Below are 64,917 nucleotides of genomic sequence, written 5' to 3'. Positions count from 1 at the left end.
TTAACATTATTAATAGATGCATTATTAGCTAGGCTTCCATTCTGGTAATGTGCGCTGATTGACTGCCTCAGGGAAAGGGCGTGATGTTATCAGAGATGACCAGGCCATAGTTCCAGTTTTTGTCATTAGGGATATGTAGTTAGGAGGCTTGTTGCTAGGTCGCCATGACAAGCGGCCACTATGCCCAAATTTAACACTACAGGGCATATTGTTAGGAACGGGTTGCTAGGCCGCCATGATAGGCAGCCATGATGAATGGTTCCATAATAGTAATACAAAATATAGATCGTGTTTTTAGGCAGCCATGACTCATACATTGCATGTTTTATAATAAAAGGATGTTTAGTACTAATTATTTAAATCATTTATTGTTAATTTCTCACAAAAGAATACTCATAATTAAATTAATTACATTTCCCTACCATTTAAATAGTTCTAAAAGGACAATATCGTGATTATTAAACACGTGTTTAAAAATTTTCAGTGATATAGTAAAATGTCAAAAATATTATTTGACGTAACATGATCGCTATATATATTTTTCTTACATACGATCATTGTAATTATAGAATAATAACACTTATCATAAACCTTTGAGGACCACATTAGTGATGTAAAGTGTTAAAAACACAGTTTCAATAAATTTCTATGAAGTATCTGAGTTTTCTTTTCTATATAGCCACTGATCGCCTCCAACCACACATAAATCTGTGATAATATGGACTACATATCTTTCTTTAGTGTTCTGGAGAACATTTACAGTTTCACTTTTAAAAATATTTCATATTATAATCAATAATCACTCTACAACCAAATATAATAAATGAACGATTTGACAGACACCAACTTCGGAGCAAGAGTGGACATTTGCACTTCTCTGCACTCTCGTGAACGTAACTCACCTTGTTTGGACAGGTTAGTGACTGGAGATAAAAAATGGATATTTCATAAAAATGTTAAGTGCTGCAGACAATGGCTCAATGCAGGTAAACTGGCTAAAGCAGAGCCCAAAATGGACCTCAACCCTAGGAAAGTCTCATTAAGAATTTATGGGGTGTTGTTGGTGTGATCCACTTTAAGTTGCTGGTACTCAATGTAACATTTATATCAGACTTCTGTTGTCAACAGTTAGAGCGTTTTAATGCTGCATTGAAAGAAAAGAGGCCTGCTTTGTTCAATCGTAAAGGTGTTGTGTTACACTAGGATAATGCACGGCCTCATACAGCAAGGATCACATCTGTAAAGACTGAAGAACTAGATTGGGAAAAACTTCCACATCCTACTTATTCTCCAGACCTCGCCCCATCTGATTATCACTTATTCCAAGATTTGCAGAACTATCTTGATGGAAAAGAGCTTGGAAAATGCCAAAACTACCATCTCTACATTCTTTTCCTCCAAAACCCAATAATTTTATAGAAGTGATATTCAGAAGCTAATGAATCATTGACGGAATGTAATTAATAATAATGAAAGATACATTATTGATTAAATAACATTAAAACCATTTGAAATCCTTTATCTTTTTCTGAACCTAAAACCGGATATTACATAAGGGATGACCTGATATAATCTCTATCGTTGAAAACTAATATGCAGTTTACTTTACTTACAGCCTACAATTTCACCTTGTAAAGTGTCACAAATTAGGGAATATTCAAATGACAGTGTAACTAACACATGCAAAAACATGTTTTCGATTGTTTATACAAATCAAACAAAAAACCTATAAATTCTATTTCAGTATCTTTCAAGTTTTTTTATGATAAAAGATAACACATACTTTAACTTTCACGTTTTATAAATCCAGTATATTTTCAGTCCAAATAAACTGTTAAGTCCGTTATAGTAAGTTTTTATCTAGATCTCGTATATTTATTGTTTAAATGTGACATACAGAGTTAGATAAATAGTCTTAACTTCTTGAAGTGTAGAAAAGTATCGGTAACTTACAGTTTAGAAAGTTTTTAGCTTACAACATAATATCCTGAAATATGTATGGATTAAATTAGTTTTCACACGAATCAGTGTGGAATCTTTGTTATACTTTTCTTGTTACTTGGTAAAGTCAATCCGTTTAGAATAAAATGAAAGTTGTATTCTACTTAAACATGCGATGTTTAAAATATATTTACGGAAAACTTTTATTAACATAAAGTTAATTATGACACATTTTCGTTATCTACGCATTTAAACTATATTTAATATTTATGGAAAAAAATTATTAAGATAAAAATCAATTATAATACACTGTCGTTATCTATGTATTCACAATGCTTATTTGCTTTTAAACTTCGCGCAAAACTACACAAGGACTAACTGCGCTAGCCATCCTTAATTTTAGCAGTGTAAGACTAGAGAGAAGTCAATTAGTTATCACCACCCATAATTAACTTTTGAACTACTCTTTTACCAACAAATATATAGGGGAATTGACCGTCACTTTATAATGTTCTCACGGCTGAAAGGGCGAGCATATATAGTATGACGAGGATTGAACACGCAACCCTCAGATTGCCTAAACACCTGGCCATGACTGGCCATTCATAATGTACTTAAAATAAATGGTTCACCTAACAAATATGTAAATATGTAGTGATAAATATCAGTTAAATACAATTTTTGTATTTAAATAAACTGTATGTTTCTAAAATGTAATTATCAATGAGAAAACAACAATTATGTGACAGTTTACCGTCCCCCACATATCAGTCGGCTTAGAATAACAATGACAGACAAACCAAATATTTTATTATATTTCATAATTATCACCAGCGTTAATAAAGTTTATTTCACAAAGGACCATATATAATTCTTAAAAAGTCGGACAATAATTTATGGTGATGTTTATTGTAAGTATAAAAAGTTCGTGATGTTGGCTGGAAATCTATCAAAGTATCAGTTAAAACCGTATAACAGTTAAATTGTTTTAAAACTTTAAATGTGATATTTTTAGCCGACTCAAGAATTACGATACTGGACATGAGGTTTTCCCTCATGATAGACTTATGTGTCGGACTTAAGAAAGTCGGCGTATGTTTACACTGCGTATTGTTTGTAGGTCTGTACATGAGGGGAGATTCTGAATGTCTCGGTGTTTGTCTGTTAGTTCTACTAGCCTGAGGCCTAACTTTTTCTTTCCACCAGTAGAGATAATGTTGTAGTGAATCACGCACACCAATTTACCGTCAAAAGATATCAATGTCCACAAACCTATTGTAAATGTCTTTTCCTTCTCTACCAGTTACCTTTTATTCTTTAATGTAAAACTTAGGTAACTGACAGAACATGTGACTTACATTTCTGTAAGTAGTACTCAGTGATTAAAACTAGGATGTCCTTTAAGTCGAGCACCTGATGATTGAAAGGAAGTGACTTTCAAACTATTTGTGATGCACACTGTGATCTATCCACTTCACTGCGTGATTTGCAACTGATTATCAGTTAAGATAATAAAAATCAGTGATTACAAGATATTGGAACTGTTTGCTATCTGAGCAACTCAGTTAATTCCTAACGCATCAGATATTTTTTTAGAGAATTACTCTCATAGTTTAGTTATGAAGTAAAAAATCTATGGAGCATGCTACTGTGTATCCACCTTCTGTCAATAAAGAAATGGGGTTAAACTATTGCAACTGTAGAACTGGTGTCGATCAACATACTGCATAGCTTCCCATCAATGAATCCATGAACTCGTGAAATGGTTTCTCTAAATAATGAATTTCTTATTTTATCTGGAGCAGATGTAGTATTCTCAGTTGAACTTTGCCCCATACATCCATTTCATTCCTGCTTCTTAATGTCTGGTTAGCCTCTTGTAGTTGGTCTTGAGAACTCATCCTTAGGATATTGTCTCCTTGGTGTGTTTAACAGCTGTTGATTGTTTACAGTCTCTGCTGTAATGTCTAGTCATTCCACTTTTATAATAATTCTCTATTTTCTGATATACAAGTTTCCGACTGCGCTTCCTAGCAATATGACTTTCAAGTTACATCTATTGTATTGTGCTTTATTTCATTCATTCTGGGTAATTAATTTTGTAAGGTTGTCCTTAAATGTTTATTTGTATTCAAGTTTCAACACCGACAGGATTGCTTTGTTGAAAGATGTACACCGACTCTGCTTCACCTTAATTCTTATATTCTAGTCAGTTACGCCAACAAATAATACATTATTTCACATGGTGTATTTGGTTAAATTAATTGGACAAGCCTTTTGAAATCTTCCACAAATTTGGGTAATGTCTTCTCTTTTCTTTAGGTTTTAGTTTAGAATTGTGCTTTAGATATATCCTGATTTGTTACTCCTAACATGTTGGATAAGACAGTAATAAATGCTTGATAGTTGTTATGGCTCTGAGCTGAAAGGTTAATTAAAGTTTTTGAAACTAGTTATCTTAAATAGGCAGAAAGACAAATAACTTGTTGTTAAGCATTCCATCTGTTCACATTGGAAATTATTTCAAACTGAGACTAATATGCCTCCCACGGTACATATCCATCATAGTACACTGGTTTCTGATCAACGTTTTTGAATTATCAACTAAATCCTGGAACTGGATTTGGTAATGACATAGCTGGAGTAGTCTAGGAAGTTCTTCAGTAATGGATAGTAAACAGTAATCCACAATTTGTAGTAGACAGTGTTTTAGGTTGGAATTCTTAAGTAAATTCAGAAAGAGGCATGGTTTGTTTTATATTTCCATTCATTAATTCATTTTCCAAATGTTTTATTCTGTTATTAACTTTTTCTCTGTTTCAATTTTGTTTTTTTTTGTCCTTCTTCAGTTTTGTCATTACAGCCTTTATATAATTTGATGTTGTTCAGAACGTCTTAAGTTTTATATAATTTGATGTTGTTCAAAACGTCTTAAGTTTTATATAATTTGATGTTGTTCAAAACGTCTTAAGTTTTATGTAATTTGATGTTGTTCATAACGTCTTAAGTTTTATTCTCATAATCAATTTCCTTCATTATTGTTATCTTTAAAGACGTGAATTTTTGTTTTTAATTTGTCTTCAAATACTTCACCTTTCTTACATTCCTCTCATAAAATATTTTTTCCTCTTATTTCTTCATCTCCTTCTTCTTGACCATTTTTTATCTTTTGTTACATTCTTTTAATTTTATATCTTTTTCTTCTGGTAATTCTTTTAAATTTTCACCTCTTACTTATTGACTCCCTTTTAATTGTTTCATTATTTAAATCAAAGCTTCAGTCTCACTTTTGAATTTGATTACCATATTAATATTTAGCTAAAGTTCTGTTTTAATTTCTATTTCCACTTCTGGTACTTTTGTTAAAATGTGTTCTTTTGGGTTGGTTCGTTTAAATTATTTGGTGTAAAACAGGGGTGTGCAACAGGCGGCCCGCGGGCCACAACCCGGCCCGCCAAGCCATTTAGTGTGGCCCTAGTTGTTGTAATCTAACCATGTGGCCTGATCTGTAATCCAACGCAAATGGAATATTTTTAAAAGCATCGATCCTACGGGATTCCCAGGCTTCGACTCGACAAACTTCTAAAATTATCTTTGCTAGATAGGAGCAGGCCGAATTCGATTGGTCGGCCTCCTTAGGGCATGAATAGGTGACGTGCACTAGCACTATTGTCTACGACTCAACGTCATGTCCTGAACCTCGCCTTCGCCCGCTGGCGACAATTTTCCCTAACCTCTGCTGTCCGTCATTCATTATTGGTGAAAATTTTATTACCTTTTACAGTTACTACAAGAGATTGAAGGTAAATTGATTATTATTTAGCATATTGTTGTGACTTTACTGAATTTATTAAAATTTTTGCTTTCAGATGCATCTGATTCTATGTACAGTGTGACCTCGTTATTCGCGGGGGTTACGTTCTTTATTGGACGCAGTTTTAAAACGTATATGTATGCGATTATATACTATATGAAATGCTTCCCAAACACTAATGATACTTATACTCATTGATGCAGTAATAATGTAGCAATATTGCATACTGTTATGTATTTCACTAAATTGTACCGTGCGTTACCGGGCTGTGCTTTGCCGTTTGCGTTGTTGGGGAAGCTGAGGCAGTCAGCCAATAGCAGTCCAATCTTGTTTGGTGAAGACGACAATTGATAAAAACGGCTTGATTGAGTAAATACAACAGAAATCTCCTCGAAAAGCCCTTTCAGTCTCTGTGACCTACAAAACGCAGTTCGCGCATAACCCGCGAATATGCGGGGCCGCGAATGGCGAACCGCGAATAGGCGAGGTCACACTGTATTTTGCTATTCTCAATTAATTTAAGTACCGGAAGGCTATGATCGGGATGCCAATTTAGAAACATGTGTTTCTGTCCATAAGAGGTTCCATGTGTAAATAAATTCTATGTTTTTTTCTACTTTGCTATTTTCGTGAGAATAATTTTTGTTTTGATTTCAGGGCTAGTAAAATGTCAGCAGTTAAGAAACGAAAAATTGATGATGAGGGAAGGTTATTCAACAGTGAATGGTGCACAAAATATCTTGTTGTCCCACATAATCAAGGTGTTGTCTGCCTCGTCTGTCAAACTACAATTGCAGTCGTGAAAGAGTACAATATTAAGCGACATTACGCAACTAAGCACTCCTCCCAGTTTGATGAAATTGTTGGTCAGGCACGAAAGGACAAAATTGAACATTTAAAACATCCATTGAAAAGCAACAAGGTGTTTTACCACTTTCAAGAAAAATTCAGAACTGGTGACAAAACTGAGTTTTAAGCTTTGTGAATGTATGGCAGAAAAGGAAAGCCTTTCAGTGATGGAGAATTTATTAAAATTGTTTAACAATATTCACAGAATATGCATGTCCAGAGAAAAATATTTGGTGGAGCAAACTAGCCTTTCCGCTTTACTGTCTCACGCAGGACAAAAGATCTTTCAGAGGACATCAAAGAAACTTTGAAAGAGATTGAATTCGTGTGAAGCTTTCAGTCTGGCTTTGGATGAAAGCACTGATATCAATGACACATCCCAACTTGTTATTTTCATCAGAGCTGTTACTGCAGGCTTTGATGTTTTCGAAGAGTTTTTTAGATATGGCAAGCCTTTCCTCCACAACCACAGGACAGGATATTTGTGAACAAGTGCTTAAGGTTGTAGAAAAGTTTGAACTGAATCCTTATAAATTATGTGGTGTTACAACAGATGGTGCTCCTTCCATGACAGGTAGGACAAATGGATTCACCAAGAAATTTCTAACTGCAATTGGAGCACAAGACGTAGTTGTAAGCCATTGCATTATTCACCAAGAGAGCTTGTGCACCAAAGTTCTGGATTTTGCAGAAGTCATGAAAAAAGTCGTCCAATGCGTAAATTATATTCGAACACGAGGATTAATTCATCAACAATTTAAAACTTTTTTAGATGAGCTGGACAGTGAGTATTCAGATGTTTTGTACTTCTCTGCTGTACGTTGGCTTAGTAGAGCTGCTACTTTGAAGAGATTCTGGAATCTGCGAGAGGAGATTAAGTTCTTCATGGAGAGCAAACGTCAGAATGTGGACTTCTTGAGCAATGAGAACTGGCTGAATGACTTAGCATTCCTCACAGACATTACACAGCATCTGTCTGATTTAAACTTAAAACTACAAGGGAAAAGTCAACTTGTGAATAAGTTGTTTGAGCATATTTGTGCTTTTGAGAAGAAATTGGAACTTTTCCAGGTTCAGTTGAGAAGAGCCATATTGACCCATTTTACATGTCTTGCAACCAGGAAACTGGAATTTCCTAATCTGGATTGCACCAAATATGGAACCAGTGTACAAAAGCTGCGTGATGAGTTTGCAAACAGATTTCCAGATTTCAGACAAACTGAAATTAGATTGAAATTGTTCGCTCAACCTTTTGATTTGGCAGTGAAGACAGTCCTGATGATTGCCAAATGGAACTCATTGAACTGCAGGCTGACATGGACACTAAAAGGAAATTCTCTGAAAACAGTTTGCTAGACTTTACAAACTCTGTGTACGTGAAAAGTTTCCCAATTTGTCCCGTCATGCACAAAGAATTGCCTCCCTTTTGGGTAGCACCTACTGCTGTGAGCAATTTTTCTCCAAAATGAAGCTCATCAAAACCAAATGTAGAAGTCAGCTGACTGATGAACATTTGACCAGTCAGTTAAGAGTGGCAACCACTTCTGTCAAAGCTGATATTGACAAGCTCTGCAAGGACTCTAAATTTCAAGTGTCGCACTAAAATGATCACTCATGCAAAAATATAAAATATTATTGCTTGCATTTTGAAATTTTTTTAATTTATTGTGCATGTACACGAATAAGCTTGTTTTTTAAGTGGCCCCGCTTGATTGATGAAGTTGGTTATATGGCCCACCGACGAAAAATGTTGCACACCCCTGGTGTAAAATAACACAAAGTCCAATCCAAACAATGATAACAAATTAGTTTACTGCAGGCTATTCCTTTGTATTTAGTTGTGCTTTTAGGCCTAAGTTCGTAATAACTTTCCATCTTCACCAGAAATTTACAAGCTGATGACACTACGACTTATGCACTTGTACTACAAATTTTACGGAATCTCCATTCTGTCTCCAGTGACTCAGTGGTAAACCTGAAGGCTTATAACGTTAAGCAGAATTTCGATACCCGTAATTGGAACAATACAGATAACCAATTTTTAGTTTTGTATTCGATAAGAATAGGCTCGGCACGGGCAGGTGGTTAAAGCGTTTGACTCGTAATCTGAGGGTCGCGTGTTCGAATTCCTGTCACACTAAACACGCTCACTCTTTCAACCGTGGAGGCGTTATAAAGTTACGATAAATCCCACTATTCATTGGTAAAAGAGTAGTCCAAGAGTTGGCGGTGGGTGGTGTAAATTGTTAAAGTACAATATTTTAAACTATGACAGCAAGATATGGGTGCTCGAGCCCACAACGTCCCACATCTATATCACCTTTCACTGCCTACAAACAGTTGTGGGAAAGTCACTGCTTTTCAAAGTAAAGAAGAAAAACAGTTAATTGAAATACCGATAAAAAATTAATAGTTAATGGATTTAATAAAGAAAGTTTAAATAAAATTATTAACCTATTCTGTAGCAAATATAAGAATGTATTGAATAAATATAAAGAAATAAGCATTAGAGAAATTTTACTTAAAATTTCTGTTGTTGTTTTGAATTAAGCACAAAGCTACACCATGGGCTATCTGTGCTCTGCCCGCCGCGGGTATCGAAACCCGGTTTTCAGCGTTGTAGGTCCGCAGACATACCGCTCAGCCACTGGGGGGGGCCTTAAAATTTCTCATAACTATTTTTAATTATGAATAAAGTCATTTAACAACTTGGCACTACTTTATTAGGACGTACATCTTGCCGCATATAAAGGCTTTTATAGTCACAATAGACTTGGTGAATGGGTGGTGGTTGGGAGCTATACCAGTTTGTTTGGATAACTGGAGGAGACACTTCATACTGGTATAGTTCGTGTACTATGCTGTCAGTTAGTGTCTTTCTACTATATTGATGGCTGTAATGCTAACTTCAAGAGGTAAGTTTTCAACTTACCCCCAAATGGTAGTACCTTATTTTCTTTTTCTTATTTTTATTTCAATTATTTTTATTTATTTTTTTTACTTTAGAGAGCAGTTACCTTCCCACAAGTGTCTGTAGGCAGTTAAAGGTGATATAAAAGTGGACTTGAGCACCCATCTTGCCGCATATAAAGGCTTTTATAGTCACAACAGACTTGGTGAATGGGTGGTGGTTGGGAGCTATACTAGTTTGTTTGGATAACTGGAGGAGATACTTCATACTGGTATAGTTCGTGTACTATCTTGCTCTCATAATTTACTGTATTGTTTGTTTGTTTTTTGGAATTTCGCACAAAGCTACTCGAGGGCTATCTGTGCTAGCCGTTCCTAATTTAGCAGTATAAGACTAGAGGGAAGGCAGCTAGTCATCACCACCCACTGCCAACTCTTGGGCTACTCTTTTACCAACGAATAGTGGGATTGACCGTAACATTATAACGCCCCCAGGGCTGAAAGGGCGAGCATGTTTGGCGCGACCGGGATGCGAATCCGCGACCCTCAGATTACGAGTCGCACACCACCTGGCCATGCTGGGTCTAGAGGTTTGGATTTACTCTTTTTAACGCAGTGTTTCCTTGTGATTTTGCTTATTTAACTTCGTTAATATGTATTCATTTTCACTAATATATATATATCGTTAACAGTCATAACTTCTTGCTTCACAGCGCGTACATCACTCATAGATGGTACACTACAATCGGGGGCCTGGCATGGCCTAGCGCGTAAGGCGTGCGACTCGTAATCTGAGGGTCGCGGATTCGCATCCCGGTCGCGCCAAACATGCTCGCCCTTTCAGCCCTGGGGCGTTATAATGTTACGGTCAATCCCACTATTCGTTGGTAAAAGAGTAGCCCAAGAGTTGGCGGTGGGTGGTGATGACTAACTGCCTTCCCTCTAGTCTTATACTGCTAAATTAGGGACGGCTAGCACAGATAGCCCTCGAGTAGCTTTGTGCGAAATTCAAAACAAACAAACAAACACTACAATTGATTTTTGTGTGATTTGTTTTTGTACTATTGAAAATAACGTTGGAATTTGAATGTGCTTTTTAATGTTGCAATTTACAAGACTTTAAGAAGGTATTTTAATCAAATAAAATTGTACAAAGTGTATTGTATATGAATTAATAAAAAATATATTATAGACTAGATGAGTTGAAGCAGTACTGTATCCTCACAGTTTTTGGTTGTTTGTTTTTTTTACCCTAAATACTTACATCTATCAAATTAAATATCTGGAATATTGTACACTTTAATCTGTACGAAGGTGTTGGTGGATACGCAAAGAAAACGGCAGTTACTCGAAATGTCATAGCGGATCAACTGTCGTTAGCAGTCTGTTGCTACGTGTTTTTAGTCGAAAGTTGCACACTTGAAGAAACTTATCTGATACTACAGATATGCTTACTAAAGATCAATACACAATTGCCATAAAATGACGTCATATCGCGCGTATTCGGTGGCGTGATCGAGAGCATGGCTATGGTTCGTCAAAGTGTGTTTCAGACGATGGTTTCTCGTTCAGCCGGTTAAATTGTGATTTGACAATGTATTTATACTGGGAGGATGTGTTTATATTATTATTAAACAAAACTGAAATTTGTTGATTGTAAATAAGGAAATATATTCCAAAGATGAAATGTGAATAAGAAAGGAGTGATTGTTTCATTCAGAAGTAGGTCCAGTTGGTAAATATATGGGTTATTTAAATTTGTAGTTTTATTATTAACTGTACTAGTACTACGTAGTAATACATTGATGCTACTGTTAGTATTACTGGGGCGTAACTTGTATTTTATTGCAATACAAAATTGTAATAGCATTGCATAACTTAGTTCAGACAATTAACGAAATTTAAATTGAGCTGAGGGTTAATAAAGTTAATTACGTTACTCAGTACAAGATGAATAAGAATTGGAAATTTAAAAACTTGCAAATATTCTTCGTAAGGAAACAAGCCTGGAATTGATGTAGATACTGTTACCTGCATTATAGAAACATTATCTGTTCAAACTATAAACCCTTATTTTGGCTTCATGCCGTTACCTATAAATTTAGTGAAGTCAAAATATCATGATATATATATAACTTAATACCGATAACACTAACAATACAAAATAAATTAAGTAGGTATGGAAATCAAACTTATATGCCCCCTATCTATTTAGTTTGTATATCACTGTTTAACAATAATAAGAGGCTGGTAGATTATTCTCGAAATAAAGCAAATGAAAACAATTTCTACAAATGTTTTAATATTTTTTCTTTTCTATCAGACAAGATGCTGTAAAATCTCCAAATAAAAATTAAATGTATGTTTAGTTTTCCAGAAGAGCTTTTTATAATGTTAATACTACTGTTAGTAGTAGAACTTAGAAACATATATTTAACGATTTGGTAACAAAATATTAATATAAAGAAGTTTATTTTTCTCGCCCTTTTTTAAACTTTTATTGTTTTAATATATCTGGAAAACTGAGTCTGAAAAAGGCCTTAGAAGTACAAGTGTAGGGTTCACCATAACTATTTCAGGAGAGATGGTAAATTATTCACTTTTATTTCTGAAATTATTCATGATGAATTGACTACCAAATGAGTTTGTTTGTTTGTAAATGTACAACTAGTCCTAAGTATAATTTCCTGTAAATACATTATATATTTTATTATTATATGTTTATTTTAACTATGTATATTAAATATATGTAACAATGAAACAACTAATGGGTTCATTCTTCTTGTGTAGTATTTCTTCAGGTTGGATCATGGTAATTTATGTACAATATAAGATCATATGGCTATAAAGGATTTTTGTATTGAACTGTGAAGCCAGAATGTAGGAGTGTTAGTTTTGATAATTCCAGTTCCAAGTTGATAACAAATGTTATAGAAAAGAAACTTACTCTAGTTTTCAGATACACACTGGGTATTTTTGTTTTTTGGGTTAACCTGACAGATATAACTGAAGACTACTTTGGAAGATATAAAAGAATGATTATTATTTTCCTTTTTAAGGTTAATTAATATACCAGATACTTTTGTGTTGCTGTGTGAGCATAATTTGTGGGTTGAAAGGATTATTTGTAGGAGGTTAATAAGTTAAGACTGTATGTTTTTAGTATTTACACTATATTCTATAGTTATTTATGTGTTAACATAAATTTTAAACAACTCATTAATCATGTAAGATTTTAACACCGTGTTTACTATTAAATGTTATTTTTTAGTTTCATATTGAAACTAGTTGGAATTTGTAATGACAAGAGTGTTGAGAGGGAAAACTTACGTCGACATCTTGTATGACCGACGTAAATTTGGGGATTTGGAATGGGTCACAAGAGATTGGACTTGTGCAAAATACCGGTTTTCTAAGGAGAGAAGTCCTAAACAGATCCAGGATGAAGTGTTTGGAAGCCCTAGAGTTCAACATGTTATCAAAGAGGTAAGGTATTATTTTATTCTAGTGAAGCAGGAAGCTAAACAATGGATTATTTGTGCTGTCTGTTCTAAGTATCAAAACAAAAAATTTATAAGTTTAGAATTAGTGATGAGCTACTGCACGTATGTGTAACTCGGTAGTTTGTACCTCTAATATAGTGAATAGTACTGTGTGTGTGTGTGTGTGTGTAAATCATGATAAAGATTTGCTAATAACCAACATGAAATGGTGTACACCAGTTTGTTTGTTGGTATAAAAAATTAATTTTTAAAAGAACATTGAAAGTTTTATACTAATATTTTGGTTTATTAATAATTTGTTGTTGTTGTGTATATGTTGTAAGATATTTAAAGAGCCACACAGTACAAATGTTTTAAATTCATCTAAGTTTGTGTTGGAGAGTTATTTTATCATGCTTCGATCAGTTGTTTTAAAGTTAAGCAAAATAAATTGTGTGAGTAGAACCACAAGTAGCTAATTCAGGAAAAATGCCAAAAGTGTATTATTTCTGTTAAAAAGACAACATCTGTGAACTTGTATATAATCTATTTTAATCTAAAACAAGTGTTTTATACATTGGTAAATATTTTGATGAGTAAAAATATCAGAATATTATTATTTTAGAAGGTGGTTTGTGGATATAACTTATACTGTTTACTTTCATTGTGCTCTAGTTAGGTTGTTGATGGCTGCTCCTCATAAAACAAAAACTTACAACTTTTAAACACTAAGATAATTGTTTTCTGTGTCACTTCTGAATACAAGCATGTTTACAAGTCATGTTCAGGTAAAATTCCATGACTTGTGGCATGCTAGAAAGATTACTTGCAGTATATAGCACTATTTTTATGATATGTACTTGAATATATTAAACAATAATTTTGTATTTGAGAATTATCTAAACATTGTTAGGAAGAGTATAAAATTTATATTTTCTAATTTGACAGCAAAGTGTGTTTGAAACCAGGCAGGAAATCAGAATGCTTTTTTTCCTTTAATTTTCTAACTTTTTCTAAAAATAAAATTCAAGACTAAAATTTTATACAAAGAAAGAACTTTTTGTAAGTGATTAGAATATTTAATGATACGAACACCTCATATTGTTTTATTTGAATTTTTGAGGGCTGTTTAACAAACCAGGGTAGATGTCAAATGAATCTTTAAAATTCATATCACAGTTTTGAAAGTGCAAGTCTAGTAATCCAGATATTTCTCTGTAACTCTGCTGTCTTCTATGTTCAGTATACTGTGAAGATTGATAGAAAGTAATAAAAACTATGTAATCTGAGTGGATAGTTTGTTCCTGAAGAAGAATGATCCATCTTTAGAAATCTTTTGGATTATAGGGTTTTTTATTGATACTTCTTGAACGTATGTGTTTTTCTAACATCATGGACATAAAGATTGATAATGGCCTGGCAATTAGCTTTTGTACTGTATTAGGTTAATCTTAAATTTTTTTATTTCACTACAAATGTGATTCAAAAGCCACAAGACAACTATAAAGAAGACATACCATGATTAATAAAACTGAATAACAGTCAACGATCATGTGGTCAGTTGCTTAAGTCATAGAATAGTTGTTTTGTTTTTTTTCATGTGGTAAATTTGTATGCTGTACATAATAATAAATTTTAGAAAGGTCCTAAAGTGGAAATGACATGGAACTTCATAAATAAAGCAGTTTTGTGTTCAGTTACTTCAATCCTAATTTGTAGTAAGATGTATTGGTGCATAGTTTGTTTATGGTAAAATCCAGTATCAGTAACAGAGTTCAGAAGCTTTTGTACCTTACATAATGTTTAGTTTTTCAAAATGTTTTCTACAGTGATGTGTTGCTGTTATTTTAGTTTTTATTATTAAAAAGAAACTTTAGGTAACTATTTTGCTAACTGCTTTTGTATTGGTGAGTTATTAGTAATGATGAAAAATTAAGGGCTATGCTTTATATAAACATTTTAAAATAAGTATATATTGTCTTATTATATCTAAGTAAACTGCTGGAAAGCTACTTGTGCAAACTTTTAGGGTTAGTCTCCAGTGTTTTGAAGTGACTATTATCTCCAGTGTTTTGAAGTGACTATAAATTTAATTAAAAGTAATGACTGTTAAACGTTTCTCTAGTAGTGTTTATTACATAACTGTAAAATATGTTGAATATTTCTTCATCATGAGATTAAAACTTATCCGAATTGTTCTATTATTTAAGAAAAAAATTGAGTAATTTACATTTTATGACAACTGTAGATATGTGATGAGAGAAAGATGTCACAAGAAGAGGTCACAAAAGCAGCTGGAAAGATCCTTGAAGAGATGAGTCATAACTTACAACTGAGTGCTATTCGTCTTTTTGGTTTTCTCTTAGCCAAATTTAAGAAACAAGTTTACACTTCTATCTATGTTAATTTGGATGGAATAGAACAGGTAAGGTTGTCAATCATCATGGAAACAAAAAAATGAAAATGTATGGGGTGATATATATGTAAGTTAATTTACAAAAAAAATATAAAATCTACATTAATGGAAAAATACTAAATTAATGTGGATACTAATTTTGACAGTTTATACATTCTCTCCAGTTCAGTTCCCTGCTAGTACAGTGGTATGTCTCCAGATTTACAACACTAAAATCAGGGGTTCGATTCCCCTCGGTGTGCTCAGCAGATAGCCTGATGTGGCTTTGCTCTAAGAAAACACACACACTCTCCAGTTCAACTGATAAATAGTCAAAGGATTGACCAGTAGCAACACTGCTTGTTCCTGTATACTAGGCCTACACTGATATAGGCAATACTTTTATAAACACATTTTTTGATTAAGCTCAACTTCTTTTTACTAATTATAGTTTATTTTAGTAATTAAGAGTTCTCATGTATTGTTTAAGTAAGTAATAAATTTAATAACATCAAAGAAATAGACCATCAAGAATGATCACTCCCATTGGCTGCTATGGTGTCAGCTATGAGAAATGTGTTCAAGATATTCTCACGTAAAAGTTATTTTTGTTTAGTGCTGCTCTTTATATGCAGAACAATTTTTTGCATGTCACAAGCCTTGAACTCCCATATACCCCATCATCAACATGGTTCAGCTACATCTTGCATCTAAATCATATGACAACCTTCCACTAATAAGAGTGCAACATACCTTCCTAACACACGACTCCCTTTGTTCTATTGAACTATCACTTTTCTTTAGGTATTGACTGAGTTGTAGACATTTTTCACTTGTCCTCGTTTCAAGTGTTTATTTAATTATTTTTTGTGTGAAATAGTGTCCTTTTTCTTACTTTTACAGCTTTCCTACAGTTCTTGTTCAATGTACATTTCCTTTTTGAGGCACACCACTAATTGATCCCTTGAAGTTTTTTTTTTGGGGGTATACACTTCCCTTTTTCCTCAGTGGCACTATAGTTCTCTTTGGTCCTGTCTCTTCACACATAGTTTTGTTGCTGTTGGGATCTTATTGGGAAGGATGCTATCTCTTTACTGGTTCATCTATCTTCTTATTATCTTTATAACTTTCAGATGGCTCCTCTTCTTATCTGTTTGATTTGGAGATTTTCTAGAGTCTTTGGATTCAAGTGTGGACTCTGCAATTAGCCACCTTTCATTTTCTTTGAGTCTCATAACTTATATCTATTAAAGGAAACTATTCAGTGGTCTCTAACTCATACATTTTTCTTCCATTACCTTCACTGGCTAGCATTTCTTTATCATCAGGGTACCACCTTCTGACTGTTGTCATCCTCCAAACTTTGGTGTGGCTGTGACTGGGTAATTATCTTTTCTATATTTTCTCTTCAGAGGTATGTCCTGTTTAGGATTCTGGCCAATGTCTAGGTATGTTTCTTTACATTAAGTCTTCACTATATTGCCATGATGTATGCTCATGGCCTGTAATGCATGCTGTGGAGATGGAGTGTTCAGCATCATCACTGTTAAGTTTTTGGTTTTTATATATTTACTTCACTAATGTGCCTGCTCTGGACCATCTTACTTGAGTAAAGCAGAAGGGGATAGCTGCATGTTCCTTCTGCCCCTTTGATTGAATAAATCAGAGCAGTCTGTTTTTTAAAATAGGGTTTTTGTGATTACTCGCAGCACTGGTTCTAGTGTTGGCATTCCTCTTGACTTTTTACTGTATTTTATATCCCTTATTTTTCTAATGGAGTATGGAAGTCCTTGCTGTTTTCAAGTTCTAAGCTGCTAGGGTGATGAACCATGAAGGGGTCCACTTCCATTCAGTAGAGAGTGGGGCAGTTGTGTTCTGCTGGTGTAGATAGTATGTAACCTTTCAATTATGTGCTTTACTTCTGTTCTGTGAGTCTTAGAGGTTAATGTCGTGTCCAGCTTTTATCTGGTTCTATATACAGGTTGAGGTTACTTATATTTTATAGTTGCAGTATGGGATCTAGAGGTTGCTATTGCACTCTACACTTTGTATGGTTTTAGATTATAGGTGAATTAATCAACATAAATCTTCACACGTGTTAGTTATGTTTCCTCTTCCTCATTCAATTTGCCTAAGGATCTGCACTTCTTTGTAGTGAGTCCCAGACATTGATGTTGCATCTAGTTTCTGTCCAGTTGCTATATATTCTGGAGGCAATTCATTTTTGCACCTTAGGGCCTGAAGAATGGCATTGCACTCTAGCTTCTGTGTAGACCTATCAAGAGGATAATGTTGATTAGAGTTACAGTTTTTCTTTTCTTGCTCCACTACTGGGTGTTTTTAATACCTGAGAGCATTGCAAAGCCAGTTTGATTGACCTTAAGTTTGTTGTGACCTGCCATATTGGTATATATCTTTCTACTGTTATTTGGAGTTCAGGTTCCCAGACGTGTGGTTGGTTGTGGATTTGTGCACATGCTCATTTTGTAGGTTGGTTTGCACAGTATACATTTATGTTATATTTAACTTGAGGTGAAGATGGTGTGGACCTTCCTTTTACCATTGGTTGGAAGTTCTATTCCTGATACTGCTTGGATTTGGGCTTGACTTTACTGGCTGTATCGTGCCATAGCCACTCTACATCTTGGAGCACATCCATGTTAGCTTTCCTCACATTCCTGTCTGTAGATAGTTCTTTTACAGTCTTTCTTCTGCAGAATTGAGATTCTGTGTGCTTTGGATTCCAAACCAATTAGTTTTTCTTCCCTTTTGTGATCATGCTCGACCCACTTTCTGCCCATATTTATGACACATATTTCCACACTGGGCACAGAGTATACCTGGTACAGAAGTAGTGCAGTATAAATGTTTATTCATCTTCCAAAAATATCACACTTTATGATTGATCTTCAGATGATTTTGAAAGATAGTTATTTCTATCTCTTACATCATTCCTTCCACCTATTCAGTGAGGGCCCCTTGCTGTAAATGTGAGTGGAGGTGATGTGCCATATTGGAAGTTATCTCTTACATCATTCCTTCCACCTATTCAGTGAGGGCCCCTTGCTGTAAATGTGAGTGGAGGTGATGTGCCATATTGGAAGTTATCTCTTACATCATTCCTTCCACCTATTCAGTGAGGGCCCCTTGCTGTAAATGTGAGTGGAGGTGATGTGCCATATTGGAAGTTATTATTTTACTAAAAGTATAGGTACTTATCTTCTTTCACACTTTCCACTGAAAAGCAGAACTTTTTTGCTTAATCTTGAACTATTTGGTAGAATCGAATAGTGGGAGTTGTGTGTCAGGAAGATGTGTTGCATTCTTATTAGTGGAGGGTTGATGTATGATGATTTATGTGAGTTGAACCATGTTGGAGGATGGGGTACATGGGAGTTTAAGGCTTGTGGAATGCAATTTTTTTGGATTCAGAGGGGAGCACTGAACAAGAATGGCTGTACTTGTGACAGGAGGTAAGTACCTATTGGAAAACTACATTTGGTATAGGAAAATAATAACCATGGTGAAGTTTTAGTGAGCATTAGTTTGTTGTACAGAAACAATCAATTTTGAATAAAGTATTTTTCACTAAAGATTAGAGTACAGGATTATGAATTCAGAGTCTGAGTTAGAGAAACTAGTCTGAGTGCAAGGTGATTTTCATATTAAAATTAGAAATATGTATTTTTACGTATTAAAGTTTTCAAATTTCATTTGTATAACTATAGGACATGCAAAATTAAGACCAATCTTTTTATTTACTCCATTAATTTCTGTATCCTAACACTATACATACTAGGTCTATTTGACTGATTTGTAACAACCATAAATTGTTAGTTATTTATCCTTAACAGCTTAAGGCTCATAATAGCTGACATCTGTTTTATCTAATGTTACTTTATTGCTGTTTGAACCTTGAGGAACACCTAATCACATGTTTAAATTTTTACAGAAACACAAGGAAAGTGCAGCTTAAGAAATGCAATAGTGAGATGAATGAATATTTGCAATTTATTTAAATATTTCCTTGTAAAATTATGGAATTAAAATTTAAGTAATATTACAGTTTCATTTATTGACTGCATTTCAGCTGCAGAACTGTTTACAGTAGTTTGCCACATCTTGACCTGCATGACGTAACAGTGCCAGAATCACACTGACGTGCTCTCACGACTTGGCGAGTGTTCTTGTTGGTTTATTTCTGTACTAATATACACAAGTAATAAACTACTTTTACCATCTGAAGTTTACTGTTGTAGAGCTACTATATTACTCTGCTCACTTTCCACATAAAAATATTCTCTTAGTTTTAAATACATAATAGTAAACAAAGAAAGATTATCCTGGATGAAAGCCTAGTCAAAAGAAACTAACAATTCTCAGCTTTGTTACTTGTTTTTAAGTATTGTCAATTTTATATTAAAATCTTTTGTTTTCCACTATGGAAACTTCTACTACTTTGTACCTCATTATTTTCAGAAAATATACATTACTTCATTTCTAAGTATTTGCATTGAATTCAATTATTCTAAAATTATATAAAGTAGTTGTGTCACCAGAAATAAAAATGGATTAAAGTTACTCTCATTATATAAAACATTAGTTGTGTAACAGCTAAAGTGTTGTAGAATATTCACGTTTATAATTTTTATTTTATTTTCAAGTGTACAGTAGATATCCAGTTGAGAGCCACTGCATAATATTGCACATGACTGTTTAAATTCATTTTATGATTTTTTTCAGGAACTTATTTCAGCGTCTTGTTGAGTAGAATATGCTTTTCTTTTGTTGTAGTTATTGAGATTGTTCTGTTGAATACCCTGTGCTTTTATTACCAACTCATCGTAGCTATGTTGACTTCCTTCTGATTTCATATGTTTGTTACCATTTCAATCTCCCAATACCAGCAATTGCTGCTGGTTTAGGTAAGTTGGAATTACTTTTGAGTTGTTAATTCTTGGCTGTTTATACTGTTATACATTAGGATTTCGAATAACCTGAAACTGATTCAAATGATAATTTAAATTTATAAGTTAATTAAATGTTGATGTACATCAAATTAGTGATATTTGCCAACAAGATTGATGCACAGGTTTCTTTCTTAAAACAAATGTATTTTAGTATATAAACAGTAATACAATTTATAATAATGGTTATTACAAATAATGATTTACATATAAAAGTTGTACAAACTTACAAACAATTTTGAGTCTTCTATACAATCAGGAATTTCCTTAATGTCATATGGAGAGTTCATGATGAGTAAATTAATTTTGAGTTGATATTAGTATAAGTTACTTAATGGGGAGCTGATCACATGTCAATTACAATGAGTTTTATAACATTGTAGATATGTAATGTTTTTGTAAAAATAAAAATGCCTGATATTAATTTGCCAAAGCCTACTGAACAGTCAACAAAACCAACAAAAGTGTTATAAACATTTCTTTTTTATAGCAGATCCATTAGTTAGTCAACAGGAGTAACAAAATATTAATAACATTGTGTCTTTTATAGCATATCTGTTAATGTAACTTAAGTTATGTAGGTTCTACCACTAGAACATTAAATTTTTCTACATAAGGTCAGTCAGTGAGTCTGACCTTGTAACCTCAAATTAACCCTCAGAGTTTCTATACAATAATTTTTAGCATGGAATTTGTGTCTTCAGGAAATTTTGTAAACTGTTAGTAAGCATTAGAAGTTGTTTGTACATGAACAAGTGGATCTTTTAAGTTAGTACACTTAGCAGAGATTTGTGCGTAAACTTATGGAGTCAGAATGTTCACTTCTCAGAGTACAGTGATTTTTTTCATGTTAAGATTAAAAATACATTTCTTCATCTAAAATTTTTCAATTTAATTTGTATAACCTATCAAATTTAAATAAAAAGTATTTTCATCTCTTATTTTCTCTACCCTAACTGTGTATAGACTTGTTTGATTTGACAAACTATGTGACTACCATAAAAATATGTAATAAATCTAACTTGTTTTGATTTTCTTTCTAGAATAACAGAAAACTACAATAGTTTATTCTAAGTAACTCAAGGCTTGTAAACATTTTAATATTTTTATATTATTGTTTATTGCCTTTTGAACCATCTGACTGAAAATTCTTCAACATAGGTCATAAATTCATGTACAGTGCAATTTGCATTACTGAATAAAATAGTATAAAACTGACTTTTACATAGATCAAATGTCTTACTGTTCTTAATACTATCATACCAGTACTTTCTCAGTTTACAGTGACATTTTGGTTACTCTTTATAAATACATTTTAAAATTTCAGTTATTCTTCTTTAGATATAGAATAGTAAATGAAAAACATATAGAAAACACCAATCTGATCTCATGATGTTACAAAGTTTTTTACTCAAGCATCACCTTAGACAAGTCTAGTTGAATTTTGCAAATGGAAGATTTAAAAAATTGTAGTATTTTTATATGCATTTTGAAATAAAGAATTATGAAGCACTACACCAATACCACAAAAATCCACAGTAATTTATGAAGCTTCCTAACTAAGCCATTTTGAAGTACATAAATCTTATTTCTGATCATAGTTTTGCTTTGATCACCACTCTTCAAACTCTCCAACAGTTAAAATGGCTTTACTTATGTAAGTACTTTAGAAAGACTGACAGGATTACCTTGTTCAAATGAGCACTTTCAATTGGTCATAAGCATATACTTAGAAGAAATAGGCATTGGTAAACAAGTAGTTTCAAAAGAGGAAGAGATTGGAGGAGCCAGTATTGTGGGTTTGTTAAATATCTCAGCAAATAGAAAAGATAGAAAGATTTTATATTCAAAGTTGTCAATATTGGTAATATGAGTTTCTAATTCATTAAAACTGTAGACTTTACCTTTTATGATGCACACAACACAATCTGAGCAAAAACAGAATATGATATACCATTTAATTTTGAATTTAGCAATTACATAATGTATATTACCAAGATTTGTACCATAAATACAGTTTGATTCCAAATTTATTAATAAAATAGTATTTTAATAAAATTTTGAATGTATGTTTACAAAACATGATGATACATGCTCTGATCCCTGTCTGTTTGGAAAAAAGTTAGCAGGCTTTCTGATTGAGACAACAAAAGGCTTAAAATAGTTCATATAGCTACATGATATGAACACTGCAAAATAAACTTTCAACCTGAAGAAAAAATTGCTGGTACTCTGTACTGAAAGTAACATAGCATTATAAGTCATGTTATAGATTATATTGGTTATCAATTACATAAAATGTCAGTGAGAATTACTGACAACTTGTGAAAGAGAGAATGTGACGTGGGCATGGCAAGTTGGTCTGGTTATCTAGTTTGAATTCATAAACAAAAAAATCTTTAAAAATCAGACTCTATCTTAGTAATATCTATATTATATGAATAATTTACATTAAGTTCCATACTTCAGAGGGGTGATAAATGAAAGTAGTGGGAAGATATAGACAACGAAAGTCACAATTCTCATACTAGGGGGATTGCCGATTTATTTAAATATTTTCTTATAAAATGAAGAAATTAAAACTTGTATTAAACTTTGATTTATTGACTACATTTCAGTGCTAAGTCTTATTTTGTATGCATAGTCTAACTACATTTTGAGTGTAACTGTAAAAGATCATGAAATCACTTTGACCTACCTCTAGTGAGGTTGTTAAGAAATGTGTATGCAAATTTGGGATTTATAACATATTTGAGTATTAAAAGACATGCACTATACATATCTAGTGAACCCATAATTTAAAAAAAATTAAATCTTGATCAGTGTTAATAATGAACAAGAATTAACAATAAACATTAGTTTGTTAACTGACATACTTAAACCAAGTTCCTCTGTAATTAAAGTTACAAATGTTAGGTTTTGATAGGAGATTGCTGACTGCCAGTCATTTAATTTAAGCTTCTAAAACCAATGAATTTCATTTATTGCATTTCAGGTATCAGTTTTTTTTTCTAACAGTTTAGAATATTTATTTCAGCTGTCATCTTGCAGCCATATTCTCTCTATAATTTATTAGTGATTCTGTGCATGTGAACTGTACACTCATCACTTATCAACATGAGAGATGTATAGTGTTTAAAAGTATTCAAACTGGAAACAGGGTGGGTGTGGTTTTTTAAAATTTCAGTATATAAATTATAAAACCAGTTACTTAGAATCTTTCTTATACAATGTATTGTGGTTTAAACATTAGAAAATACATTATTTCAAAATGAAAACTTTTTAGGTTAATATACATGGTTTAGACACACACAATTATACTTTTCAAAATGGCTTTTGCAATAGAGTCTGGATTTCAGATTCCGAGGTTTGTGCCCTGTTGCTAAGTTACACGCTGCACTTTTAGGTCATTGATACGTTATGAGTTACACCCACTTAACCAATCAGAGTAGTTCAAGAGTTGCTTGTGGATGCTTTGGTCTTTACTTCAGTTTACCAGGTCTAAATTGGTGAAGTATAAGTTAGTTAACTCATCTGTTTTGAATTGGTAATTGCTGCTAGTTTTATATCCATTGTTTGTGTTAGAATTTCAGATATTATAGAGAGTAGTAATGGTTACTTTTTCCCTATTTACTTTCTTAGTAAACTTTTATTGGTTCAACATGCATGTACACATTAACAATGTATAGGACAGTAGATTGAAGTCATAACATATTGCTAGACATTGGGTGTTGTGATAGTTCTACTGTATTGTTATTGATTACATGTTTTTCTTCTGGGTAACAATTCTAATGTGGTTTCAGTTGACTAGTTTTGTGATAGTTATTTCCACTGTATTGTTACTGACTACATGTTTTTCTTCTGGGTAACAATTCTAATGTGGTTTCACTTGGCTGGTTTTGTGATAGTTAGTCCAGTATTGTTACTGACTACATGTTTTTCTTCTGGGTAACAATTCTAATGTGGTTTCACTTGGCTGGTTTTGTGATAGTTAGTCCAGTATTGTTACTGACTACATGTTTTTCTTCTGGGTAACAATTCTAATGTGGTTTCAGTTGACTAGTTTTGTGATAGTTATTTCTACTGTGTTGTTACTGACTACATGTTTTTCTTCTGGGTAACAATTCTAATGTGGTTTCACTTGGCTGGTTTTGTGATAGTTAGTCCTACTGTGTTGTTACTGACTACATGTTTTTCTTCTGGGTAACAATTCTAATGTGGTTTCACTTGGCTGGTTTTGTGATAGTTAGACCTACTGTATTGCTACTGGCTACATTCTTTTGTTCTGAGTAATCATTCTAAAGTAGGGATGGCCTGATTGTACATCCTTCATATCACATAAGGTGCTGTTTTAGTTAAAGGTTTGAAGTTTTTGCTATTTATTAATTGTTTCACTTAGTACTTGTACACACATCTTGCATTTAATGTGAACAGAAATTGGGTTTGTAGTGAATTTATAGTTTTTAAGCGGGGTATGTTCACAGTCACTGCACAATACACTAATAATGTTTTACACAGTTTGTTTATGATTTTGATTGCTTTATGTTACTTTTTGTTCAACAAACTCATTGTTTTATAAATCATGTTTAATAATTTACATGCCTTTTGTTAGAAAAATACCATTAAAAGTTAGTAACAATCAGTTTATCAGAAATTGGTTGTTTAATTATTCATTGTTTTTTTTTGTGTTGAGATTTTGCTTAAATTTTCTATGAAATTTTTTTTTGTACTTTTCAGCAATAAAATGTACTACATTTTTTAAATTTATATCTTAATGTTTTTCTTTCTATATAAAAGCATAGCACTACATTCAATGTGATATTAATAGTCATTCCCCTTGTTACATTGTGATTGTGACTGTATATGGAGTTGTGTGTTTGATTCTGGTTGTCTTGTGTTCAGAATTAGTGTAAATCTTGACAGTTGTATGTGACTTTAGTGTTGCTGCTGTTCAGTTATCATGAGCTGAATATCTGTACATGTTTGCAGAATGTTAAAGGTCCAACCTCTAAATGTTCATTAGTGTCCAGTGTACAGAAAAGCAGTACCAATTTTATCAAAGTTACAATGACAACCAACTTTTTAGAACAACCAGTAATTTTCAGAATTGTGCATTTGTTGATTTAAAATTAACTTGCTTATAGCTTAAGAAGTGTTAAATAATTTTCTAATAATTCTTTTAGATTTTCTTGGCTTGAAAGCTCTCAACTTGCTGTTAAGAAATTCTGGAGCATTCTTCATTCGACGCTCATTTGGGGAGATAAGTTGTATTGGGCTGTTTTCACAGAGTATGTTCAAAATCAGCTGTCAGGAGGGGAAGCACCTCTAGAGTTTTTTGTGGAGGGAACACGCAGTAGAACAGCCAAATCTTTAAATCCAAAACTTGGTAAGGATTTTTAATGTTGGAAATTATACTCTAAAGTGTGAAAAAAAGCAAGAAACTTGTAGCACTATATAAAGCATAAGTAGAATCAGATGTTAAGGCACTAAGTTTAACTTCTGATACAGTACATTACCTTTTCTCAATTAAATAGCTATTCTCATTCAGTGCTGACCTCTATATGCAGAAAATTTTTTTCACATGTGCCACAAGCCTTCTGCCTCATCTCCATTGGCAATGACTCATTCCAATGTGTGTGTGTCTCATGCAAATTTTCTTCCTCTGTCTCCCTCTTTTATTTGGTAACCTCAGTCATTGATACTTCATACCACTCTTCCTGTCTTCTTTCTTCACATTTGGGCTTTATCCAGTTCTTGATGAGGAAATCAAGTTTGTTCAATACAAGTTTTTTTTCTTGAGTATCATTTGTCTTTGTAATTTCAAGGTGGCTTTATCCCACATCTTTCATTTTTGTTTTCATATGTTAATATGGTCCTCTGTTGCCTTAACTCAGCTCTGTTTAAACCACTTTCTACTTGTTCCTTGTTTAAACTTTCACTTAAGGTTCATTTTTTTGTTCTGTCGGTCTGAGGCCATCAGGTGTCTGATTTATTTTCAGTCAGTGCCTCACATACTCTTTATCATTCAGTGTATCTTCTCCTTTACCTGGATTTTTTTTTCTCCCCAAAATCATGGTGGCTAGGGAGAGTAACTCCTTTGCTTTTCAAGGTTATATTGCTTGTACAGCTTCCCATTCAGTGTTGCTTTCTGTATGCATATATTTTATTTGCACATGCCACAAGCTTTCTCTTGCATTGAAATTACAAAATTCCAATGTGTCTTGTGCAAATCATCATGTGTCACATCCTCTTCAATCAAAGAATGACATGGTCATGTGATGCATGTGACTATCTACAGTTCTTTACTGAACTATTACTTCTTATTTGCAGCATTTGAGTTTGGTCATGGTTTTTTGTGTGTTTAGTGCTTTATGTTTGACTGTTTTTCTCACAGATTAGTTACTTTTTGACTTAATTTGTTTTCATTCAACCTAGTTGCTATATTTTTATTTATCAGTTAATTCTAGTCACTTTATTTCTGCACTTGAATTTGGTGAACCTTTGCAACCACCTTTGTCCCCCACACATCACCCTGGTTTGTCTTGAGTTAACTGAGCCTGTGCAGGCTGACAAGGATGTTGGTTATTTTTCTGCCCTCAGTGTTTGCTGTTTGTTTTCATTCCCAACCTGGGGACTCTCCTAGGTCTAATATATGTCTTTACAGATTTTGTCTCAGGTTTTGATGTTTTATCCCTTTCACCTATTTCTTATTCTTTACTTGTTTTCTTATTACATGAACAATCTTCTCAAATCTTTTTGTTCCTCCCTCGATATTCAGATTCATGCTAATCAGTTTGCCTTGCAAGTGAGAGGATTAGTATGCTGCATCCCCCACAGACTTCTGCCCCAAATTCTTGCTTGTGTCTTACCCTCTTCAACCTATTTCTTTGATATACCTACTATCTGAGGGTTTCCACAGAAATCCTGAGAGGTTTTCTGCAGATACCCATACCCTTCTTTCTTTCACTTTAGCTCACATGTTGTTTATGGCTTTGGCATTGCACGTGTGGTATGTTTGTTTTTGGAATCTTATAGCTTGTGATGCCACTTTGGTTTGGATCCATATCTCAGGGATTTACATATAGCACAATTTCTGAGATGTTATGTCATTGATATGGTCCTGGAAACTACTGCACCTTAGGTGAAATCAGTCAACAAATAATCCACTCTTACAAATATTGAGACTCAGCTAGAGTCTCATTTGCCTCTAATTCCCATTTCCTGTTCTTCACCTTCTGATTGTTTACCTATTCCTTCTACTTGATGCCTTCTCCATTGCAGTTGGTATTATTAACCCAGTGGTTTCAGGTCTAATGATGACTTAGCTGTTCAAGTTTCTTCATTATAGGAGTTCCCTCACTGATAATCAATGGGTGTTTCAAGTTCTGTCAGAGGGACTCTTTGTACTGTTTCTTTCCGTACTTCCAGTTCTTCCTCTAACCATTTCCTTCCCTCCTCAAGATTCTATGACTAGCCAATGTCTTTCAGAAGCAGTTTTGGAATTGTTCTTGCAGTGAGCAATCAAACCTGTTCTCCATCCTTCCTGGGGTTTTTATCCTCATCTTTTATTTGTCCCTAAGAAAACTGGAAATTAGTGTTAGGTAATTGGTTTATCTCACCTCAACCACTTCATATCTTTATCCAGATTCACCATGGAGTGTTTTCTAATACTTAAATGGACATTTTTCTCCAGGGTTTTTAACATTTTTAAAATGCTTAGTTATCAATATCATCTCAGTCTTATCTTTATCTTTGGTTTGTCCATCTCGGCTTGATTTACCAAGTGTGGGCTCTCCCCTTCTGACTTACCTTGGCAGGTTTTGTTGAATAGTCTGGGCTTTTGCATATCATCTCCATGCTTTGGTGCTGCGATTTCATTATTTTATGGACAAATGACTTCTTCTGGCTCATTACAAACAGGCATCAACCAATTGTACTTTGAGAAGTCCTTCCTCAAACCCATTCAATACTTTGAGGGTTTTTTTTTCAACAACATTATCAGTTGAGCATTGCCTTCTTCTTTACAACTTCACTCATTGCAGCTTTTGGTTCTTCATGCCCTCTCAGCTCATTCACTTATTCCTTTTGACGTTGTATTGTTTTGGGGGATGTTATTTTCCATGACATCTGCTGATCCCTCTCAGTTGTGACCATGTGGGATTCTTTCAGTAGGCACTTCCCAAAGATGGAACCTTGTTTGGGATCGTTTTTTTAATCCCTATTTCTCTTTCTTCTTTCCTGTGAGACAATATACATTGATGGCTAGACAAAGCCCATATGTTGATTGGGGGGGGGGGGTGCTATTCCTACATCTGGATATACATTTTTTTTATGGATGGGAGGCATGAGTGAATCATCAGGAAGCCTTGGGCTATTGTTCTACAAACAAAAGTGCTTTGTATGCCAATGTTCTTGAACTTCTTGCTATACATTGGGCATTGCATCACTTCCTTCTTCTCACCAAACATTGTATGCTGATGGTTCATTCTGACAATTACATGGTGGTGACACATATCAACCACCAAGGGGACAACTGGTCCAGAGGTCCATATTTTTGAACAATATGGTTTTATACTGAGCCCAAGTATGTCACATTTATCCTATTGCATATCATATGTTGGGTGCTTTCAAATTGGTTGCAAATCATTTTTTGCACCCTGACTGGATATATCCCGTTGACTAGGTATGAATCACTTCATGTTCAGAGATTTTTGCTATCAGTGGAGTTCTTCCCATGTGGATGCCTTTGTTACAGGCCTAAACACCAAGTTGCATTTATTTTGATCACCTGTACCTCATCAACAGGCTTTAGTAAAATATGCCTTTAACTAGGATTGGTCACACAAGTATCTAAATGTGTACTTCTCCATCTAATTACTTCATTGGGTGATTTTTCTGGTTCATCCATGCCTTGGTAAGTCTTCCTGATTGCTCCTTATTGGCCAACTCAGTTTTAGTTTCCAAGGTTGTAATGACTGCTCTACTTCCCCCCTGTCCCTCTTCCACTTTCTTCCTCCATCAATCTTGATCACATGTCCTACATCCCAGCTTTCATGTTGAGCTTTTGTCCAGTCCTTGGTAAATCAATATGGTGTTACATGGCAAGTTGCTTTCTTGTTAGCTAAGTTCCATCCGTTCATCTGGTATAGTGATGTATCATTGCAAGTGGAATGTATTCCACAGTTGCTTGACTACTAGGGGATTTCCCTACAAGCCTACCATGGCTCATGTTGCAGAAGGTTTTCTGTCTCCTTGCTTTCCAGATATTGGGTAATCTTATCCCATACTTTTTGTTTTTCCAATACCATAGTGTTTCTACATTCCTTGTTGTTACTGTGATCCTGTGTTCCTTCTAGCTGTGTCACCCTCCCAGACATCCTGCCGTTCTGGATTTGGACATCAACATGTTCCTACATGTAGACTTGTTCAGGTTCTGTTGTTGATTATCCCTCATTCTTTTCTGATGAGGATGTTACTGCAATTTGTATGGTTTCAGCAAATGCCCATGTGATAGACATCAATTGGATACTGGATATCAAATTCTTGGATTGATAGCCAAGAGCTAATCTTTGTGTCAGATCCAGTAATTGGAATAGTTTGTAATACCTGGTTCTTTGGTTTGAGGTAAAGATGGTATGATCATCATCCTACACTTGTGTAGATGTTGGTACCCTGTAAGGATATCATGGATGTAGCTGACTTACCATGTACAGTCTGCCATACTCTAGCCACTATATACTCAGGGGTGTATCCATGTTTACCCATCTTTCTCATCATGGAATTGAATTACAATATCTTTCTATGTTTAGGATTACTTTTCTGCCACATTCTCTCTCACTCAGATGTACTCCATTTGTTACCCACCCTTATATCCTATACATACCACAAATGAGCAGAGTATACCTGGATCAGCAGTGGTGCAGTTCACCTCGTCTGATCTGTATCTCTCACTTAGAGGAGTATCATTCATATACTTTTAAAGGGTACTTATGTTATTCTCTTGCACCACTCCTTCCTTCTCCTCCTAATTGGGGGGTTCTGTCTAATCTTGTGAGTGGAGGTAAGTACTATATCATAAGCTATAATTTTTCTCTACTGAAAATGTATTTCTGATACGTGCTTACCTCTTCTCACACTTTCCATCTTTCTTTCCTGTTTTTTCCTGGTGCTGACATCGTCTGCCAAACTGTGAAATTATAGTTCAGTAGAGGAATAGGAGGGATGAGCATTTCATGTTCATATTGGTGAGGATATGACGCATGATGATTTACGTGGGAAACGTTGAAATCTTGCAGTTCCAAATGGGGGAGCAGAAGGCTGGTGGCATGCATAAAGGAAAGGTTTACATATATAGAGCAGCACTGAATGGGAATAGCTAATCTTGTGAAAGAAGGTAAGTACCTATTGGAAATACATTTTCAGTATAGGAAAATTATAAAGTTTAACTTGTAGCAGTATGTATATCATAAGTAAAATCAGATGTTAAGGTACAAAGCTGTAGTTTGTGTCTGTGTGTGTGATTATATATTATACCAATATGTGTTTCATCCCAGTGTAGTGTTTTCTGTTAACTACAAAAAGTAGTAACAAGTGTATTCTAAATACTCACTGTAAGTAAAAGAACTGTTTTCCCACAGGGTTGCTGCAAACTGCCCTCGAATTGTTTTTCACTGGCCAGGTTTCTGACATCACAGTTGTTCCTATTAGTATCACGTATGACCGAACACTAGAAGAAATGCTCTATGCATATGAATTACTTGGAGTTCCAAAACCAAAAGAATCAACCACGGTTAACTCTAAATCTTTGTATATAATTAGTTAATGTTCGTTTTTTCATGGTCTTATAATTTGGTAAAATTTGTTAGAAGTATCTAGTAAAATGAAAAATAAGTCATGGGATGTTCAAAACTAAAGTTATTTTTGTGTCATCATTTGAAAATTAAGTTCAAGAAATGTGATAAACTTTTATTTTAAAAATTACTGATTTTACTGATTCTTATTGGATGTTAATATAAGAATTTCTGTTAAATTTAATGTATATTTCTTTGTAACTTATGTTTAGTTCATATTAATGTATTGTGTATATAAGTGTTATATATTACTTAACTAATACCAGAATAACATGAGTATTCATTAGGTATATTGTCTAATGAGTATATAATGTACATAAATATTGTATATTTGTGTTTTAGTTGAAAGTATGTAAGTTTTCATGTGAAGATAACAGTTATTCTGCAGGAAAGCAAACATATTTCGTGGAGAAGCAAGCTGATGATGTAGTTTATGTAAATGAAACTGTAAATATTCTATGTAAAGTTGTATATAGCTCAAAACTGATCATTTGATGAATGAATGACAATAGTTGTTTATAGCTTTTTTTGTCTAAGGGAAAACAAATACCTACTACGAAAACTGTTTCATATCTTCATATCTTTGTTTTTTATAACTGCTACTTATCAGTATTTACTCCCCAGGGTTTGATCAAAGCAAGGAGTATTCTCAGAGATAATTTCGGTTCAATCTTCATGCACATTGGAGATCCAGTGTCTGTTCGAGAATTTTGTGGAAAACAAATTGACCGTAGTTTACACAATTTACAGCCTAGGTAAAAATATTTCACCTAATATTAAATCATTGAAAAAATCCTTTTATCATTTACTTTGCTTGATTCTTGTTAAATTTTAAATTAAATTGAATATAATTAATTTACACCATATCATGAAAATTAGACAAAATTTGAATCTAACAAAATTTCATTTCCATGAAGTAATTACTGATTTGGTATCTTTGGAAACTTGTAGATTGTGTAACATCATGTTTTTTAATAACTTTTCTATACTCAAAATATAACTCACTTTCTTCACTGTAACATTATTTATTTTCATTGTTTTTATGTTTAATAATTATACTTCCCTTTGTTTCTTGGGTTTTCTTGAGTGGTTATCATTCTTTAGAAATATAATATTTTAATGTAAAGTATCAGAAAAAAATAATTAATTTATTCACACTTCTGTAGCTTGAGAAAACTTTATATGCTAGTTGCTTAAAGTTTATAAAGGAAAAATAACTTGCATTCACACATAAGGAAACCATAAAAAAATTTAATCCACAATAAAAGATCAGATTGGAATAAAATCCTGCTGTTTACATTTCTTTTCTCTAAGGGATACCTTAATTTTTTTGTTACTGTGGCTTTTCAGAGTAATAATGTTGCATTCCTCTGTAAAGATCTCAAGCTGATACATATCATTTAGCATATTCTAATTATTTCTGACATTGTACCTTACCTCTTCTCATATAAATGCTACTTTTGCTCAGTGCTGCCCTCTATATGAAAATGTTTTGCATGCCACAAGCCTTAAAACACCCAGCTACCCTGTGATCAATGTGGTTCACTGTGTCTTTGCATGTAAGTCATTATGTAACGATCCTTTACCAGTAGAAGTGTAGCACGTCTAATGCACAACTCCCTCTGTTTGGGTTCTACAAAAACTAGCACTTCTTGTTTGATAGTGGTCTTATGGAGACATTGCATTTATTGCATATTTTTTTCTTTTTCTTTCAAATTAGTGCTATCACATTTTAAATACGTTTTTCTACAATTTTTTTCATATAATTTATCATCAAGAAAATATACCTTTATTATGTTAAATTTCTTCCTTGTATCTCATGGTCAACTCACTATTTTGTGTCATAACTTTAGCTACGATTATCACTACTTTGGAGCCTGGCATGGCCTAGCGCGTTAAGGCATGCGCTTCGTAATCTGAGGGTCGCGGGTTCGTGCCCGAGTCGCGCCAAACATGCTCGCCCTCCCAGCCGTGGAGGCGTTATAATGTGATGGTCAATCCCACTATTCATTGGTAAAAGAGTAACCCAAGAGTTGGCGGTGGGTGGTGATGACTAGCTGCCTTCCCTCTAGTCTTACACTGCTAAATTAGGGACGGCTAGCACAGATAGCCCTCGAGTATCTTTGTGCGAAATTCCAAAAAAAAACAAAAAAAAATCTACCTTGATTGTTGTAATACAGGCTTCAGATATGGTGGTCTCAACTGTGGATTGTTTGGCCACCATTTACAAGGAGTTGAATTTTGTGTATCATCCCTTTTTTATCCACCAGTGTATAGGATTCTTCTATCCCTTTAGTGTCTGTTTGTGATTAGAAAAATGTCTGCATTTTATTTGTTTTTTTTCAATGCATTTTTTTCCCATTTTGTGTGGATTTTGTTAATCCTACCTTAGCCTTAATGATATTTTCTCAGGTATGTTACAATTTTCTATAATGCTAGTTTCATATCATCTTTTTCCTGCTAAGCTACACTCCACCCTATCATTCTGTTACTTTGTCTTCCCTCCTCCTGTGTTTAAAGTATGTGCTGTACAGTTAATTTTTCAACTGAAAGTAAAGCTTGTGCCCAGCATGTCTCTTTGTCCACCAGGGGCTTCTGATCATTAAGCATTGCCTACTTATCAGGCCTTTGATTTTTTTCTTTACTTTCAGTAGTTGAGATTAGTGGAAAAATCCAGTACATCCTGTCCATTTATCCCGTGTTTAATTTTTCTGCTTTCATCTTCATTATGTTTCTGATTTATACAGGTCTTCATGACCCATGAATGTCTCTTTGTTTCTGTAATGTATTTTTTTATAGGTATTCCTAATCTTTGAAGTTGTATATAGAATCCATGAGGCAATGTTAAATATTTTCTTCCTTGTTTGCTCCTTTGTCTCAGCCTTCTCTCATACCTTACTCTATACCTGCTTCCTGTCATTCACCCTTCTAGCATTTACCTGTTCCTTGATCCAAGGGTCTGTTGTTTGACTTGCAGTCATATTATATTCACTTTCAACAGTTCCAGTTCCTATCTGGTATTGTTTGGCGCAGTAATGACGTGCTTATCCAATTTCTTTAACAGTAGTGGGAGTTCATTCTAAAGCATTGGGTGATTAAGGGCTTGTCAGGTTGACTTTCTTTCCTCTCCCCTTTCTTCTTTGTGTCTGTATCTGATATCCTTTCAAGAAGGCTGGGTACTGGCATCCTGTGATCTCTCTTTACTGTTTTACCATGGAATCTCTTTTACTTTTCAGTGAGCTTTTTTCTCCAGGTATGTGGATGTCTCGGATGCTACCTGCATGTTTCCATTTCTTATCAGTCATGATCCTATCATCAATTTTCCCCAGTGAGATTTTATTTTAGTTTTATGCTTTACCTTTTGGGCTTCACCTCCATATGTGTTATGTTGAATGGTCAATATTTTTGCTTGGCTTATGCATGCTCAAAGGTTGCATTTCTGTCATTACATAGATAACTAAGTGGCTTATGTGCATTTTCTTCTGTGGAGGTTGCAAGTCTAATGGAGTCTTGTTTGGGATCCCTTGGATTTCCCAGTCACTCTTCTCATTTCTCTTCTTGATGATCTCCATTGGTGGGTGAATATGGACAACACTATGGTAGGAGTACTGCTTCCTTCTCCTCATCCAGGTTTGCATCTTCTCACCAGTTCTTGTCTCCAGGGTTGGAGAGAGGGAAGTAGGGGTTGATCAGCAGTTGGTTTCTAGACAGTGGTCTGAAAGAGAAACATTATACTGTATCAATATTTTGAAACTTTTGAAAGTGCAACATGCTTTGGATCATATTCTTCTTATTGTGTGAAATAGGCTTGTCTTTATCCCTAAAGATACTTCTACTATTGGATCATATTCTTCTTATTGTGTGAAATAGGCTTGTCTTTATCCATAAAGATACTTCTACTATTGGATCATATTTTTCTTATTGTATGAAATAGGCTTGTCTTTATCCCTTAAGATACTTCTACTATTGGATCTTGTTTCAATCACCAAGGAGGCACCAATTCTTATTCCTTTTGTGGTTGAATGTTGAAGCTACATTATTGGGCTCACATACTGCAGACAGGTTTAATCTCATGTCATCTTCTAGGTGACTTCAACATTGTGGCAAATCATTTTAATCCTCATGGAATGGTTCCTCAACCCTCAGGGTTTCTTGTGGCTTTACAGTCACTAAAATACTCATGTAAATACTTTTGTTACTTCCCTCAACATCAAGTTGCCTTCTTTTTTTTCTTTGATCTCTGCCAGTTCCTTGTCCACAGGCCCTAGCAATGGATGCCCTTTGTCTGGAATGGACCAAGCAGTACCTTAATGCTTACACTCCCATCCAACTTTTTTTTTCCAAGGATGATTTTGGTTACCCATTCCATGTTATATCCTTCTGAATGCTCCTTACTGGCTAGCACAGCCTTGGTTCCAAATTACCCCTCCTGTCTTCACTCCATTTCTCCTCTCCATTCCTATTTATACAGATGGTTCAAAATCAGGTGACAGTGTGGGCTCTGCCATGGTTTGTTGTGGTTCGGTGGTTGCACACAGAATCCCCTCTACAGCTTCTGTGTTCACTGCTGAACTGTATGCCATGGATCACATAGAAGCTACGCAGTACTCAAACTGCACTACTTATACTGACTCGCTTAGTTCTCTACTGGACCTGGAATCACTTCACATTGGTTCACATCCTGTTCTCACCGATATGCAAAACCTACTGGCCCATTTCTCTTTAACATCTACTTCTATCCAGTTTTTCTGGATACCGAGCCACATTGGTATTTACGGGAATGAGCTCAGTGACACTGCAGCTTAGTATATCTGCTCTGGCACTTTCACCAGTATGCCTGCCCCATACATGGACTATGGTCCTGTATTCAAGGCTCAGCTCCATGCCAGCTGGAAGTAGACTTGGAGTGAGCAACGCAAAAACAAGCTTTTCCAAATAAAACCCTATATTGGACTTTGGCCATCTTGCTTCTGTAAGGATTGGAAAGAGGAAGTTGTTCTAACTAGACTACGATTGGTCACAGTTTTTAATTCATTGTTTTCTTTCATCTGGAACTGATGCACCAGTGTGTAGTTTGTGTAACACTCAGATCACAATAAGCCACATTTTACTGTCTTGCTGTTATGACTCTCAATGATTGCACCACTTTAAACATGTTCTGTCCCAAGGTTTGTCCATAACGTTAGACAATGTTATTGGTGATGGTGATACTGTCCATCTTGGTAATGTTTTTAGTTTTTTAAAGGGCATTAATCTTTTTATTGCCATTTAAGATTTTTTAATTTATACATTACACCTTTTTAATGTGGCTCCATTTTAAAAATCATAGTTCATCTAGTTCGATTTGAAATTAGAAACTGGCTGTAACATTAAATAACTCGAAACTAGGACTTGAAAGGCCAACTTAGGTGACTAACGCTGCTGTTTGAACTACCCGTTTGTCATCCTGGCAAGTTAATATTATAATCTTGCTACACATCTTTTAAAACCTTTTTTATTACTTTCCTTTTTGAAAATGGCCATAATGTGAAATAACTCAGAACCAGGACTGGAAAGACCAAATTCAGGTGTCAAACGGTGGTTTTTGTATTTACCTGTTAGTTTTTCTGGTGAGTTATGATAATTGCAGTTACGCTACAGAAAGTCCTTTACAATTTGAATTATATAGTTTTTCTCTTAATGTTGTAGAGTAGATGTAAACAGGTTTTATGCTATTTATGTGTTTGTTTGTTTTTTTAATCTTTGTTTTGTTTTACCTTAATTTCCTTATATGAATTTTACTAAATTTACTTTTAACTTTTTTACCAGATGTTTGGCACAGATAGCCTAGCTGCTCTGTGCCATAAAATACTAAATTAACCAACCAACCAACCAACCAACCATTTCTCCTTATTAACCTTGGGCACTGGTTCTTCATCCTGCCATTCATATGCTCCAACTTTTTATATCCCTTGTGAAGAAGTCTCGATTGTCTGTGCCCAACCTGTTTGCCTCTCATCCATTGCAGTTTATCAGTGTCAGTAGAATACCTTTTGCTATTGATCATTAAGCCATGGGGTTTCCCATTTTTGACCAACTGCTCTTCTTCTTATGGATTTTCTTACACTTCTTATTTGGCTGTTGGGTTATGGGTCTTTTAGCTCTTTCATTTCAGGTTGCCAAGCAGCCTTGTCCAAGAAATTTCATTTTTCCAGATGTTTTGTTTTCCTCTCTTACAATTTTCCTTTAATTGAGTTCCATCTAGTTTCATCTACCTTTTTTGTCAGGTGGTTCTTCTGAACTGAAATGTTAGTGTTGTTCTTCATTGTCTCAAACTTCTCCTTTCCCTTTCTTATTTTATTTAGCCTGTGGGTGTCATTGTCTCAATGTTTCTTGTACTCTGTTCCATTCCACATATATTCTTTATCAATATCTGTCTTTCCTGCCAAAGTCTACAGTGACTTGTGAGGGAAACACTTAATTCATGCTTAATTTCTCTTCTCTTCTTTTCCCACATGTACTGCCATGCTCATTATTGTTATATTACCTGCACAGCCATCTTCCAAGTTCTCAATCTCACGTTTTCATACTGAAGAACATTTCCTTCTTATGTGACCTCACTCTTTCTACCTTCAAAGGTTAGATTCATCAGCTCATTTAATTGGCAAATTTTTCCTTATCTGTTTCTTCCCACAGTTGGTTCCAGGTGTCATTGCATCCAGTAGGGCATCTTACCTTTTCCCTTGGCATTTCATCTCTGTCATTAGTTGGAGGAAATTCTTTAGTTGGGCATATGGATGATATCTCATCTATTTATTTCCCACTAGCTTCATGAGGTGGCTGTTTCTTCCTTGTTGAGGTACTGTCTTTTGTCTGTTACCATTCTTCAAACATTGGTTTGACTGTGACTTAGTAAATTATATTTTTCTTTATATTACATCTACTTGCAGTAGTATGCCCTCTTTAGGTCCTGCATTCTACTCAAGAGCAAGTATTGCCTATCCAGATATACTACTTATCTATCCAGTTCAAAAATTCACACTGTATGGCCAACAATAAGTCATACTGAGGTATATTATTTGGCATCTAGTGTCTCAGTTGCTACACCTACATGTAGTGTATCCTGTAGGTTGTTGTTATGTAGTCCAGGCTCTGAATGTTCTGGTGATACATGTACTCCAACCTTTATGTGGTCCCACTTGGAGGATGATGTTGCACTGGTTACATACAACTGCTCTTTGTGCTATGCCTGAATGAGGTTGGGCCCTAGAGGATGATATTGCTTAGAGTAGCTTGGCAAAACTGGAACATCCTACCAAAGTTTTCTTTTGTTGAAGGCTAATCTCACCATTTTTGATATACACATAAGGTCAGTAATGCATGCTGTTGAGATGGGGTGTTCCACAAGGTCCTTAGAAGTTTTGCCTCATGCTGTTTTGCTTCATTCACATGCCTGTTTCAGACTCTACTAACATTTGGACTTTCATGAGTAAAGCAGAAGGGAATTGCTGCCATGTGCAGCCATCATTTTGATTGAACAAATCAGGAGTAGTCTGCTTTTCAAAACAGGGTTTTCATAGCCATCCATTAATTTATCTCTGGTGTCAACATTTCTCTGAACATTCTGTTGTATTTCTCACCCAAATTACTTCTAATGGAGTATGAGAGCTCTTCCCACTTACCATTTCCTATCTTCTGAGGTGGTAGACCAGGGAGGAAACCACCTAACTGCCATTACTTCCTCATAATACAGAGGGTGGTGGTGTTCTGCTGGTGTAGTTTGTGCAGATCTATTATTCATGCACTCTGCTTCTGTGCAGTGGATCCTGAAGGTTGATGTTTCATGTTTATGCACTCCAGCTTTTGTGCAGTCCTATCTGGGTGATGATGTCGCACATATATCACAATAGCATATTCCATTAATTTGAGTAGATCTGTCACATTGCCGTTTACATCTGTAATTAGGCTCTCTTTCGTCCAATCACTGACTGGATGTTGTTTACCAGTTAGTGATTTGGATTAAAGCTTGACTAATCAATATAAATTCTCACACATGTATTGGTCATGATTCCTCATCCTTCCTTGGTCATGGATGTTGCTTTGTGCAATGTAGTATGTCCCAGAGATTTATGTTACATGGATCTGGCTCAAATTTCCCCAGCTGTGTAGTTGCTTGAAGTGTTGGCCAGTCATCCATGTGCTCCAGCTTCTGTGTAGTCATATCTTGAGGATAATGTTGTAAGAGGCAAATGTTGTCCTTTTGGTTCTCTGCATCAGGGAGATGTTGTACATAGTGGAAATGGCTCAATTAGTTTTGGAATTGAAGTGAACCTACATATTGACACATCCCTTCCTGCATTGTTGTTCAGTTGTTGGGTTTCCATATGATTGGTGTTGGTTGGGGTTTAACACGTGTCCTGTTTAGAACAAGGTTTGGAAATTTTTTATTCAGTTCTACTCTGGGTGAAGACTCTTCCTACTGCTGGTTGGATTATGTATGCCTAATGCTGCCTGTTTTTGGATTGGAGTTGTGAGTATGGACTGTCTCATCCTACCCACTCTACACCATGAAACATTCATTTCAGTTTTTTTGATCATCAAATCTTTGGCTGAGCCTCTACTTCCATTCTTATCCTGGATTGTGATTGTAGTGGGATGTGGAGTTGCAACCATCTGGTTTTTGCCTCATTCATTGGATGAATATACCACCTAAGTGGGTAAATAGTATACCTGGTTCAGAAGTGAAGAGTTCTTTTACTTGTGTTCCTCTCTGAATAGGGTTTCACACCCTGTACATGTTCTTCAGACAATTTTGAGGAGGTTCATCTATATCCCTTGCATCAGCCCCTCCTTCTTTTCAGTGTGGAATTCTAGCTTTTATGTAAAATGAGGTAAGGTACCATGCCAGAAGTTATTTTCTTACATTGAAAATATATTTCTCAAAGGTACATACCTCCTTTCACACTTCCAATCTTTTATCTCCACTTAAAATTGGTGCATAATCTCAAAGTGATGGTTAAGTAGAATTGAATAGAGGGAGTCATGTGTCACACTGTTATTGGTGAATGGTTGTCACATGATGATTTACATGCAGAAACACAGTGAACCATGTTGATCATTAGGCAGGTGGGAGTTTTGAGGTTTGTGGCATATAAAATAGCTTTATGTACACAGGACAGTACTAATTGAGAGTAGTTGTTGTGTAAGTACCTATCAAAAATATATTTTTAGTGTAGGAAGACATACTTCATTGGTTTTGTTTCTTGTATTTATTTTAAATACTCGTATATTTATGAAATTGTTTCTTTTTATTATTTTACTGACATGAGAAGTACATGGTTCTATTGTGCTAAGTCAGCTACAGTTTGATACTCCGAGAAAACATGAATGAATTTTGAATATTTAACTTTCCTCGCTTTCTAGTGTGTAGGTATGATTTTTAGTAAAACAATTTGGTGTATTTGATGCATCTTCTATAAATGGAGATTATATTATTGTTATTTTCATGGTTATACTAAACTCGTATGTTTTATTCTCTGGTCAGGTTCAAGTTTGCACTGACACCTGTGGAGCAGCAGGTGACCATGGATCTATCAGTACATATTATCAGAACTCACCAAAGAAATCTAGTTTTGTCACATTTTCCATTGGTGTGTTTGGTGATGGGTGATCATCTGAGGGAGGAGCGTTGTGGTGCTACTGTAGAGAATGTGATAGCACGAGTAGCATGGTTGGAAGAATTAGTTAACCAAACAGGAGCTTGCATAACAAGTCCAGGTATAGTAGAGGTGAATGTGTAAGAAAAACTACAAGAGAACTTTCCCCCTGTAAATGTGTCAATACCTACAAGAAAAGTATATTCTGTACAAATAAAACTACAGTTAGTAGAACTTTCTGTTGTTGTGACTACTTTTTGAGATATTTTTTCCAAAGATACTGTGCAGTGAAAGACTTGCTAAAATAATTTCTGAATGTATATATTTTAAATATATCTGATTTCTTCAAACTGGATTCAGTGTTAACTTATGGATTACCACTTGGACAGGTGATGAAGAAATTTTAAATTATAAAAAAAATTCAGTAAGTGGTATGACTCGTATATAACATTAAAATTAATTTCAGCTACATAGCATTATCTAAATGTTATAGATGTTAGCTGCAAAGTTTGTATAATTTAAATAGAAGGACTGTATACTCAAGAAGTGTTTCTTTAATATTTTTGGCTACCACTAATTAACAAGAATAGATATAATTAATAGAGATTAGATGTTAATAGTCCTAATGATACTTGCTGTTTATTTGTGATAATTTTCCATGTCTGTATTTATAAGTGGATCTGCTTAACATTTATTTCTCAGTCAGTCTCCAGCTGTCACCTTTATTTTACTGTAACAATACTTAGGTGTAGTTTTTCGTGACCATTTGTAAAGCAAGACATCTCTAACACTTTTCATAATGATTTCATTTACAGCCATGTTCCACCAGAAGTGAGACACACTTACATTGAAAAATATGCAAAAACACATCCTGGATGCCCAGGTGACCTTTATGACCTCATTCCACTCCTTATATATATCACTCATTCAGTTACATCATCAGTCACAGATTATCCATGAAGAAGAATGGTCCATCTTTCAGAAGCACTCAGTTTATTTTGTTTTATCATTTCACATAAGTTTTTAATGTCTGTTATTTTGAGTTAATTACTCTTTAGCATGCGTTTGTTTACTGTGAAATGCAAAACTATACAATGGGCTACTTCTGCCCATCAAGAGTATTGAAACATGATTTTTAGTGGCATAAGCCCACTAACTTATCATTGAGCTACAAAGGTTGTGTATTCAACTTTTATTGTGAAATTTAATCACTCAAAAATCCAAGTAGATAAAATTTTGTATCTGTACTTTGCCCTAATCCACACAAAGTGCTCAGATTATATGTTTTTTTTATTGTTTCACGTTAAGACTTCTTGAACCTACATGTTTTTCGGGCATCAGTGAAACCTGTATTCAGTAAGACTTCTTGATTCTACATGTTTTTTCAACATCACTGAAATCCGTACCTAATTATGTAAAGTTATTGGTACTAAACATTTCTTATTTTGGTTCATAGATGGTGTTACAAGATGGGATCAAGTCCAGCAACAGATTTGCATTCACTCTAATCTCTTTACTGTTACATCAGACATGAAAGTAGAACTTACCCATTCAGAGTCAGAATCAACCCATCCATCTGATACTTTTCATTCATTAAAATTGTCAACCAAAGTTATTGAGAAAGCTCTGCCATATCTAGCTATTTATCATTATGGAAACCAGGTTTTACAGGTTCTGGTTCATTATGCCATGGTGGCCTTGATTATTGTTACAACTAACACGTCGTGCTTATCTCTAGGTAAGTGGGGAAGAACTAATAATTATTATGAACTTAAAAATAATTAGAAAAACATTAAACTGTCTAAAGAGTATTAACTTATTCTTAACAGTTCTTACAAAAACTAATTCGTGTAGACATGAAAAAACATTTTAAAATTTACTAACTGAAGTAGCTTGTTTGAAAGGTTGTATCTCACAGTTGAATATCATTTCCTAGTCATTCAACAGTTTGCTTTTTTTTCTGAAAAACTTACTGTTAAGTACTATTTGTAGATGATAACAGGTTTCCACTGTTTTATTTCAATGAAGGTGGGTGTAGGAGGTCAGTTGTATTTGGGTTTTGAGTGTTTCTTGTGACACTGGTACTACTGTTTAAACCTTGATGGAATGAACAGTAACAGATTAAGAAATGGTTTGTATCTCTCCTTTTATTTAGTTAAATAAAAATCAGGTAATGCAATAATAACTTAATAATACAGTGAAAATCTTTCACAGGACTTGCACATGAGCAGCACATTGGTAATTTAATTCAGTAGTGTGACTTGAGCTTTACGGGCCCCGAGTGATATATAACTTATTATGTCATGGATAGCAGTTAGAACTGTTTAAAGAACATTAAAACAAGTAAAAATTAATTATTAATAGATGTCTACTGTTACAAGCTTGAAGTTACTCTAAATAAACTAATTTAGTTTCATGTTACAATTTGAAGTCATTCTAGAAATTAGAAAGGTTAATTTAGATTTTTGTTTATTTGTGGTTACAAGGTTGATCAAATTGATTGATTTCATTTTGAGTTAGGGTAAAGAAAATAACAGATAAACTATAAAGTAGAGAAACATGTTTGAAATGTATTTAGAAGGAAATTGAGATGATGAAAACTGTGTTTAATCTTCACATGAAAATTACTTTGCACACAGAGTATTCAAACAAATACTCAATATATTTATAGAAAAATCTTTATTTGATTGAAAATACTTCACAAAAATATGATTTTTTTCTATGTGAAATACTTAAAATGTTAACTGAAAGACTGCCAAATTTTGTGAAGATATACTGTATGTAAAGTTAGAACTGTTAAATCTAAAGACTTTAACCAAATTTTGTGAAGATATACTGTATGTAAAGTTAGAACTATTAAATCTGAAGACTTTAACCAAATTTTGTGAAGATATACTATATGTAAAGTTAGAACTATTAAATCTGAAGACTTTAACCAAATTTTGTGAAGATATACTATATGTAAAGTTAGAACTATTAAATCTGAAGACTTTAACCAAATTTTGTGAAGATATACTATATGTAAAGTTAGAACTATTAAATCTAAAGACTTTAACCAAATTTTGTGAAGATATACTGTATGTAAAGTTAGAACTATTAAATCTGAAGACTTTAACCAAATTTTGTGAAGATATACTGTATGTAAAGTTAGAACTATTAAATCTAAAGACTTTAACCAAATTTTGTGAAGATATACTATATGTAAAGTTAGAACTATTAAATCTGAAGACTTTAACCAAATTTTGTGAAGATATACTGTATGTAAAGTTAGAACTATTAAATCTAAAGACTTTAACCAAATTTTGTGAAGATATACTGTATGTAAAGTTAGAACTATTAAATCTAAAGACTTTAACCAAATTTTGTGAAGATATACTGTATGTAAAGTTAGAACTATTAAATCTGAAGACTTTAACCAAATTTTGTGAAGATATACTATATGTAAAGTTAGAACTATTAAATCTGAAGACTTTAACCAAATTTTGTGAAGATATACTGTATGTAAAGTTAGAACTATTAAATCTAAAGACTTTAACCAAATTTTGTGAAGATATACTGTATGTAAAGTTAGAACTATTAAATCTAAAGACTTTAAACAAATTTTGTGAAGATATACTGTATGTAAAGTTAGAACTATTAAATCTAAAGACTTTAACCAAATTTTGTGAAGATATACTGTATGTAAAGTTAGAACTATTAAATCTAAAGACTTTAACCAAATTTTGTGAAGATATACTGTATGTAAAGTTAGAACTATTAAATCTAAAGACTTTAAACATGTACAAACAGATCATTTGGTTGGTTGATTTGATTGGCCTTGTAACCACCTTAAAAAATTAGGAAATAAATGTAAGTTTCCCTTTTTTTCATTATAGAATGACTGGAAATTATAACAAGAAACTACAAATGTTACTTCTACATATTTCAAATTATGTTACAGTACATATATTTCTTATTTTTGTTTCATTGACCTTTGAACTGTGATGCCTATTAACATCTAAGATTTGTTTATTATAAAGTCAAAGCAATAATGTGCAAAAGCATAATTATGGTGAATCAACTTAACAGAAAACAATAAACAAATGTTGTTTCAGTAAGTATATGACTGCTTCAGAGAAGGAGAGGATGTCTGTAAATATATTGTAAAAATATGTTCAGTAATATAGCATGTGTAGAAACCAGTGTGTGTCATGTCACACATAATTTATCTTGATTTTTTTAAGTAGGAGTTATAAAAGCCAAAATGTATTTACCTTGCTAGAATATTCGATTATTGTATCTCAGGACGGCTGGTATGGGTATTAACACCTTTACTAATAAAGCAGAGAACAACATTTTGACCTTCTTACATCATCTTCAGGTTAACATTTTTACTTTATGTGAGTTTCTCATCATTGTGGAGATTTGATTATTGTCTGCCCATTATTATTTTAGTTCCAGGGTGTCATGAAACCTTGTAAGTGTTGTGAGTGTTGATATAATAAGCCTAAAGATGTAGTGTGGGATCTCCTAGTCTAGAGACAACTTCATAAAATTTATCATGAAATTAAAAATATTGATTCAGTTTTAAACTGAAAGTATATTTCTGAATTAAGTTATTTTCTGTGATGTCACCAACTGTTTTAACAAAAAAAAAAACCTATTTTAGTAAAGAAGACTAAACTAAGAAATCAATTTTTTTTTTTCCAGTTTCTTTGTCTATACATATTATTTAATATTTTCAGTACATGGACCAACAACAATATTAGGTTATACTTTTGTTGCTAGGCAACATAACTTAAAAGTTATTACTGGAATGTAGTTTTACCAAAATGCACTGGCTTTTTTGTATATTAGAAGTTGTTAATCTAACTGATTTTTACCATTATTTATTCTATGACTTTGTCATAATTGCATTTCATCTTAATTTTGATTGGTTCACAAAGGAATATAGAAAGATCTGACTGCCTCAACTGCACTTTTCTGCCTTCTTGTTGGTAAAGGTTGATTTCACAAAACTTGTTTATTTCAGTTAACTATGAAGGGAGATATACTATTGGAGTGGGAGTAGTAGTACTTGCCCTGTTATTTTTGATGGTCTATATGCTGGTACATTGTTTCACACATATGTCAAAATATGTAGTTTTCAGCTTTTACACTTTATTATATTCAAGGTGTAAAAAAATTAATCTCTTTATTAATGATCTCTTTGAGATGTCTTGTTATGCAGCCAGAGATATGGTACCCCATAAGCAATTCACTCTTTAATGTCTGCCCATCAATAGATCAAACCATGTACAGTGACACTTTTTATAGTATATGTTTTTTGTTTGTTTTCAGAATCTTTATTTAGCCGATATCAAGTACTGCAGAAGATCTTCCAGAGAGAATTTGTGTTTGAAAATAAGAAGAGTTTAGAGGTCAGTAAATGTATTTTACTTTTTTTTTTTCTGAGCTTGAAATTTTTGTTAGTTAGCTTAGATTGAGTACGTTTAGTATAAATATTATAGAAGTAAATGTTCAGCATCAAAAAGTAATGGATCTTGCATCTGAGTAAGACATCATTTAACTTCTAATTTAATGCTAGTCTGTAAGTTTAGGGTCAAGTATTGTCAATTCATGTAACATGATTTCTTGGAAAATAAGGTGAGAGTTTAGTGGAGAAAGAAAAATGTGTTGGTGGGGAGAAATGTTAAAAATAAACAACTCTTCCCACAGAAAGTTTTTTGGAGAAAAAAAAATCTCCATCATAATCTACACCCTGAAGTCTGCTGTTGATCGACTCATGTCCCTATCCCAGAAAGAATGCATCTGTGAACACTTGTAAGTGTGAACAGGGAGGAAGAAGTGGGACACCTGCCAACTAAGGTAATAGGAAGAGTAATAAGAGCCTTCAGAAACACTTGTAAGTGTGAACAGGGAGGAGGAAGTGGGACACCTGCCAACTAGGGTAATAGGAAGAGTAATAAAAGCCTTCAGAAACACTTGTAAGTGTGAACAGGGAAGAAGAAATGGGACAACTGCCAACTAGGGTAATAGGAAGACTAATAAGAGCCTTCAGAAACACTTGTAAGTGTGAACAGGGAGGAGGAAGTGGGACACCTGCCAACTAGGGTAATAGGAAGAGTAACAAGAGCCTTCAGAAACACTTGTAAGTGTGAACAGGGAGGAGGAAGTGGGACACCTGTCAGCTAGGGTAATAGGAAGAGTAATAAGAGTCTTCAGAAACACTTGTAAGTGTGAACAGGAGGAGGAAGTGGGACACCTGTCAGCTAGGGTAATAGGAAGAGTAATAAGAGCCTTCAGAAACACTTGTAAGTGTGAACAGGGAGGAGGAAGTGGGACACCTACCAACTAGGGTAATAGGAAGAGTAATAAAAGCCTTCAGAAACACTTGTAAGTGTGAACAGGGAGGAGGAAGTGGGACACCTACCAACTAGGGTAATAGGAAGAGTAATAAGAGCCTTCAGAAACACTTGTAAGTGTGAACAGGGAGGAGGAAGTGGGACACCTGTCAGCTAAGGTAATAGGAAGAGTAATAAGAGTCTTCATAAACACTTGTAAGTGTGAACAGGGAGGAGGAAGTGGGACACCTGTCAGCTAGGGTAATAGGAAGAGTAATAAGAGCCTTCAGAAACACTTGTAAGTGTGAACAGGGAGGAGGAAGTGGGACACCTGCCAACTAGGGTAATAGGAAGAGTAACAAGAGCCTTCAGAAACACTTGTAAGTGTGAACAGGGAGGAGGAAGTGGGACACCTGTCAGCTAGGGTAATAGGAAGAGTAATAAGAGTCTTCATAAACACTTGTAAGTGTGAACAGGGAGGAGGAAGTGGGACACCTGTCAGCTAAGGTAATAGGAAGAGTAATAAGAGTCTTCATAAACACTTGTAAGTGTGAACAGGGAGGAGGAAGTGGGACACCTGTCAGCTAGGGTAATAGGAAGAGTAATAAGAGTCTTCAGAAACACTTGTAAGTGTGAACAGGGAGGAGGAAGTGGGACACCTGTCAGCTAGGGTAATAGGAAGAGTAATAAGAGCCTTCAGAAACACTTGTAAGTGTGAACAGGGAGGAGGAAGTGGGACACCCACCAACCAGGGTATAGGAAGAGTAATAAGAGCCTTCAGAAACACTTGTAAGTGTGAACAGGGAGGAGGAAGTGGGACACCCACCAACCAGGGTAATAGGAAGAGTAATAAGAGCCTCTCAGAAACACTTGTAAGTGTGAACAGGGAGGAGGAAGTGGGACACCTGTCAGCTAAGGTAATAGGAAGAGTAATAAGAGTCTTCATAAACACTTGTAAGTGTGAACAGGGAGGAGGAAGTGGGACACCTGTCAGCTAGGGTAATAGGAAGAGTAATAAGAGTCTTCAGAAACACTTGTAAGTGTGAACAGGGAGGAGGAAGTGGGACACCTGTCAGCTAGGGTAATAGGAAGAGTAATAAGAGCCTTCAGAAACACTTGTAAGTGTGAACAGGGAGGAGGAAGTGGGACACCTACCAACTAGGGTAATAGGAAGAGTAATAAGAGCCTTCAGAAACACTTGTAAGTGTGAACAGGGAGGAGGAAGTGGGACACCTACCAACTAGGGTAATAGGAAGAGTAATAAGAGCCTTCAGAAACACTTGTAAGTGTGAACAGGGAGGAGGAAGTGGGACACCTGTCAGCTAAGGTAATAGGAAGAGTAATAAGAGTCTTCATAAACACTTGTAAGTGTGAACAGGGAGGAGGAAGTGGGACACCTGTCAGCTAGGGTAATAGGAAGAGTAATAAGAGCCTTCAAAAGGATTCTATGCAGTATTTCACTCATTGTGAAGAGCTTACACATGAGCATGACATAAAGGGATAAAGGCTGCAACAAAAGTCCATATTCCCAAAAACAGTAGAAAATTGCAAGCTGTAACAGAGGGAGCAGTAAGAGTGTGGAGAACTAAATGCTTCACCAAACTAAGTTTAAGGGGAGAAAGTTGGAACCTGACCAAGGTTGGTGTTGAAAATACACCGAAATGGAACAGATATATTGAGTAGGTTGGAGGAATGGCTTTTTAAGTTTGATTAACCAAGCAACTTAAGCCACTTCCAGGAGCAGCTGATGAGTGTGATGGGTGGACTTGTGTTCAGATCAAACGAACAGTTGTCAGTCATCCAAGTAATGATGAACATGCAATCCAAGAGCATGTAGGTGACAAGCAACTACTCAGACCACCAAACAAAAAATATACAGGGCCAAAGCAAGTCCAAAGGGTATTATTGCACAAAACTGATAAGTTACTCTGCAATGAACAAACTAAAGATATGGTCACATCTGCTAAGTTATCAGAATATGCCAAGTAAGAATTTGCAACATTCACCTTAGTCATGCAGAAACACAGTGAAAAGGCCTACTTGAAACGGAGAAATGATTCCATGGTACAGTGGGGAAAACTGAAAAATCGATTGGGACAGGACGTATTTATTACAAGCCCAGTATTCTATTTTCTTAGGGGAAAACAAACAGCCAGGAATAAAAACCTGGAGAAAGATGATGAACAGGCTTGATGGCCTGTTGCCTGTTGAGAAGTCTTTTACTGCTTTTCACAGACAGTGGGTAGTAATGGGATCATGACGCAGAGGGAAGGAAATGAGTATTCAAGACAAAGAAGGTGGAGAAAAAAATGTGATGACAAGTTCACTGATGAAAACCAAATAACCCACTGATTGCCAAAGGTCAACACATTTGCACAATTGAGCTTTCACCAGATTCCTCATCTCAATGCCGTGGAACTTCTAACTGTTCATTTGGGCTTTGTTTTATTTTCTCTGTTTGGGCAGGCACTGTTTGGTAATTATCAACTGCAAAATTCTACAGTGATTGCTTATGTCAATCACAAAGGTGTCACCCATTTTTAATTTCTACATTTTCTTTCATATATTGGATCTTCTTTTTTGGGCCCACAAGCAAGATATTCATATCATTATGTGTCATGTTCCAGGTGCTTTCAGTCTTCTTGTTGATCATGATTTTTGTCCATCAGAGTAGTCTCTTGATCCTCCTGTTTTCCAATTGCTTTATCTTCAGTGGGGTGCTTCTCACATAGATGCCTTTGCACATTCCTCAACCACAAATTATCTCTGGTTCCTCATCCTCTCAATCTAGCTTTTGATGCTTTCATTCAGGATTGGACCAATAAATATATATGTGTTTATCTTCCCATACATTATCTTCACTGAGTAATTTCAATCATCCATACCACAACATGTCAAGTCCTTCTGATTGCTTCTTAGTGGTTGATTCATCTGTGATTTCTGTGGCTTCTCCAGCTCAAACTTACACTTGTACTACCTTCTTCTGTCTCCCTCCCTTCTTTGCAACCTCGGTCACTGGTGCTTTGTCCAGTTCTTCCTGTCCTCCATTAGGCTCCTCTCACCTTTTCTTCCATGAAAATGTATCAGTGTTAATGGTATGTTTTCTGCCTTTGGTCTCTGGGTCAAAGGTTTTCAGCTGATCCTCATATTGCAGGTTTTCTTACTTGGCTTTTTGACTGAGGATCTTCTGTCTCTTCGATTGTAGACTACTGGGTGGCCTTATTCCATACCTTTTGTTTTTCCCACTCTCATAGCCTACTTACCTCTTTTTCACTTTCCCTGTTGGTGCATTCCTTCTGGATTTGTCCTCTGAAGCAGGCTGCCTCTATGAACTGGGATGTTAATAAAAAATGATTCAAAAGGCACACACGTGTGCGGCTTGTGGATAACTTAATTAGATAGAATAATGTGAGTTCCACATTCACCTGGTGATTTACAATTTATCATGGAGTGAATAGTAGTTAGACATGGTTCAAATAGCAATAAAACAATAAAATTTAATTATAAATAGATGTATACTGTTTGGATAAATGAATGTAGTATTGTGTCACAAATTGATATGAGTTAGGATAAATGAATGTAGTATTGTGTCACAAATTGATGTCATCCTAGAAAGAAGAAAGGGTAATTTAAATTTATTTTCATTTTCTGGGTTTTGGTGATTATAATGTCAGTAAAATCAACTGACTAACTCTGTATAACAGCTGGTATGGGTATTAACACTTTTACTGATAAGGAGAGAACAACGTTTCGACCTTCCCAGGTCATCTTCAGGTTAAGAAGGAGAGAGTTTGTGGTCTTTTCCATTTCCTTGTAGACTGGTTATAATATAACTACATCTCTGCAGTAATAAGGCTGAAGCAGTCACACAACAGCTAGATGATTAGCCTGTTATTACGTTAAGTAAATAAAGTGTTTCCTAAATATGGGGGGACTGGTACTAATGGATTTGCCAGTCTATATTTTTTATAGTTTGTTTTGTTTAAGATCCAAATGAATATAATTCAGTTACTATCTTTTTTATAATGCCATGGTAAAATTGTTAAGAAGGAAACATTATTGTTTCAGTAATGACAATATGCATGGTTAGAACTAAACAAAAATCCAAGTAGTGTTCACACATATATAAAATGTGGTAAGTTCATTCACGTGTCGACTGTTCAGGTTGTAAAGTTGTCCATTTCAATTACAGGGCATGCTTAGTGCATTGGAGGTGTTTCAGAACCAAGAGATTCTGTGCCATGAAGAAAGCCGAATTTTTTTAGATAAAACACCAGATAGTTTACGGTGGAAATTAAACTTGTTGGCATCAGTTTTATCTCCATTTCTTGAAGGTTATAAGGTAAAAACATTTTTACAAAACTGTTTCTGTGTAAAGGTATTACTACAAATAGTTGAGATAGAAAATTTGTTCTTTCATTTCCATTTCTTGAAGGTTATAAGGTAAAAACATTTTTACAAAACTGTTTCTGTGTAAAGGTATTACTACAAATAGTTGAGATAGAGAATTTGTTCTTTTATCTCCATTTCTTGAAGGGTATAAGGTAAAAACATTTTTACAAAACTGTTTCTGTGTAAAGGTATTACTACAAACAGTTGAGAATTTGTTCTTTACATTCGAGTGCTAAATTTTCATGACTTGCAGTGAAAATAAGAAACTTTATTAAGTTATAATAGGTTGTGTAGAAGTTTGTTTAAACATGAGACAGTAATATAAATAATAATAATAATATAAAATATAAAAGTATTTATATAACTCTACTTATAATAAGAATATTTTAATAATACTTTCACAAAAACATTTTAAAATGCCCAGAAACGTGAGTACATTGGAATAGTTTATTGTATTTCCCTTTTTACTGTTAAAGAATAGGTTAACTGTTTAGAAGCCCTTGGGTCTTCAGAAAGGTATGTAATGTGTTCACTGATCCATTGTGCTAATTTCTTTCGTGGCTAATATTTCACAAAAACTATATCATGTTAAATCTTCTTTACTGAGACATTAGAAGAAATTAACTTATTAATAACAATGAAATTACATAATCCTGTGTGCAGTATTGGTGTTTTAGTACTGTGTAGTAATGTAGTTATTGAAATAAAGGTTTATATTACAAATTAATGTGAATTATAAACAACAGAAATTATACAGCAGATTATCTACAATGTAGACATAGTAAGTGCAAATGTGTAGATGGTAGGAGGACCACGCCTTACAGGTGTGTAAAAATGTATCTGTGTCAACCTCAAAATGTGTTTTCTTATTATGTGACATTTTTAGGGGTTGCATGTAAATGGGTGTGTGATTTCACATCTTATTCTTTTACTTACTGGTTACTAGTGTTGCTACAACACTTTTAATAGTTGAATAGAAAATGGTTGTTCATATTGCATAATGCTCATCACTAAAGATATGTGTTATGGAGCTGTCTAAAATTATTTATAAGCATTCATGAGTGAAATTTAAAAAAACAATATGTGAACCACAGTATTTCCTATATATAATACCACCGTAACTTGTTGTCCTATACAAGGGCATTTATGGCTGGTTAGAATACAACAGATATGATAGTGATTGAAACACTATTTCTATTAGCAAGTTGCTTGACAAGAATTATTATGGTGTTAACCCTGTTGCTACAGGTGATGGGTCAAAGACCATGTTTTCATGATTGTTGACTCGCATACCACATTTTATTGAACTACTGTTTTATGAATTTATGTCCATAAGTTTAGTGTCAAATTGTAGATTATAATTCAGATTTTTATGTTAGACATTATTCAATTTCTTAATCCAAAAGTAAATAGTAAAATAACACAAACATCATTTTTGTGTCACATGGTATGTTGAATACAGCACTGGTTTGTATTAGATGTTTGTAATGTCAAAATACTAAATCTGTAGTTTCTTATGAATTGAAAACTCAAATTACTAATATTAACAAGCTAGAATATAAATTAAAAACCTCCTGTCTTTTCTGTTTACTGAAATATCACTCATGTAGTGAATGAAACATAACGGTCCCCTCTCAGGTCCCTTATACACACTTACTTCTGTATAAGATGTGAATAACCAATTGATAGTTCAGAATGTCCCCCTTGTGGCGTTTTCAGCCATTTTCATGTGTAAAGATGCTATCTCATTCTTTCAAAATAAGATTTCAACGAGGTAGGTTGTGTTTTTAGCCTGCTCAAAAGTTTATATTTTTTAGATCAAAATACAGCTTTGTCACTAAACTTGATAAGTTATAGTGGAATTCTGTGGTATCAACATTGCAATTTATGATTTTTTGATTATTCAAATGTATATATAAAACCTAAAAAAATTATTTTGTTTCACATCCTCCATTTGTGAAATGTCTTACGGCTTAGTACAAGCTACGAGAAGCTACAACTAAGTACAGAGGCCATAGCTAGAAGAGATAATTGTTTGTTTCATCATTTACTGTTTTACATTCACAAAAAATAAGTTTAATAATTTATTTGTAAATAGTAATAATCAATATATATGTATATATAATGTATTAAAACTGAAATGTTATTGTATTTTACAAAATACAAGTCCACTGACACACAGCCAAAACAGATAAATTTGTAAAGGACAGTTTTATAGTATTGGATATGTAACACAAGTGCACGTGAGCTATGTCAATGCAAGTTCTGTAATGTTAGCCAGGCATGACTGGAAAGTCATTATAATAAATGTTTAATGTGATGATGTATAGTCTATTGAGACTAAACATTTGTTTTCATGTTATAACTTGTAATAATTCTAGAATGAAAAAAGCATAATGTATATTTATTTCCTAATTTTTTATGGTGATTTTGAGGTCAGTCTAATTTACTGACCCCACATACTTAGAGAAAATAACATATCAAATATAAACTCCTACTGAAAACAGACATTTGAAATGTACTTATGAGGCTTTAATATTTGAGATTTCTGGGATTAAAATAGTTTTTTAATGATAACACGAAAACCACTTCACACTTGGACTAGTAACAAAACAGACTTGATATTTTCACAAACAAATCTTTAGTAAAAACACTTCATTAAAATTATGATTTTCTGTGTGCAAGAGGCTTGGTATCATTACTAAAAGTTTTTCAGATTTTGTGGAGATAGACATAGGCATGGTATAAATACTTAATATGTGGATACAAACTTGTGTATTTTGTACAGAGCCCATTGTAAAAGGGTTAACTGGAAGTTGGTGAAATGTAATGTTTTATCAATTTATTTATTTTGAAACACATCACAATTAAAACAAGGATTTTGACCACCAGGTATTGATTATTATTGAATTAATCTGTTTATTACTGACAAGAACCAGTAAGCTGGTCTTGCTCCCAGAGAAGGTGAAGGAACTTTAGTGTGAACAGGAAAAAATTATATAAGAACTTGTAAATGAAAGTAGAGGAGAATACGTGATAACATGTGAACCACTCAGTATATGATAACGTGTGAACCACTCAGTATATGATAACGTGTGAACCACTCTATATGATAACGTGTGAACCACTCCGTATATGATAACGTGTGAACCACTCTATATGATAACGTGTGAACCACTCAGTATATGATAACGTGTGAACCACTCAGTATATGATAACGCAGAACCACTCGTATATGATAACGTTTGAACCGCTCAGTATGATAACGCGTGTGAACCACTCAGTATATGATAACGTGTGAACCACTCAGTATATGATAACGTGTGAACCACTCAGTATATGATAACGTGTGAACCACTCAGTATATGATAACGTGTGAACCACTCAGTATATGATAACGTGTGAACCACTCGGTATATGATAACGTGTGAACCACTCTATATGATAACGCGTGAACCACTCTATATGATAATGTTTGAACCACTCTATATATGATAACGTGTTTGAACCACTCAATATATGATAACGCGTGAACCACTCAATATATGATAACGCGGTGAACCACTCTATATGATAACGTTTGAACCACTCTATATATGATAACGTGTGAACCACTCAATATATGATAACGTGTGAACCACTCAGTATATGATAACACGTGAACCACTCAATATGATAACGTGTGAACCACTCTATATGATAACACGTGAACCACTCTATATGATAACGTGTGAACCACTCTATATGATAACACGTGAACCACTCAATATGATAACACGCGGAACCACTCTATATGATAACACGCGGAACCACTCTATATGATAACACGTGAACCACTCAATATGATAACACGTGAACGACTCAGTATATGATAACGTGTGAACCACTCAGTATATGATAACACGTGAACCACTCAATATGCGATAACATGTTAACCTGACAATATATGATAACGTGAACCACACTGTATATATGTCAACCACACAATGTGATATGTTGACCATACTCTATATATGTCAGCTACACAATGTGATATGTTGACCATACTGTATATATGTCAGCGACACAATGTGATATGTTGACCATACTGTATATATGTCAACCACACAATGTGATATGTTGACCATACTGTATATATGTCAACCACACAATGTGATATGTTGACCATACTGTATATATGTCAACCACACAATGTGATATGTTGACCATACTGTATATATGTCAACCACACAATGTGATATGTTGACCATACTGTATATATGTCAACCACACAATGTGATATGCTGACCATACTGTATATATGTCAGCGACACAATGTGATATGTTGACCATACTGTATATATGTCAACCACACAATGTGATATGTTGACCATACTGTATATATGTCAGCTACACAATGTGATATGTTGACCATACTGTATATATGTCAGCTACACAATGTGATATGTTGACCATACTGTATATATGTCAGCGACACAATGTGATATGTTGACCATACTGTATATATGTCAGCTTACACAATGTGATATGTTGACCATACTGTATATATGTCAGCTTTACAATAATGTGATATGTTGACCATACTGTATATATGTCAGCTAATACAATGTGATATGTTGACCATACTGTATATATGTCAGCCACACAATGTGATATGTTGACCATACTGTATATATGTCAGCGACACAATGTGATATGTTGACCATACTGTATATATGTCAACCACACAATGTGATATGTTGACCATACTGTATATATGTCAGCGACACAATGTGATATGTTGACCATACTGTATATATGTTGACCATACTGTATATATGTTAGCCACACAATGTGATCTGTTGACCATACTGTATATATGTCAGTGACACAATGTGATATGTTGACCATACTGTATATATGTCAGTGACACAATGTGATATGTTGACCATACTGTATATATGTCAACCACACAATGTGATATGTTGACCATACTGTATATATGTCAACCACACAATGTGATATGTTGACCATACTGTATATATGTCAACCACACAATGTGATATGTTGACCATACTGTATATATGTCAACCACACAATGTGATATGTTGACCATACTGTATATATGTCAGCCACACAATGTGATATGTTGACCATACTCTATATATGTCAGCCACACAATGTGATATGTTGACCATACTCTATATATGTCAGCCACACAATGTGATATGTTGACCATACTCTATATATGTCAGCCACACAATGTGATATGTTGACCATACTCTATATATGTCAGCCACACAATGTGATATGTTGACCATACTGTATATATGTCAGCCACACAATGTGATATGTTGACCATACTGTATATATGTCAACCACACAATGTGATATGTTGACCATACTGTATATATGTCAACCACACAATGTGATATGTTGACCATACTGTATATATGTCAGCGACACAATGTGATATGTTGACCATACTGTATATATGTCACACACAATGTGATATGATGACCATACTGTATATATGTCAACCACACAATGTGATATGTTGACCATACTGTATATATGTTGACCATACTGTATATATGTCAGCGACACAATGTGATATGTTGACCATACTGTATATATGTTGACCATACTGTATATATGTCAACCACACAATGTGATATGTTGACCATACTGTATATATGTCAGCCACACAATGTGATATGTTGACCATACTGTATATATGTCAGCCACACAATGTGATATGTTGACCATACTCTATATATGTTAGCCACACAATGTGATATGTTGACCATACTGTATATATGTCAGCTACACAATGTGATATGTTGACCATACTGTACATGACATTTCAACCATGCACTATACATGTCAGCCACACAATATATGATATTTCAACCATGCACTGTATGATAATGTCAACTACACAGTATATGATATGTCAATTGTACTATATATGATATGTTGGCCACAGAATATAATAATATGTCAACTACACAGTATATGATAAATGTCAACTACATGATACATGATAACATGTCCACACAATATATGGTAGAGCTATTGTTAGTGAGTCTTGTAACATCTACTATTTTAGGAATCTGTCATTTAATTGGATGAAAGGTCTATTGAAAAGTTGGTGTAATTTTCACTTATAGTACTTTATTTACAATATGAATTAAATTTTACCATGTTTTGAGGCCACAGTCTGTGCCCATGTTTATTGCCATCATAAATATGTTTCACTTATATTTCTATATGGTTGTATCAGTCATGATAAAGTTGTAGATTTCTTCATGTCTGTTCTTCATCAACAATATGCTTATTTCCAAAATATTGTTCAAATTCTGTATATATACACACACACAAAGATCAGATGTATTTGCTTAGTTGTTAAACTGGATATGGGATGTACTTTTTTCCTTTTTTTTAGATTGCTTGTCAACATCTTCTGTCTTCAAAGCTGGTGTCTAACCCGGAGACTTTGTCTGAAACTGTAAAACAGTGTCAGGTAGCTGTGGAGGGGGCTTTACTACAAGGTGAAATTAGAGACTACCGAAGTCTTTCTTTAGATATTCTCAACAATTGTGTTCATAATTTAGTGAAATTGGGAGCTGTGACAAAAGAGCCAAGGTATGAATATTAAAGGAAGTGTACTGGGATATTATCATAGATTTACAATTGTGGAAAAAATTGATTCATCATCCAGTTTTTTACACTTTTTTTGTTCCTGTAATGTTTTAGCAGATTGTGCAATATTAAAGTATAAATTATGTGATGTAAGCTAACCAGTATTTCAGTCATCCACACTGTTCTTTAGTGCTGTTAGTTATCATATCACACATTAATAGGCATTCCTGACCAATATTGCCATATAGTGGGCAGAGAAAGCATAGCCCTCAGCAGACTGTGGTCGTGTTTGCATATTACACTATCTCTTGTGAACCGAAAGCAGGCTTGATTTATGTACAATTTTAGAAAAAGTAACAGACCTTTCAAATATGCATTTTAAAACATGAATAACACATAATAAAGTAATTTATAAAGCTAAAACCTAAATACAATGTAATTGTGTATCTAACTAACATATTTCAAAGTGAGAAACAGTGTTAAAGAACCAAAGCAGCAACAATATTAAGAAATCCGACTAGTTCTTCTTATAATTTGTTATATCAATTTTCAAATAAGAGTTAAAAGAATGTACTACAAACAAGCTTACTTTCCACTGGTTATAAACATGTAGCTCAACTAAGTACAATTGTCTGAGGAAGTGCATCTCTGTCTATACAAAGTTGACATTGTATCTGTCAAGATTTCCAAGAAGTTTATTTCTCCTTTCTATGAATGTGTCTTACGTAACGTGATAAAAGAATATCTAGAGAGAGCATTGAACCAAGATCCTTTCAATGTATGTAGGGTTAGCACGAGTCAATAACTGTTGAACTACAAAGACAAATTTAACATTTTGTGAACTTGTGGATCACAAGAGAATAAAACAAAACTTTAAGAATTTTTCTTCAAGATTTTCTTTGAAATAAAAAAATTAAAACCTAGATAATATAAAACTAAATTATAATGTCAGTTTTAATGCTTGTTTCATTGACAAACTTTTATTGTAAAGTAGCTTAATTAAAAATTTAAATGTAACTAAGTAAAAACCTTTTTGTACAGAAATGTGTCACCATAAGAAACAAGTTAATTTAAGGATCTTTTGATTTTGTACCTCCAAGTACTTAAAAACACCTTTCACCATACATAAAAAATTTAGACATAAAGTAAAACTAGATGGTTAATAATGTATTTATGGTTCAACTATCGGTTTAGTAGAACTCATCAGCACGGACACTAAACTCTCTTCAGCTTTTATAGAGAATTTGTTTTACTTATTTTTATGTAACACTTGGCTAATGTTTACTCAGCAGTCAATCTGATGTTGAAAGTGCTTCACAAGGGCTTTTGTTTTCATGAAAACAATAGCTCGAAGTTACTGATTTCTACATCTCACAGATGGTTTTGAGTGCAAATACTCACTTGCCAAGTGTTCAATGATATTTTTATTCTGACCTTAGGTCACTTTTTTTTTCATAATATACTTCAAATTCATCGTGGACATGTTACTTCCCACAAAATATTGGTCTTTCATTAATCTTTTTTGACAGTTTCATGTGAAGTGGTAACATTTCACAGAAATTTTATACTTGTGTGTTTTCTTGAAGGGATATTGTGCTTTGGAACAGTTAGGCACCAGTGTGTTATCAATTCAGTTAAAATGAAACACATTTATAAAAACACATGGTTGCTTGACAAGTCTTATTACTTTATTTTTTATGACATCTTGGCTTCATTATTCACCAGAATGTTGTCCTCACAATTAAAATGAAATTGTTTATATGCACGCATGGCTGTTTAATGGATCTTATAACCTTGTTTTTTATCTCTGCTGTAGCCAGACTCCACGAGTCTTTAATGTAGGTATTGTAAGAAAAATTACATTGAAATATTACATTTACTGTACTTCAACTGATTGTCTGTTTAGTATATTACTAATATCATCTTTGTTTCTGTGCTTGTTTAATTCATACTAGTATTTACATTACATATAAATTGTGCTTCTAGTTGTATACAAAGTGTGGGGTTCCTAAGTGTCTCAACAATAAGTCATAGTTTATATTGCTAAAAAATAATGTTTCATCTTGTGGGACTTTTATAGCTTCATGCTTAATGATAAACAAACAAGATATTGGTTGCACTTGTATTCACTCTATATTCCATCTAAATTGTACTTTGGTTCTAGTACTAGTACTTTACTTCATTTCAATGGTACTTTTGGCTGTATAAAGGGTATTGAACCTGTAAGCACATAGCATGTCTTTTATTATTCAAGTTGTTTTAATTTTATGCAGAATATGGATGGTAGATATTTTATGTTTAACCTGGTATAGCATATAGGCTATGATAGTAACATATTACATTTCATATAAACTATTTGTAAACTGTTAGTTCAGTGTAGTAGTTCTAATCTTTCCACTTTATGTTGTGTGTCTAACAATTTTCTTACAAGCTTTTAGGTAGTAGAACCTAAACTATGTTTTACTGTAACTTTAGGGAAAAAATATTGAAATTACTAAAAGTCTAATGTTTCTGAATTTTGTAGGAATGGTCAGACTTTGGTGGTTCCCAATGGACACCAACTGGACATTATACTACAAGATATTAGTGAGTATTCTTTGTATTTACAGTGTCAGATATTCAAATTGTGTTGTCTTCTTTTGTAATAATTACTCTGTAAAGATTTATGTAGAAAACTATTAATCTCTGTACACTTGGGTGTGTTGCACTTTATTACATCATTGGTACTGATGATTGTTGTAATTTAAAAACTTCAGGTGTGACTTTCACACTTCAGTATTCTAGAATAAGTATTTATATAAAAAAGTAAACTCAGGACTAATTAATGTCTGACTAGTTAGAGTTATAAGTTATATGGCTTTAGACAAACTAATCTCAGTGCTGATGAACATGTGTAAATGTACATTATATCACACAGTCTAGTAAGCTTAAAGAAGAACTAAACTACCTGTCTTTTACAATAAATAAATAAAGTTAACAAATCATCAAATATGCCTTACTTTGAGATATGTATTTGTTGTATATTTAAAAGCAAACTCATTATAAATGTAAATAATATATACAAAACTGTTAAATGTGTTTTATTGTTAATAATTCTTTCCTTATTACAGATTCTTTTGTACAAGATCCCCTGAAAAGATGGCCATATTACTCTGGTACACTTGTTTCTTCTGCAGTATTTAGACCAAAGCTTTAGACTGAGCACCTTTCAATTATAATATGATTGCTGTGGTGATGACAGAATTAGTCATTCTGCATATAACATGATTTTGTATATATTTAAGGAGAACTGAACCTTGAGCTAGTCTGTTAGTAATATCAGCATCAGTAAAAGAAGTTAAATAAGTTATTTCAGTTACTCATATGATCTGATAAGATGACCTACAGTCATACTAGACAAGAATTAACTTCTTTTGTCATGAATGGTCAGTAACAAAGTCCTTCTATGAGGTAAAGGTTTAGTCATTTTTTCCCCTTTTACTGTGTTAAGATTTTGTTGACAATAGTTGGTAGAAAGATGTTTCATCTACCATTGTTTGCTTTACTTATGATATTTTTGTTTTGTTTAGTGAGAATTTTAACTACTTTTAATGTTAAAATTAGTAATAATATTGATAGTGTTGTACCAATTCATCACAGTATTATGACCCCTGTGTCGTAGACTCCACGATACATTACCTTGTTGGTTCTAACCATCTCCCTGAACAGGTGTATACATGGATGCTGGACTACTGCATGTGAACAGATAAACATGTCTCATAGAAAGGAAAGCGGACATTTAAACATGGCTTCCACCGGTTGGACTCAGCTTTAAAATGTTATACCCCAATCAAAGCCTTTATGTTACCAAATGGACTTGTAATTTTAATACCACATTTATGAGATCCTACCATTTGCCCTGCTTGTATCAGTCAAGTGATACCATACCATGTTGTTACAGTTATAGTTTTTATAGTATGTACTTTTTTTTAATGATGTCAATGTTTAAAAGGCCCTGCTCTCTATGTTTTATGTAGGTTAACAGTTCTGATCCTCTTCTAAAAATCAGTCAAAGCACTGTTACTAGTGTTGTAATAATTTACAAACACACTATTGTTGTTTGTAAAAGGTTGTGGATTATTTGATTTCCAAAATATTTGTTAATCACATAATGTGTTACTGAATTTTATTTTTTATTAAATCACTTTATATATACACACATACATTCATATATATATAAAGTTATTTCGCTTCTTGTATTCATTCACACATCAAGTGGTTTCAGTGGCTCAGATTGAAAACTGTGTTTGTGAATTGTTAAATTCAGTTGTTTTTTTATTTTCAAAATCTCTAAGAAGGTTCTTTTGAAGTAAAAACTGTAATATAAGTGTCTACAATTATTATTTTGTACATAATTGTATAGTATTTACTTTCAGTTTTTGCAGTAATCAGCTTTTTAATATGTAGTTTTCATTCTGTAATCTAATCTACACATACACAAAACTTAAATTAGTCACCAGTGTGGTACACTTGTTTTGTATAGTTCAGTTCATGTTTCTAAAATACTTGTGAAAACTATAGATTCTTTGCTTGGTTTTTATTCTGGTGGCCAGACAGTGATACTCGCATACAATTTTATGCAATTCCTTTAAAAAATGCAATTGATCAATTACTGTTTTCAATAGAGCATATTTTAGCCTTTAAATGTAAAGTTTTCAGTAAAAGCATGGACTAAAGCTTGGAACAGAACATTTTGACTTTGTAAACGTTCTTCACTGGTGTACTCGTATTACAAATATCTTATTTGATTATTTACTGTAACATGTTTCATGTGATGACAGTTTTTCAGGAGTAGAATAGTGATCTTTTATTTAATACATTGAAATATGGAGACAAGAAGATCTTGAGAGTGGTGTACTTGAACTCGGTTTAACTGCCCATCACTAAATAGAAGAGGTTATAGAATTTATTCACATTAAGAAGGGAATTAAAGTTCACAATTTAAACACGTTTTTAAAGTTGAATACAAAAGTAGGTTGTAGAGATTCCATCAAATTTCTTGTCTTAACTTTAATATATTCTCTGTGAATTGATGAAGAAATAAAGTGTTCTATTTGAATATATAGTGTTCTTGTTGAGATTATGAACCTTTGTGAGGTAAATGTTTAATGTTTTGTTATTCAGTTAGTCTTAATAATTATTGTTCTTGTTAATTACATATTTGTATTTTTATAAAGTAGTTAAAAGAAAAACTAATTTAAACAAAATTCACAACTGGAACTGTCATTTGTTGTTCTACAGTTTATTGTTAGTGACTGGTAAGAATCAGGTATTTTTACAAGACATATGATCATTTTTATTTCTAATTAATATAAAAAAGGTAGAAACATATGGCAAATAACAATGTTTTGCAACAACATAGGACCTGTTGGTCCATTTTAGCTGTTCCATCCTCGAAACTAAATGAATTTAAAATAATAAATACAAAATTTTAAAGCAAGCCTTAATCATTTATATACTTATTTAGCTTTTACTTAAACTTACTGCCAAAGACCAACCATCCTGTGAGAAAAATAAACCTGCCTTAGCTGAAGATGACTCCTACCCTGCCAAAATTTATACTTTGTGTCACCTTGTCTTACTGTTTTCAGTGTTAAATATGAGAAAAGATGATGTATCGACATCTTCAGTTCTCTTTAGTCTTAAACATATCACTGACATACCTCCTAACTCTACTTTCTTCAAAATAAAACAATCCGAGAGATTTCAGCCTCTCCTCATATGATGACAACCCCTCCAAAACAGACATCATTCTAGTAACCCTTCAATGTCCTTTCTAAGGTAAGGAGTCCAAGACTGAACACAGTACTCCAGTAGATTTGAGTTCAGTATTTCTATAGACACAACCTATAACCTAAAATAAGCACTACTATACTGCTTAGATGGCTTTACAAACTGATAAATTATTGTACCAAAAAACCTTTCTTTCATGACACTGTTAATGTTATTCCAAATTATATTTATAATTCAACTTATGCTAACCCACACACATTATCTTACATTTACTATAATTTAAACCCATCTGCCAGTATCTGTCTAACTTGCTAAATGATCTAAATACTTCTATAAATCAGCAGCATCCTCTTTACAGCTAGCAACACCTAAGACAATGATATCATCTGCAAATCTAAGTAATTTATTGACTATTCCTTCATCTATGTAATTAATATAAATCAAGAAAAGCATAGGTCTTAAGACTAAGCCCTAAAGTACCCCACATGTGATATTAATCCAGTTTGACTGAACTCTGTTTATAACAACCCTATGCTTTCTTCCATCAAGTCACTCTTCTATACAATTAGTTAGCTTATTCCCCATGCCTAAAGAGAAGTTTATTTACAAGCTTTATGTGTGGCACTTTTTCAAATGGTTTCTGAAAATCCAGATAAACCAAATCCATACCTTTATCTACATATGCAGTAAAATTTTCAAAGCATATCAAATGATTTTTATGGTAAGATTTCCCCTTAGTAAAACCATGTTGACCATCAAGTGAAATTGTAAATTTTGTTAAATGACTTTGCAAAACATTTTTTATCAGACTTTTCAAACCTTTTTCCACAACTGATGTAAGACTAATGGACCTATAATTACTGAGAAAAAATATCACCTCCCTTGATAAGAGGAGTTAACTTCCAGTCCTCTAGTACCTGCCCACTTTTCAAGAACCGACAAAAAAAAATAGCAAGTGGCTCA

At 33.8% G+C, this 64,917-nt stretch overlaps 1 pseudogene across 1 annotated transcript; it reads left to right on the top strand.

Annotated features, from left to right (window-relative positions):
• The first annotated feature begins 10,811 nt into the window (after window positions 1-10,811).
• On the top strand, window positions 10,812-63,280 carry LOC143229956 (dihydroxyacetone phosphate acyltransferase-like; annotated as a pseudogene). The gene is made up of 15 exons (XR_013016133.1): window positions 10,812-11,236; window positions 12,786-13,000; window positions 15,245-15,421; window positions 18,252-18,258; window positions 20,194-20,316; window positions 25,542-25,744; window positions 30,996-31,147; window positions 31,833-31,963; window positions 40,732-40,964; window positions 42,300-42,581; window positions 46,163-46,242; window positions 51,359-51,508; window positions 57,986-58,185; window positions 60,707-60,768; window positions 61,293-63,280. The product of XR_013016133.1 is annotated as a dihydroxyacetone phosphate acyltransferase-like (transcript).
• Window positions 63,281-64,917: the final 1,637 nt, after the last annotated feature.

Source organism: Tachypleus tridentatus, chromosome 10, assembly GCF_004210375.1.
Source record: "Tachypleus tridentatus isolate NWPU-2018 chromosome 10, ASM421037v1, whole genome shotgun sequence".
Lineage (NCBI taxonomy): Eukaryota > Metazoa > Arthropoda > Merostomata > Xiphosura > Limulidae > Tachypleus > Tachypleus tridentatus.
The sequence above is the reverse complement of the archived record's forward strand: the minus strand, read 5'-3'. Positions and strand labels throughout refer to the sequence as shown.